Below are 72,089 nucleotides of genomic sequence, written 5' to 3' on the forward strand. Positions count from 1 at the left end.
TGTAGTCATCGTAGTTGAGGATGACATTATCATCCTCGACCCTCTGCAGCCGTATGTGGGAAGGTCTGGCACAACCTGCGGATGGTCGTGGGTCTCCCCCGGGCTCTGCCCGGTTTCCTCCCACCATAATGCTGGTGAAATATTTTTGAGTACGGCGTAAAACACCAATCAAATAAATAAAACAACCATCCTCCACACGGTTACACACATCTTTCGTGAACGCACGGAGGACGTTGAACCGACCCTCGTTCACGTAAACGTCTTCGAACATGGCACGAACCACGTCTTTGTACCCTTTGAGATCCGTGACAACCCTGACTAAACCTTCCCATCCTAAAGCAGTTGACTTTATTTTGACGAACGTCAAGTATCCTTGGCTAGGTAGGTAATGGCCACACCTGCTTGATACCATGCGTCTTATGCGGGTTTTGTGGACAAAGCCTCCTAATCAACGAGCTAGCCTAAGATAAGAACTACCCACGAAACATACCACTCCATCAATCAAAATGACCACCTCTATAAAATCGTCACATCATGGGTATACCTGTATACCGCATATGTCAACAACAATAAGAACAACAACAAACACAGCATCTATGTCTCAACTGTTTTTTTACTTGTGCATCACAAAATAAACTACAGGAACTGGAGAAACGAAAAAAAAACGTATCACTCATCATGAATCAGCCAAAGTTCAATATGAGGTGAAAGTTCAAGGTGAGGTCAAATCTCAATGGAAGGTCAATGTTCAATCCGTGGTTTCAAACAAAAAAACAATCACAAAGTTCCATTCGCCGTCAAAATTCAGAGAAAATATCACGGATCGTTCAAGTGCAGTTGATTATTAATGTAATGATGGACATTGACAATATACCGATATGCACACCATCGCATGTTCAAAGTGCAGACGGTGTCCCCCTGAGGGTTGGCTGCGGCAGTGGGACGTGGTAAGGGTGGTCTGGCATTGTTCACCGTTGCTCCTTACATTATTCTTCCTTCGTAGGTGGTCTTGGTGTTGTCTTTCGTCTGTTTTAACAGAAAAATGGTAACATATCTTTAGTCACCAAATGTGATACATATTACCATCTGAAGTGAACATAGCTAAAAAAACAACAACAACAGTAGTTATATGCTGGTGGGGGGGGGGGGGTTATGTTATAGCTATACACATGGATATAACCTACAAAACAAAACATAACTAGGTGTAAGGTTATAAATAAAAGAAACAAAAATTGGTACTTACTTACGCCTTTGACATGATACACCCCAGTGAAAATCCGCTGAACGACGGAATTGCCTTTCACGATGGGGAGGGGGGACCTTTACCCTCAGCCCATTGGTCTGTTTCGACTTTGGCCTGGAAACTGCTGAGCACTTTGCCCTCGTTTAAGCGCTGATTTGGGCATGTTGGCGAAAAACTGACCAACACATCCTCAGTAAGGCGAGTGAGTCGCTTTCCATCAACCGTAGGTGGAGCATTGGCTGGCATGGCATGTTCGCGCCTGCTCGAAGCTGCAGGCGAGTCTCCCAGGCGTCTACCGGTATGGTGATCTCCTTTTGGTAGCGCTGCCCAAAGTTTTAATAAAAGGCGACGATACACCCTCGCACATGGATGCGGAAGCCTTTGGTGACATCAATGTTGTGATAGAACAGTAACGGCCTCCCCTCACCCGCCCATAAGAATAACCCAGGGGCGGCAAAATCGACCTGATCTACTACTTACGAAGTACTCAATAATATTTCACGGACACAACGGCAGCCAGCACTATTGTCAAAGGAAACCGAGGAAAAAACCCATGACCATCCACAATTTGGTGCCAGACCGCTGAACCACTTACAGCCCCAGAGCTATGAAACCACCATGAGCTGCATTTGAACTGACAGCGATCGCATTGTTTGCCACTCCTGTGTCATTACGACGCGCCACGCTAACACTCGGCCACACAGATCCCTTCAGACGCAACACCACATATCATGGTGACTACCATGCTCATTCAAAGATTTTTTTTTGATTGGTGTTTTACGTCGTACTGAAGAGTATTTCACTTATACGACGGCGGTCAGCATTATGGTGGGTGGAAACCGGGCAGAGCCCAGGGGAAACCCACGATCATCCGCAGGTTGCTGTCAGACCTTCTCAAGTAGGCCGGAGAGTAAGCCAGCATGAGCTGGACTTGAACTCAAAGCGACCGCATTGGTGAGAGACTCCTGGGTCATTACGCTGCGCTAGCGCTTTAACCGACTGAGCCACGGATGCCCCCTCATTCAAAGATGATGACAGTATAAATTTGTATGTCTTATGGTGATCAACAACAGATAAGAGGACAGGGCTTTCAGATGTCGCGGCTGTTCATTAAGTTAATACAAGTTGAAGACTGGAGCCATTTCTATGCGGCAGTCCGCCAATCTTTTTGTTCCTCGCCCTTGTAAATTCTGGACTGACTACACAGTGCAATGCACCTACATCTACGCACACACACAACTGAGACTTGGTGTACTCAGTGCCTGCACCTACATTTATGAACACGCACAACTGAGACTTGGTGTACTCAGTGCCTGCACCTACATCTATGAACACGCACAATTGAGGCTTGGCGTACACAGTGCCTGCAACTACGTCTACACTTACACGCACAACTGTGACTTGGCGTACAGTGACATGCACCTACGTGTACATCTACGCACACACACAACTGAGACTTGGAGTACATAGTACCATGCACCTACATCTACACACACGCACAACTGAGACTTGGCGTACACAGTGCCATGCACCTACATCTATGTACACACACCACTGAGAGTTGGCATGCACAGTGCCTGCACCTACATCTACGCATACACACAACTGAGATTTGGCGTACACAGTGCCTGCACCTACATCTGTGCACACACACAACTGAGACTTGGCGTGCACAGTGCCATGCACCTACATCTACGCACACGTACAACTAAGACTTGCCATACACAGTACCTGCACCTACATCTACACACACTCACAAATGAGACTTGGGGCACACAATGCCATGCACCTACATGTACATCTACACACACACATAACTCAAGACTTGGTGTATACAGTGCCATGCCCCTATATCTTCGCACACGCACAACTGAGACTTGGCGTACACAGTGCCTGCGCCTACATCTACGCACACGTACAACTGACACTTGGCGTACACAGTGCGTGCACCTACATGTACATCTACGCACACGTACAACTGAGACTTGCTGTACACAGTGCCTGCACCTACATCTACGCACACACACAACTGAGGCCTGTTGTACTCATTGCCTGCACCTACATCTATGCACATGCACAACCGAAACTTGGCGCGCACAGTGCCATGCACCTACATGTACATCTACGTACGCACACAACTGAGACTTCCCGTACACAGTGCCTGGACCTACATCTACGCACACACACAACTGAGACTTGGCGTACACAGTGCTTGCACCTACATCTACACACACTCACAGCTGAGACTTGGCGTACACAGTGTTTGCGCCTACATCTATGCACACGCACAACTGACACTTGGCGTACACAGTGCCATGCACCCACATCTACGCACACACACAACTGAGACTTGGCGTACACAGTGCCATGCACCTACATCTACACACACTCACAAATGAGATTTGACGTACACAGTGCCATGCACCTACATCTACACACACACACAACTGAGATTTGGCGTACACAGTGCCTGCACCTACATCTATGCACACACACAACTGAGACTTGGCGTACACAGTGCCTGCACCTACATCTACGCACACACACAACTGAGACTTGGCGTACACAGTGCCTGCACCTACATCTACGCACACACACAACTGAGACTTGGCGTACACAGTGCCATGCACCTACATCTACACACACTCACAAATGAGATTTGACGTACACAGTGCCATGCACCTACATCTACACACACACACAACTGAGATTTGGCGTACACAGTGCCTGCACCTACATCTACGCACACACACAACTGAGACTTGGCGTACACAGTGCCTGCACCTACATCTACACACAATCACAACAGACTTGGCGTACACAGTGCCATGCACCTACATCTCCGCACACACACAACTGAGACTTGGCGTACACAGTGCCATGCACCTACATCTACACACACTCACAAATGAGACTTGGTGTACACAGTGTTTGCGCCTACATCTATGCACACTCACAACTGAGACTTGGCGTACACAGTGCCATGCACCTACATCTACACACACTCACAACTGAGACTTGGCGTACACAGTGCCATGCACCTACATCTACACACACTCACAAATGAGACTTGGCGTACACAGTGCCATGCACCTACATCTACGCACACACACAACTGAGATTTGGCGTACACAGTGCCTGCACCCACATCTACACACAATCACAACAGACTTGGCGTACACAGTGCCATGCACCTACATCTACGCACACACACAACTGAGACTTGGCGTACACAGTGCCTGCACCTACATCTACACACAATCACAACAGACTTGGCGTACACAGTGCCATGCACCTACATCTCCGCACATGCACAACTGAGACTTGGCGTACACAGTGCCATGCACCTACATCTACACCCACTCACAACTGAGACTTGGCGTACACAGTGCCTGCACCTACATCTATGCACACGCATAGCTGAGATTTCGTAGTGTCCTGCACCTACATCCATGCACATGCACAGCTGAGATTTCGTAGTGTCCTGAGGCCATTCCAAAATGCTTATTATTTGGTCAGAGAAGTTATTGCACATTTGTTATCGAATAACTTTTATGAGGTGGTCAAAAATTTCTTGGGCCCAAAAGATACCTACAAAATTGTATTTGAAAGTTTGCTTAATTCAGAAATCGCTTTGTGGAATAGGCATAAGGACTTAACATACGACTGTGTGTTCGCCAGATTTGCTAGAGAGATTTAGCACTTCAGATAATCGGGCAGCCTACTGTGGGTGATACGTTATGCTGACTACCAAACTGGATGATCGCTCTCATACACAGGAATGAATTCCGGAAAATATAAATGAATAATGATTTCAAATCCAATTGTCTTTAGCAAATGTATTTAAGTCAATCCACACACGAATATGCATATTGTTATATAGTCATTCATTTGTCAGTTTACATCAGAAAATCCCCGGCCTCCACAAATACACCTCTCAAACAGGTCAACCTAGGAAGAAAAACCATGGTTGATTTAAATGCCTATAATGCAGGAGGTGAAAGTTTGGGTGCTGGTAGTATAGGTCTCAATTTTGACAGCCCAGCACACAATACATATTATGTTCCACTGCAGCACTTCAATAAGCTTAATTTATTCTCATTTATTTACAGTGATGCACAAGTGCACTTATCACAAGTCACAAAACCTGGGGGATAAAATCGTACCATCTTACCTGGTATTATTAAAAATTAATCACAGAATAATCAATAACACACCTGTATACACACTGGGTTATACATAATCCACTGATCAAAGCCACAAATACTCTCTGAACAAACATAACAAAGACATGGTGTAAGTGTGAAACTAGCCCAGAGATAGTGAAGATTTTTGTTTCTCAGAACACTTCATCTTCTACACTGGTTAAATGGAATTAGGCATTATAACTTGTTTGCCATGGCACTTGTGTTTGGAAAGGCTTCATTCATCCAGTCTTAAACATTCCGTCTGCTACCTGTGAAGAGCAGGCTGGTTCTTTAACTGATGCTCTCATTCAACAACAAAAGACAGGTATAAAATCAGGAGCCAGTCAATAATGTTTGGCCATATTTTCCATGTGTGATAAGTTTTCTGAGGTCAAGAAGGTTACTGTGCCTGATTCTGACCTCAAAACAACTGCTGGCAGACATGGCTACATTGTATTGTTTCACACTTCTGGCTTGAACTAGCACTAAAATCTATGCACCTTAGCACTTTGATACTTCAGTATCTCAACACCTCAAAACCTCAGCACCAGACAATTCTGGGTTATGCTATTCACCTATCCAGAGCAACGTATAATTTTCCATTTTCCCATTACCCACTGTTTACGCAGACTTATAGTCACATTTAAGAATCATATTGTTTCAATTTTCATACAAACATGCTGTGAAAAAAACACTTTTTCATGGGTTTGTGTACATAATGTCACTCAGTTCACTGAACATTCTGCAACACCCCTATATGTCAGAGACTCATGCAACAACAACACAAGTCACCAACTGCTGACATGTTACCATGACAATGACACTTCTTGCTGCACATCCATTTTGGGAAGTGCACAACACTGCAAACTTATGTCTTGAATGCAGATTGGGACAGACTATGAATCATGTCCTTGTAACAAAGCAGATATTTCCAAGGATTTTAGGAGTACTACGACTATGCAAAACAGGTGCCACATCAAAAATATTTCACTGTCCACTTTTGATATCATACCAAATCCACACTTTTTACAGACATGCCAAATCAGTTTCAGCAGCACAAAGACCCCCAAGTACATTTACTTGATTTCTAATAACTTGGGAATATTGTCATTTATTTTAATTTTTTATGATGTTTAACACGTTGTTTGGGTATTACAAGAGGCTGCTTCTTTCGTATTTCTCTCTTTCCCTCTTTGTACAGTTCTCTAATGGAGTCTCCTTCTGGTATAGGGTCCAGCCGTCCAGTCCTCCGCATGTAACGAATCACCATGTTGGTACCCCCTATGGTGACAGTATAACGGGCAGGTGTGGCAAGCTTGTACATAAGGTAAGCCATGGCGATGTTCCCCACATTGGGCGACCGGAATGGCTTGATGATGGTCTCACTAATGCCTATATACTCCAACCAGGGCACCACATTTATCCCTCTGTAAAGTAAAAAGTGGACCATTAGAAATCTACTTAACTGCACTGGTAGTGAACACCCACAAATATCATATTTATGTAATTGCTTTAAACCCACTCTGTTAACAGGTATTTATCTAATTGCTGAACACCACAAATATCACTGTTAAGAAGTATTTATGAATTGCTGAACATCCACTAATATCACTCTGTTCACAAATATTTATGTGATTGCTGAACACCCACTAATATCACTCCGCTAACGTGTATTTATGTGATTGCTAAACATCCACATATCTCACCCTGTTAACAAGTATTTATGTAATAGTGGAACGCCCACAAATGTCACCGTGAACAAGTATTTATGTGATTGCTGAACACCCACTAATATCACTCCGCTAACGTGTATTTATGTGATTGCTAAACATCCACATATCTCACCCTGTTAACAAGTATTTATGTAATAGTGGAACGCCCACAAATGTCACCGTGAACAAGTATTTATGTGATTGCTGAACACCCACTAATATCACTCCGCTAACGTGTATTTATGTGATTGCTAAACATCCACATATCTCAACCTGTTAACTAATATCAATCTGTTGACAAGTATTTATGTGACTGCTGAACACCCACTAATATCACTCTGTTTGCAAGTATCTATGTGATAGCTAAACACCCACTAATATCACTCTGATAACAAGTATCTATGTAAAAGCTAAACACCCACAAATATCACTTTGTTAACAAGTATTTATGTCATAGCTAAACACCCACCAATATCACTTACTTAACAAGTATTTACATGATAGCTAAACACCCACTAATATCACTCTGTTAACAAGCATTTATGTGATAGCTAAACACCCACCAATATCACTCTGTTAACAAGTATCTATGTCTATGTGATAGCTAAACACCCACTAATATCACTCTGTTACAAGTATTTATGTAATTGCTGAACACCCACTAATAACACTCTGTTAACAAGTATATATGTGATAGCTAAACACCCACTAATATCACTCTGTTCACAGGTATTTATGTGATAGCTAAACACCCACTAATATCACTCTGTTAACAAGTATCTATGTGATAGCTTAACACTGCTGAGTGTCCGACCCCTCTCTTTCAAGTTGGATACTCGAGCTTCAGGTCTTTTATCCACATTTGTAAGGCAGCATTGTTAATTCAATGATCAAACGCCAATCATCCATGTTCCATTCTTATATGGGCCACAAACACAAGTGGGGAGGAAGACAAGCGATCGGTAGATTCAAGACAATCCTGCAGATATAATACCTCATGCGTTAGGGTGTTGCATGTTCCCCTGTAAATAATGCCACACAACCATCCACTTTAAAAATAGGATAGCATAGTTTGTAAAACACAGCAGGGAAAAACGACATGGTGAGAGTTTTGGGTAGGGAAATGGCAAAGACATATTTTCACTATGTTGATGTTCTGGTATTAATATTTTTGTCTCATTTTTGCTTTTTAAAACAACAGTGTATAGTAAAAAATGACACTGGGAGTTGCAGTGTACAAGCTGTTAGGAAAGCCTGGCTTTATAGGCCAGGGTAGGCATATACTCCAGCTGGGCCAGCTGGCATGTCAATATCACCCCCTGTGAGGGCTTCATGGGAGACTTCTGTGATCTACCCACTTACTTCTTGAGTGTCTCAATTAGCGAGTGTCTGTAATTATAGAGAAGGAATGGTACTGAAGACCAACAAATATCACTAGTCAACAAATAAACCATTTTGTTGTATGTCTGTTTTCTCAAAACAATATATGAGAGTATAAAATCAATAAAATAAACAAATTTTCAAAAACAATTATACAAGCACATATATCTATAATAAATCATCATACTTTGAATTAATGCACACTTTATTTAATTAGAGACATAATGTACACTTTAAGGTGATTTTACACTGCAACTGCTTCATAAAGGAAACCCAGCATGATTATGTTGATTGGTGTTATACGCCATTCTCAAGAATATTTCACTTAAACAACGGCATGCAGCATTATGGTGGGAGGAAACCGAGCAGAGCCCGGAGAAAACCTACAACAATCTGCAGGTTGCTAGCAGACCTTCTCACACATATATCCCCTTTGAAAATAAATATTATTTCTCCAAAAAATTATGTATAAAGCCCGCCGACCCAATGCCAGGGCCTTTTACGTAACTTGAACAGGAATCTGGCAATTTAATTCTCAACGTGATTCTCATAAAACAGAGCTACAGTCATCCAGATTCAGAGTCTCTTGATGTCATCAAAATAATTTATACAAAACCACTAATTCTTCTCAAACTTCCAATTCCCAACAACCAAACCCCTTTGGACAAGTGGACATCAGTGTTTTACAACGCTAATGTTAAGAATCCACTTGAAACAATCCTCAGCTTTTGTGGCCCTAGTTTTTGGTCTAGTTTTGGTCTAGATTGCTGTGGATTTTTCCTATAACAAACCTATGGGAATCCATTTAGATTCTGGTAAAAAAAAACTGATGACAATAAATGTGACACACACTTACTTTGAAGCAGCGTAGTAGAAAGATCCAGACCAGACCAATGAGGTGACCAGGTGAACCCCCACAAGTATCTTGCCATGTTCTTTGTAAGCTTGCTTGAACCGCTGAAAGATGCTTCCTGATGAGCTGGACTCTGCAGGTTTGTCTTTGTCCCCTTTGTCAGAGTCATCATCTCTCTCTCTGTCCTCTGTCTTTGATCTCTGACCCTTGGTGGGTAGATTTGTGTTGTCTCTTCCCCCGGCTGGGGTCCTGTCGCCAGCAGCTGTCCTGTAACCAGCCGTGTGATAGCATGGCCAGGCTGAGGCAGTCACAGGCCCATGCCAGAAGTTGGACTGGAGATCACTGGACACTGCTTTTGTACAACTGCCACCTACAGTTCTGTAACCTGCAGAGTGATAGCATGGCCAGGCTGATGTTGTCACATGGCCGCGCCAATTGTTAGACAAGACATCACCAGTCACACCTAGTATACCACTACCAGAGTTTCTAAATGTCAAATGATGAAGCACAAATCGGCAAGCTTGCAAGTCTTTTGGACTTCCTGGCAGGTTAGAACATAGTAGCCTTACTGATGACGATGCTGCAAGAAAAACATTGATTTTGATTAATCATATAGAGATCTAAGGCAGTTTTTTGACCAGAAATTCTATGACAATTTGGTCGCTTCATGAGGAGGCAAACTATTTAAAAACGAATCAGCCATTATAGGCTCTTCTTTGTCATCCAGGAATGACAATTTTCTTCAATCCCTCGCCCCAAAAGATTCCAACTCCTTTTCTTATACTGCCCTAACGCCGTTGGAGCCTCAGTGCTAACAGTGTTAATTTTGTACTCAACGAAGGTCTGGGCCTTTGTCAGCACTGTTAGCACCAAAACTCCAACGAGGCCAGTATAAGAAAAGGAGTTGGAGTATTTTCATAAGTCAGTCTGATAACTGTGGTGAACGGAAAATGGCTGCGACTTCAGCGAAGGCCATGCCAAGAATTTGGGGCTAGTGTGCCGTTACCAAGTAAAATATATGGGATTTGTGAAGACTAGGGTGCTATTTACACATGTTGATTTCCACATGCCTTTTGAAGTCATTTTTCTCCCACAATCACATACTTTTACTGATTTTTCACTGGCTAAAAATGAATGGAGAGATCTTCAGTTTGCATACAAAGAAAAACAGTGTAAATAAGACGTTCTTCATTCTCAGTCTCTGTCAAGTGACACTGTCATTCATGCGTTTTCTGTGCTCAACTGGCCGGGGTTCATACAATTAAGAAAGTCATTTCATTGTTTGTTTTAAAAATCTCTGGATCTGAACTTTCATCAGGCAGCACCTTTGGTCTACAGATGGATGCTTAAACCACTAGACCACTCAAGTTGTGATAGAAAGTATTTTTTAGATGTGATTAAGATGGATGAACACGGTAATAGTTGAATGTGCATGTACTGTGTCAAATGCTTTTATCACATGGACTACGTCTGAAAAGGGTCACCTCCATACTTGGCCAGCCTCATTCAGGGCAGCATGAATGGTGACGAAATAATTTACACGTGGACAGCACCCTAGTCTTTATAATAGCTAACATACATGGGGGTGTTGTGTGTGCGGGCAAGCCAACATTCTCCTTAAGAATTGCAGGTCCTGTAAACAGAATGTTGGGTGGGATAGCATTTTTGCAGCTCATCCTCCTGCCTGAAGTTCAACTCCAAACATGGCAGATGTTCGCTGAAGTTGTCCGATTTGAAAGTTTAAACTGCTGGATTACTGTTGAAAGATGGTTTACCATTGCTGGCTTTGACATATTACTTTCCAGCGTTTTAGCAAATTGGTGGAGAGCAAACACAAGGCAGGGTTCGGGCCATTTTTTTTAGTGAAATTGTCCGCGTGGAAGTCTATATGAGCGAAGCTTTGCGTTGCGGTTGGACGGTCCAGTTCAGCCTTGGACTACGTTGTGAAAAAGCAGCCTCTTGAATGAGCCAACGTCGGAGAGCACCCCCAGCCTTACCAATTCCAAAGTATCTATAATTACTCCTGTAAGCTATGTCTAATTTCCTTCTTTACCTGTTCTTCGAAATGAGTCCCGTGTATTCGACATGATGTAATATTGACGTCGACTGCCAGTGCCATAAATTTTATCTAGACTTAGATAAATCTCTTGTTTTCCAAGTTTCTTCAATGTTCTGCATAAATTTTTTGTATGTTGTTCGATCACAGCTTTTCGCAGAACCATTTTCTTTGCACGGTATCTTGTCAAACAATCCAGAATATTGTTAAATACGAGAAACCAGCCAATCCATCATTAACACACCGCTACACGTGCCTTTCGTGCTGTTGTTGTTGTTTCTCTCTTGCGGTGCCAAAAATCAATCTCCATCCATTGTACGACATGTCGTAAAATCGGAGATTAGCGCTACGATGATATAAATCTCAGAACCACAACTCATCTGGCTTTCGCCTTTTCCACAACATTTGTAATATTGTTTCAAACAAGTGACTTGAAAGACTGTAGTAGTTTTATTGTTATGTACATAAAGCAACAGATTTATACCATATCATCAATTTATATACCCAACTGCAGCAGAGATAATTATACTGACCCGGAAAAGTTTACCGGAAAGACCAGCCTACTTGCGGTCAACATATCAAAATGGCGTCAGGTGGGCAAAGTTGAGGTTATGCCGGTTTCGATTTCCAAGTGAAACATGATATCGCACGCTGTTTAACGACAGTTCAAGTTTAGCGACAAGTTCAAAGTCTTACCACTCTTCACAGTGTAATCACATGTATTGATAGGGAGATGTTAAACGCAAAACCCTTTTCTGTTGGCGCGTCCAGATCTAGTCAATGTTCTCGGACTTATAACTTAATTTCAGTGCTGTACTTATGAGCCTTGTATCAAATTAGCCCATACCACGCTATGTCATATACCCTAGAAAAGGGTTGCAAATGCCAGCCTTCCTAACCCCACCCTAACTACGCTGGATAGTCTCGAAATAAAACGTTCTGCCACTAATTGATATTGACACACATCTCTTCTACTGATGCTATTCTACAGATTTTGCCTTTTATACTAATCTGATACTTGTCTAATAAACGCGTATTTTCTCCATAAAAGACACAATTCGATCTGACAAGGGGATTAGATCAGTCCACCGGCAGATCACAGTGATTAGTATCCCATAACATATCAATAATTTGCCGTATTTGGAGATGGAAACCTGTGGATTAGTTGCAGTAATGTACCTCCCGCTTCTGCAAGATGCGCATAAACGCCACAAGAGTTACAGTGTGTTACGGGCTCTGAAATGTTGAGCTTCTGATTGAGGACATTTATCAGGCATTATCTTCAAAAATAATCCATCCCAAAGTTTCACAGAATATCCTAGCATAAATACAAACTTACCAACACCAAAGAATTCCACGGACCTGCTCTCCGTTTCCCCATTTTTGTTTTTTTTGTCCATATTTCACATTGATAGCAGCAACAACGGCTTTGAGGCTAGTCATGACTCAGACACTCCCTTCTTGTGTCGGCTGAAACTCCTGCACGCACACGCATGTCCCAAGACTCGTTTTATACATTGTGATCTGAAATCTGGTGAAAAAGGCAAAAACTGGGAAAAGGAGAGCTGGTCAGCAGGATATGTTGGTACTGGTAAGTGGGCATGTATGCCAGAGATATTCTATGTAACTTTGGGATGGCAGTGTGGTTTATTTTTGGAGATATTTACTGATAAATGTCCTCAGTAGATTGACATTTTAGAGCTCATAATGCGTTGTAATTCTCATGGTGCGTACGCGCCACTCGAAGAGGAGAGAGGTACATTATTGCAACTACCTGTGGATAGAAAGGTCAGATTTCATGTGTGGCATTTCATAACCTACTGGCCACACGCTTTGTTTATTTATTTGTGTATTTGATAGGTGTTTTATGCTGTTGTCTGAAGAAAGAATATTTCACTTTTATGACGGCGGCCAGCATTATGGTAGGAGGAAACTGGACATAGCACGGGGAAATCCCACGACCATCCACAGCCACACATTTTGAAGCTAAATCATGTATACTGTACACAGCTGTCAATCAAGGATACTGGGATAGTAATTGTTTCGATTTCCAAGAGAAGCAATGTCTGGCCAAAATGTGCCTTTCATGGGGAAAAGTATGTGGTGAGTGGATGTACAAATGGCAATTTGTGATGGATGTCAAGATATATGTTAAAATTGATGACAGAATGCTTTATTTTTTCAATTCATTCAACATACTTTAGGTAAAGTTAGCGGAGCCTGAATTTCTAACCTTTAATTTTTGTATAGGGTAGGGAATCAGGTATAGCATGGCGCACTGACAAGCACATATGGGCGATCTACTAATTTGATTCAAGGGCCTGGTGTCTACATGTAGGATACCATTGGCACTGTTAAATCATGTCCTTATTTTATATTAGTATATCGAGTCCATCAGGGTGAAGTACCTTTCTGAATGTTACTAGTTGAGAAGATTTGTTCTGGGCTTAGCCCATAAGTGAGGTATTCTTGAGTATGCCTGTACAGCATCAAACCCCATTCAAATAAATTAGTGGATATCACCCAATCCAACAGGATGAAGAACTGGCAATAAATCGCCGTCGTTCAAGTGAAATATTCTTGAGTACGGCGTAAAACACCAATGAAGTAAATAAATAAATAGGATATATGTGCATTGTGTTCCAATTAATTTCAGATCAAGGTGATTGTGTGGCAGACCTGGGAGCCAAGGAAATATTGTTAAAAGATCAAAATAAAGTGGCCTCAGAGCAGGTAAGTCTGTCATGGGCTGGACAGGTTTTATTTATGTATTTATTTATATTGTTATTTTTTTGTTGTATTTTTCTCTCTCCTTCTTTCTCAGAAGCTTTTTTGACAGAATCTGTTGGGCAAGAATGTTGATAATTTCCCTACTTTTCCAATGTTGAAATAATCTTAAATCTGCAATACAACATACAATATACTGTGCTTCATGTCTTCTGTCATAGCCTCTCCGATGCCATGACCCAGCATTACAACATACAATGTTCTGTGTTTCATGTCTTCTGTCAGAGCCTCTCCAATGTCATGACCCAGCATTACAACATTCAATACACTGTGTTTCATGTCTTCTGTCAGAGCCACTGTGATGTCATGACCCAGCATTACAACATACAATACACTGTGTTTCATGCCTTCTGTCAGAGCCACTGTGATGTCATGACCCACATTACAACATACAATGTACTTTGTTTCATGCCTTCTGTCAGAGCCACTCTGAGGCCATGACCCAGCATTACAACATACAATGTACTGTGTTTTTTGTATTGTATCAGAGCCACTCTGAGGCCATGACCCAGCATTACAACATACAGTGTACTGTGTTTCAGGCTTTTCGGTCAGAGCCACTCTGATGTCTTGACGCAGCATTACAACATACAATGTACTGTGGTTCATGCCTTCTGTCAGAGTCACTCTGATGCCATGACCCAGCATTACAACATACAATACACTGTGTTTCATGTCTTCTGTCAGAGCCACTGTGATGCCATGACCCAGCATTACAACATACAATGTACTGTTGTTCATGCCTTCTGTCAGAGCCACTCTGATGTCATGACCCAGCATTACAACATACAATGTACTGTGGTTCATGCCTTCTGTCAGAGCCACTCTGATGTCATGACGCAGCATTACAACATACAGTGTACTGTGTTTCATGCCTTCTGTCAGAGACACTCTGACCCACATTACAGCATACAATACACTGTGTTTCATGCCTTCTGTCAGAGCCACTGTGATGTCATGACCCACATTACAACATACAATGTACTGTGTTTCATGCCTTCTGTCAGAGACACTCTGATGCCATGACCCACATTACAGCATACAATACACTGTGTTTCATGCCTTCTGTCAGAGCCACTGTGATGTCATGACCTACATTACAACATACAATGTACTTTGTTTCATGCCTTCTGTCAGAGCCACTCTGAGGCCATGACCCAGCATTACAACATACAGTGTACTGTGTTTCAGGCTTTTCGGTCAGAGCCACTGTGATGTCATGACGCAGCATTACAACATACAATGTACTGTGGTTCATGCCTTCTGTCAGTGTCACTCTGATGCCATGACCCAGCATTACAACATACAATACACTGTGTTTCATGTCTTCTGTCAGAGCCACTGTGATGCCATGACCCAGCATTACAGCATACAATTACAATGTACTGTGGTTCATGCCTTCTGTCAGAGTCACTCTGATGCCATGACCCAGCATTACAACATACAATGTACTGTGTTTTTTGTATTGTATCAGAGCCACTCTGATGCTGTTGCACAGCATTACAACCAGCTGCAAGAGACAGGGCTGGATGCCAGAGCCCAGAGTCGCATCTTCTACCTGAGAAATTTCAACAACTGGATCAAGAGTATGCTGATAGGTGAGCTGCAAACAGAGGGTGCTAACTCATTTACCTAGAGAATCTGTCAGAGGTGTGTACATGTAGTTGATGAAGGTTTTGGAGAGAGGGCTGGGGATGTAGGAAAGAAAAACCTCTGGGAATTAATGTGTGCTATGAAGAAATATTGTATTTTATTCATGAATTTAGTTATGCATGTATCGTTTTGGGCTCCTTATTATTTTGTTATCTCATGCAATGTACATGTGTTTTGTGTACACTGATCCCTGATCTTTTTGTTGCGTCTAGCTGATACTTTACAGAAGCTGAGATCAGAAGGGCATCCACGACGGGACATCTCAGTCCTGGATCTGTGCTCAGGGAAGGGAGGCGATCTGAGGAAGTGGGAGAAGGGAAGGATAAAAAAACTCATCTGTGCAGGTAAGTCATAATGTGTCACACTTTACCAAGCGTTTAAATCATTAATGGACCCTTTTTCCATGGAAGTTCTCCTGAACCTGAAACTTCTTGACATATAGTAGGCTACCTTGTTGGATATATGTGTGCACGAACCAAGATCAAATCTCTTTTTGACATTGGATAAAGTTTAAAGCTCTACATGTACCTGTAAAGTTTAGTGACAGTGATATCCTTAGTTCTGTGTCTGTCTATACTCCCTTTTTTTTTTAATTTGAGGAATGTTGTAAAATATTAGTATTATTGTCTGACCAATGCGGCCATTGAGACTTCAAGTCCTGATTTATAGGTTGCCTTCCCACTGGCTGTATAATGGTCGTCATTTTTCCATATATTTTCCAAAAAACATATATGTGCTAAACACTGATAAAGTTAGTTTTATGTCCTGTATAACTGACATGAATGCTTGCTTTTTAACTCATGTATACATATGTATGTCCTGTATAAATGTACACAGTGTGGTGACAGTTACATGTAAAGCGTCGCGACTGTAATTTTCCTGATGTACACACTATTGACAGATATAGCACAGACCTACATGTATGTGCTGATTATATGCCTCATGCACACACTATTTGCCTCATGTATACACTATATTCCCGATGTACTCACACTATATGCCTGATATACACACTATTTGCCTTATTTACACACTATACCCCTTATTAGTACATGTACACACTATTTGCCTTATGTACACACTATCTGCCTGATGTACACACTATTAGCTTGATGTACACATGATTTGTTTGATGTACACAATGTTTGCCTCATGCACAAACTATTTACCTGATGTACACACTTTATGTGTGAGGTACACACTTTATGCCTTACATAATCACTGTATGCCTGATGTACACATTATATGCCTCATGTCCACATTGGTTGCGACCGGCCCGGATAGCACAGTCGGTAGAGCGTCCGCTTCGGGACCGGTAGATCCAGGATCAATCCTTGATCGAGTCACACCTAAGACTTTAAAAGAGGAAGTTGTAACTTCCTTGCTTGGCGTTCAGCATGAGGAGGATAGTGCAACGACTGGTTGACCCGTATCAGTATAATGGCTCAGGCGGGGCGGCTTACTTGCCTTCGGTAAGTCGTCTCAGTGAGGCAGCACTAAATAAAAGAGCGGTGGAAATCCGTCCTGCAACAAGGAGGCACATTACACATACATGCACCCCAATGATTCCTTCGTCGTCATATGACTGAAAAATTGTTGAGTACGACGTTAAACCCCAAGCACTCACTCACTCACATTGGTTGCGTCATGTACACACTATTTGCCTCATGTACACACTGTATGCTTGATGTACACACTATTTGTCTCATGTACGCACTATTTGTCTCATATACACACTATATGCCTCATGTACACAATAGTTGCCTTATGTATACACTGTATGTCTCATGTACACACTATTTGTCTCATATACACACTATTTGTCTCATGTACACAATAGTTTCCTCATGTATACACTGTATGTCTCATGTACACACTGTATGTCTCATGTACACAATAGTTGTCTCATGTACACACTATTTGTCTCATGTACACATTATTTGTTGTATGTACACAATAGTTGGCTCATGTATGCACTGTGTGTCTCGTGTACACACCATTTCTCCCGTGTACACACTATTTGTCTCATGGACAGACTATTTGTCTCATGTATACACTGTATGTCTCATGTACACACTATTTGTCTCATGTACACACTATTTGTCACTTGTACACACTATTTTATTTTATGTACACAATAGTTGCCTCGTGTATACACTGTGTGTCTCCTGTACACACTATATGCCTCATGTACACAATAGTTGCCTCATGTGTACACTGTATATCTCATGTACTCACTATTTGTCTCATGTTCACAATAGTTGCCTTAGGTATACACTGTATGTCTCATGTACACACTGTTTGTATCATGTACACACCATTTGCCATATGTATACAGTGTATGTCTAATGTACACACTATTTGTCTCATGTACACAATAGTTGCCTCATGTATACACTGTATGTCTCATGTACACACTATTTTTCTCATGCACACAATAGTTGCCTCATGTATACACGGTATGTCTCATGTACACACTATTTGTCTCAGGTACACACTATTTGCCTTGTACACAATGGTTGCCTCATGTATACACTGTATGTCTCATGTACACACTATTTGTCCCATGTACACTCCATGTTGACAGATATAGCACAGACCTCTGTGGAGCAGGCAAAGGATCGTTATATTGAACTGGTACAGAGAAATAACAGTAACAGATACCCACAAAATCTCTTCTCAGCAGAATTCATTGCTGCAGACTGTTCAAAGGTAGGATTTTCCCAAGTACTTAGAATGTTTCCATTATAACTGACCAATTTCAAATTCATTTTAGGGATCGTTAAAGGGACATACGCCAAAAGAAATTCAAAATTTTGGTTTTGGTTCAGCTAAATACAAAAATGAGTTGGAGTAGACTTTTAACTGATTGTCTCTGCAAAATGTAAACTAAGAGAATTAGGAGAGGAAATCCATCAGTGGTCTAAACTGTTCGCCAAACAAGATAATGGCGCTCGTGGATTGCGCATTTAAACAGTATAACAAAGTGGAAGACAAATGCAATATATCTTCCTGTCAACTGTGTATTATAAAGTATTCGTAATCTCAACGATCTGTAAAGTGGACTTGAAATTATACGGTAGGCTGCAAAATTATAACACAATAATGTTTCTGACACCTGAAGCTCATTGAACATGTTCCGTCATCTACAATACAAGGGGAGGTAACCCAGTTTAAAAATTCAAATTTCGTCCATGTTTCTAAATATAGCAACTTGAGGGAGTGGATGGTTGATAGGAAACCCCGGATAAAACTGACCATTTCATTGTTGTCTCAAAATAAGACACATCAGTAAACATCTGGAAGTCTGAATCTATATGACGTTTGAAATAGCAGCACAATTTCTTTTGCCGTTGGTAATGTATCTCTTTAATTTCAACATGTAGATTGGTGACTTTCTGTGTAGTAGAAAAGGAGGTAGAGGCAGAGAATGATGTATTTTTACATTGCTAGAAACCAGCATTTTTGAACGGAAAAATGTTTTCGGATCACACCTGTTATCCACCATGTTAATACTGATGAAGCACTAACAGATCTTAATCCAGTAATTTTGAGCTTTGCACGCGGTAGATCCGATGTTCAACCCTTTGTCCGGTCATTAGCACTCAGCATCAAAGGAATGGGCCAAGTAATGATCGGTCAGTATTGGTATGATGTGACTGAGTGGGGTGTCATGTCTGGTGTCTTCTGCATAACCAGTTTAGGCATAATGGGAGATGGGTGGGGCGTCTTGTCTAGTGTCTTCGGCACGGTATTCAGGTTGTCAGTATTTTAAACTCAAGGAAGCCTGAGTTTTATTCATTGCTTTTCTCTGTTCTCTCAGGTCAGGTTAAAAGATGTATACCCGGACCCGTTAACACAGTTTGATCTCGTCAGTTGTCAATTTTCATTCCATTATTGTTTTGAGAGTTACCAGCAGGCAGATATCATGCTGAGGAATGCCTGTGAATGTTTATGCCCAGGGGGGTATTTCATAGGGACCACGCCCAACGCTCAAGAAATCATGTGAGTTATCTGTAAAAAAAGGGATTATTTTCTGCATCTGCTGAGTTCTGCCAATGTATAGAATGCTGATCATATACCACAAATCCTGGCGAAAGATAGATCGCTAACTCATGGTCGCCGGCATGTAAATGAAATTCTCTTGATGGGAATTAACATCTGTCCTTTTGGTAATTGTTGGCGTGGTGAAGTCTTGTGAATCTGTGATTGTTTTTTTAAGGCGGAGGCTGAAGGACTCAAATTCAAACACATTTGGCAATGATGTGTACAGCGTGACATTTGAAGGAGCCTCGCCAGACAGCTTCAGGCCCCCCCTGTTTGGGGCCAGATATAATTTCCATTTGGAAGGTGTAGTGGACTGTCCAGAATTCCTGGTTTACTTCCCACTGTTAGAAAAGTAAGTAATGTTAATTCTCGGATCTGGGAGGAAATATTGATATCATCTCATGCACCATCTTCCCTTGACACTTGTTGGATTGCCTTGTATTTACAGTTAAAGAAAAGACAACACTAGATCAAATGTATATTATATTGATGAAGAGTAAATTAAAAGTTATAAAAACATCACTTTTAATTTTTGTGATATAGGATAACCAAGATATCACACTTTCAAGTAAGCAAAGACGCCCATATGGGGAAAATTGAACTGGCCGCCATGCTCTCAGTTTTGACCAATCAAGGGAGAGATATTTCTACCTCCCTAGCGGGCATCTGTTCTGCTGTGACTTCACATGTTCCTAGTTTATCATTTTGCCATCCAGAAATCTTTTTAAATCAGCTGTTTTCCTTTTGTACAAGACAAATCTGATATACTTTAAAGCAGTTTTCAACAAGGAAGTGGTAGTGGAATATGTCTGGTGTTATTCCCCAAGTTTTCAACAAGGAGGCCACAATGTGTGGTCTTCAGTTGTAATAATAAGGGGGACACAACAAAGGAATGTCTCACCTCTAATACTGATGAGGCAACATCAAGTTTCAGGTTTCTCTAAAATGCCATATCCCATGGCCTCTTATAGAGTGTTTAGTTACCAAGCTTGTAATTTAAAAAAATGCCTATGCCCGTTTAGGTCAGTATGGACCACTCTTCTGAAATAACTTTGGTTATATTTTTTTGTTACTAGTAATGTTACAGTTAGCTTATTTTTTGCTGTAGAAATGGTAAGGAAACTGGGATGAAGCAGTGGCTACTAGTATCACTTGCGTTTAGTCACAAGTTAGCCGTTTGCAGTTTAACATGATTTTGTTTCGGAATAACTGATAAATGTTAAGATGAAGCCATGGTAGTGATTTGTATTTAGTTAGAGCATAATGATCAGTAATGGCACACATTATGGATGTGATGCATCCTCATTTTCACCTGTCTGTGTGTTTGTATGCGCATCCACATGTGGCTTGCACATGTATGTGTTACTTATGGACGCAGATTCTCAAAAGTTATTCGAGACGGGACTTCCTAAGTTACTAAACACATACAAATGCCCTCATTAATTCTTAAACTTGAAGCCATTAGTGTTTTTTGTATTTTGGATTTTGGTTTTTCTTTGTTCAGGAAATGTGTTTTCTTGTAGAACTATTTAAGATGGAGACTCCTGTATGCTTATGTACTTTGCTAACAAAGGGTGCATGCATTTATATGTTTTATGAACAGCTCAGAAACTCCAAAAAAAAAATGTTTTTTTCTAGCTTAACATTGTTAAGTTTTGTTATTTTTCAGAATGGCTGAGAAACATGGCATGAAGCTGGTTTATAAAAAGCCATTTAGTGACTTCTTTGAAACATTCAAAGAGGAAGGTGAAGGGAGATCTCTCTTGGGCAAGATGCAAGCTTTAGAGGTAAATGTCACGTCATGTCACTATTCGAATGTAAGGAGTATGCCATGGTTAGTTCAATCATTCCTTTGTTGCCTAGTATCCTTTAGGTCACCAGTCAATCAAAATTATATGCACAAGATAAGATTTTTGTCAACAGCATCACTGTAGTTTTTTTGATTGTAAAGCCAGAGAAACCATAAGTGTGACATGAAAACATCAAATCCTGCTTTGTCTTTGGAGGATTACGCAAGTCAACATGTGGCTAAAGGCGGTGAAATTGACCTGACCACACAGTTACATAAACCACAGATAGTTACTCGGTTAACATTACATGTTGAAAGAATGCACAGGCTCAGATGAGATAAATGACAGACATCCTGGAGGTCAAGCTCTGAACACTTTAGATGGACTCAAGAAGGGTGGGCAAAATTGCACCATCTTTTTGCCATCTTAGATGTGAACATCACAGCTGCACGGCTCTTTGGCTAATACACTATTTATTGTTTGGGTTTGTGTTGGCTCTGTCATCTACAGCACTGCAGTTATCTGTGGCATTGCTATGTCTTTTATGACATTGTTACATCATCTGTTGCATTGCTCTGTTGTATACACCATTGCTGCTTTGTCATCTACAGGATTGCTGCTTTGTCATCTATAGTATTGCTGCTGTCATCTTAAAGCATTGTTGCTCCGACATGAACATTGCTGCTCTGTCATCTTAAAGCATTGTTGCTCCGACATGAACAACATTGTTGCTCCGACATGAACATTGCTGCTCTGTCATCTTAAAGCATTGTTGCTCCGACATGAACAGCTTTGCTGCTCTGTCATCTTAAAGCATTGTTGCTCCGACATGAACAGCTTTGCTGCTCTGTCATCTTAAAGCATTGTTGTTCCGACATGAACAGCAATGCTGCTCTGTCATCTTAAAGCATTGTTGCTCCGGCATGAACAACATTGCTGCTCTGTCATCTTAAAGCATTGTTGTTCCGACATGAACATTGCTGCTCTGTCATCTTAAAGCATTGTTGCACCGACATGAACAGCATTGCTGCTTTGTCATCTATAGTATTTGCTGCTCTGTCATCTACAGCATTGCTCATGCTGCATACAAAAGGCTAGTTTGCCTTTAACTGTACATGAGGAAGTTTGTCATTATGTGACTAAGGACAGGGATGTACACTGGCATCTTCATGGCTTCCTGTACCCACAAACCTGACTGCCATCATATTGGAGAAATATTCTTGAGTACATCAGAAATTTTAGCCTCATACATACCTGCTACGGATAGTTAATCTCACAGAGACAAAAAAATCTGATTCATCTGCTTCTGGTTCTCAGTGTGGAACATTCACCAAACGAAGTAGTAGTATAAACACAATGGTTACATTTCAAAGTAGTTAGTGATTGCGTGGTAAGTCATGTGTTGGTAAAAAACAGTCACTGTGATATGCTTTAATCAGTCGTTTATTGTATGTGTATAGTATGCATTGTGTACATTTTCCAGCCGTTCCCAGCGTCAGAAGACGTACGACTGATGGGAGAAGAGGAGCAGTATAGTCATGCCAGACAGATGCTTTCTGATCTGGAGGCTAGTGACCAAGGGGCTGAGGGTAATCCAAGAAGACATCCACAAAAACTGGTTAGTCCAAAACTTTAATTTCTTTACAGCATCACAACCATTTGGAGTGAAATCTCCAAATTATTTTGAAAACATGTTGTGCTTTTAGAGGAATGGGCTGGTCAAATTAGTCTGGAGAGCTTTCTCCAGAAATGTTTTATGTATTATGCTATTCAATGAAATCAGTTCAAGGGCAGATTTCAATTACCAGTGACAGATTAGTTTTGAGTGTTAGATGTTTTGGGTCTCCTGAATTAGTTTAATATTTCAGTGCTTGTGTTACAGGGTGGGATTTCAATTTTCTGTTTCTCCCTGGTAAATCAGACTTCCGATTAACTTGGAATCATTCTTTGTTGTTCCAGGGAACCCTATCACAGTCAGAATGGGAAGCTATATGTAAGTGTGCAGCAGTGGATTTTGTTAAAGATAAAACATGCATTTCATCTAGGGGGACTTCATGGCCGAGGTGGTTAGCCCGGCACAGTGACCCCAGGGCTGGCCACCGTTATACAAATAAATACATTTAATGAAAACAACACTGGACATTTTGTTCTGGCGTCTTCTTGAACTCAGCCACAACTCAGATCATGCGTCAGATTACCACCCTTGCAAGGTCAATGGCGTACATATTTGAATGTCACATGTTGGAAAGTTTGCCAGTAACTAGCCAAAGTTCAGTGGTTTACCCCTTGCTCTGGTGTTAGCGTCAGCAGTTATGCATGTATAAGTGGAAAAATAAATGGATGTTGTTTAATAACTGTCACAATACAATGTGATTTCACTCTCTTAACTTTTCCAATTCCCGCAACACTTGGTGTATCAAAGTAGTTCCCTGCTAACCAGTATCTCCACTTGTGAAAACATTAGTGTTGTTCCATTCTCTGCAAATCATTTTTTTTTCATAATTACATGAAGGAGAAATTGATGATTTTTTTTTTTAATGCTGTACTCAAGAATATTTCACTTATACAACGACAACCAGCATTATGGTGGGAGGAAACTGGGCAGAGACCGATGGAAACTCACAACCATCGGCAGGTTGCTAACAGACCTTCCCACGTGAAAAGAGAAATTGAACACACTTTAATGTTAACTTACATGTGGACTGGAGATCAGTTCACCACTTTGCACAAGTATTGTAAATGATAATTTCACAGCTGTGTCTTCTGTTTTGTAGCTCTCTACCTGGTGTTTGTCTTTCAAAAACATGTTGATGTATCCAGTGATGAGGCTGCTGCTGAAGGTTAGGTGATGGGAATAGAGACTGGACATGCCCTGAAGATATGGGGCTGGTTTTGTGACACTTAACAAGGATTGAAAATTTGGCTGAAGTAAGCTCTTATCAGGACTTAGTGACACGACAAGTGCTTCCCGAGTGTAAAGTGAGGAACGGTACATCATGAGAGTGGATGTACAACTGTACCTGTCATAGACCTGCATTTGTTCACTCCTGTGAGTACAGCCCAGGATAATCGTAGGTTCCACATTCACACTAAACTTCTCGTGCCTCCCAACCACGACAGTTTGGGATCGAACTTCTCCACTCCTGCAGATAAGCTAGGATTGAACAAGTGTATCATCATGAGAATTGTTATACAGCTTTTTCCGACCATAATGGAGCTTGTGAACATGTACCAACTCAGACTGATTAAATGCCTAATCTGCTACTCATTATCAGATAATCTTGATTGTTATAATGTTTTCATAAAGAGGACTACTTGTGTTTAGTACTTTGGATGTTTAGTCAGACTTCAAGCTTCTGATTGTATCATTGTGATCAGTGAGTCAGAGTGCTGTCAAGTCCTTTTTTGTTTTGCCTGGGATACCAGATTCCAGCTTGATAACTGTCTCCAAGCCCTGGTAGAGTGGACTAATAAGCACTCATGAGTAACCTCCCATGGAAAACGTAGTAGCTTAAGCAATGGCTGCCGTTGTTAAGTTGACAGTGTAGAAAGTTTACATGAACAAACGAAGTGTTCCCCCTGTGCTGTGCTCAGATTCTTAAAAGGTAATGCTGACACTATGAAAAAGAAAGCAGTCTCTGTTATCATCATTGCACATGTTTATTGTGGAGAGTTCCTGCTTTAACATTGATATAGAATGACCATAAGTGACATGCTGGGGACATACAAACTTTGGGGATGGGATGTTATGGACCATTGTATTCCTGTAACACAGAGGAAGTACAACCCTATTTGATGAAAATAAAATTTTCGCCAGAAGATGTTTGCTTTGTTTTCTTTCAGTGCATCTAAGCTGTGTTCAAGTTGTCCAAATGCTGTTACCCTAAAGTCAAACAAAGCCAATGGAAATGGTTTCCTTCACAACCTTTAATATCTTCGATTACTTGAAAGATTTGTCCTGCCTGATTCCATATCTTCAGGAGGTGATCATTTCCCCAGACTTTGTCTTGCGTGGTTCCCAGTTGAGATGAGGTCTCCCCAGACTTGCTCTTATCTGGTTCCCTGCAGATGAGGTTTCCCCAGACTTTGTCTTGTCTGGTTTCCTGTGAAGATGAGGTTTTCCCAGACTTTGTCTTTGTCTGGTTTTGAGTGAAATCTCAAATTTAACAGTGCAGATGAAGTGCAGAGAACATGTATTATTAGTATTTGATTTATTTATTTGATTAGTGTTTTACACCATACTCCAGAATATTTCACTTACATGACGGCAGCCTGCATTATGGTGGGAGGAAATCACGACCATCCGCATATGTTCATAATGTATTAGTAAACTGGCTTCCTAATCAAACCTCTCTGGCCATACGTGGAAAGTTCTGTCAGCAACCTGCGGATGGTTGTGAATTTCCTCTGGGCTCTGCCTGGTTTCCTCCCAGCAAAATGCTGGCCGCCATCGTATAAGTGAAATATTCTTGAGTACGGCGTAAAACATCAGTCAAGTAAATAAGCAATCCTAGTCAAAGTGCCACATATAAATATGTGTACATAGGTCTGATTGCAAACTTATGATATTTTTATTTTCGTCTTCTGCTTGAAGATTGCATCTATACATTAAAGGGCTATATATCATTACTCTTTGATATTTCTATGGCAGATTCATACTAGCTATGTGTCATCTTATCCTTTAATGTTGCAAGTTAATCATAACATGGAGACAATATTTGATCAATAAGTTCACTATAGTATGCGCTGCTCAAATCCCACATTAATTGTAGTTTTCTTTTATCCTAACCAGCCTCTTTATATTTATGTATTTATTTATTTGATTTGGTATTTTATGCCGTAGTCAAGAATATTACACTTACATGACAGCGGCCAGCATTGTGGTGGGAGGAAAAGCAGCAGAGCCCTGGAAAACCCACGCCCCTCTGTAGGATGCTGCCAGCCCTTCCCATGTACGGCAAGAGTACAAACCAGCATGAGCTGGACTTTAACTCACAGCGACCACACTGGTGAGAGGCTACTGAGTCCTTGAACCATGCTGGCATGCTAACCCCTCGGCCACATCTCATTATACATGTAGGCCCTACTACACGTATTAATTAAACGTGTGTAACGCTGTAATGATGTGAATTTTCTTTTGGGGGCTCTCATGAACAAAATTGATAAATAAATAAAACTTTTAATATTTGGCTACATTAAAACCTCAGTATAAAAAATTTCATATTAATAATTATTTTGTTTCGTTTATTGTTGATGTCATGTTTCAATGATTAGCAAGCGTGGTTAAACTTGAAGGCTACTACAGAACTATCAATGCAATATCAATGCAACACCTGGTTATATCTGCCTCGGTCACCCAGTCAGAGTGTAATATTGCTATCGTAGATTATTTCCTATATGTAGCAGACAATATGTCCGTAAAAATATTTTTAAAAATCCACAATCAGCATATCAACACATGTGCTTGGCGCAGTTATTTGCTGTGTCAATTATATAAAAACGCCATATATATCCGCTTCTCTGTTGCTAATGTACTTGTATAAGTCCACCCACCAACTGCAAGCACAGCAATAAATTTCTATGTCCGGACATACGGGCACCGTGGGCATGCGCAGTGGCGCCGCGCCGGGACTCTGTCGTTTTGCGTTGTGCCACTCCGCCATCTCTTCTGCCCAGAGAACGTGAGTGAAAAAATTAGGAGAATGGATAATTCCTCATTCGATGAGGCTTCCCAATCGCAATCGGTAAGCAGTTTTTCTTAGGGGTCATTTCTACACCGCCAGTCGTCATTATTATGATCGTCTTATGGGGTCTTTATATGGGAAAAATGTCTTCGAACAAAGCCGCTGAAATTGGCAAAGTCAAAATGGCTGAAAAATTTTACAAGTCCACAAGGATGAAACGCAGCTGTTCGTTAACTGCTCGTGGGCCTAGAGAGGAGAATTTTCACCAGTGGTTGCGATCTCCTTGTTCGTGACTCTCTTGTCTTTATTTTCGTGGGTACTTAACATTTTCCATTGTTTGTAGGCAAACGGAGGCGATCACCCTGAACAAACGTCCACGGTGTCAGGTGAGTGCTTATTCGCTGGACTTAGACGTTTTATCACCACTTTGTGTAACGAACTTGTCTGTTATCTCTGTTATTCCCACTTATATAATTCTCTCAAAAATCCCATTTGGTTACCAGGTGTGGGCGCTTTGTCTGTTCTGAGATTTTGATCGCAACATTATTTTTAGTGTATTTTACGCCTAAAACCGGGAAGTTTGGAATAGCGAAAATTCTCTCACAGTGGTTTGTAAAGCCACCATGTGTTTAGGTTGCTGAGACACTGAATGCACCTAACCCAGACCTGGTTGTGCAGCCTGGCTATGTTTGACTGAATTTGGTTCTCTCACTTCTTGTGGAGGCAAGCGGATTTCGTTCGTGTGGTTTTAGATCGCTCGTATTCACCATAACCACTCTAGTTGCTCTGCTATTAAAATAACACAACGTGTGACCCGGAGACGAACTCTTCTTTTCAACTCATTACCATTCTGTAGCCTCGTTTTCGACTCAGATACGACTCGTAAACAGAGCAGGGTTTAAGATAAAATCCTTGTCATTAACTTGACCTATTATCCGAGATATTAACTGGCTAATTATATATTACAAGAATAGTGGAATTTTTTTCACAAATTCGGATATTGTAAACTAGTCTTTTAATTGTCACTTGAGTATCAAACCAGTGGAAGTTAATGTACATGTAACTCTGCCCTTGAATTTAAACGTTAATCTCTTGATTTAAATAAATATATATTGTAGTGTTATATTACGGTATGTCAGCTGGTAAAAAAAATGTGTAACATAAGTGATTGATGTTGAAACTCTGGATTTTTATCACAGTTACACAAGCATATATATTTAACATAATGTAGATGTTTGGTTTTGCTTTGCCGATAATTAATCTTATTTTCTTACAGGTTTATACATTAATTTTCATTTGGCCCATCTAGTTGCATCAGTTTTGGATCCATAAATTTTCTTGTCATTATTTGTCTTTTTGTAAAAAAAAAATAATGGGTAATCAGTACAAATTTGTGATGCCAAATTTAGGGGGAAAAAAAAACAATACATGTTATTAAGATAGACGGTGACCGAAAGGGTATATAGACTGGATTTGAGAGGGGTCAGGCCAGTTATATATATATATGTGACTGAAGTCTCAAACACACAAGTTATTGTGGATATCTGTCAAAGTAACAGATTCAAAAAACATTGAAATATACTCTTTTTGACTCTGTTGTGTTGATAAATGTCCATGCAGTAGTCTCTATGTTAGTCACTAATGTGTAGCTGATCAAATCCTGTCTTTATACAGGTCTTTAGGCCGACACATTACTAAAGATACATATGGTTGTGACATGTATTGAGTAGAGGTAGTATTTTAGCACGTTTTGTAAGATAATGCAGGAGGAAAACATGATCATTCAGTGGAAATCTGATCTGCTTTTCCATCCAAGTTGACTGTAGCCCAGAGAGATCGTTCGAGTTATCTGTCTAATCACCCTCCCAGTCCACCCCTTAAGCTTACACAATCATTCAGCTTAGAGGTTCACCATTCAGACCTATATCAATATTAGTTTTGCTGGCCTGGTATGTAAGATCACACTATAAACATGTGGACACCAAATCTGTGGTCCTGTATTCCTTTCTCCCCAACCATATTAACAAAACATTCTAAAATGTAATGTTACATGTACTAGAAAATTGAAGGATAAAAAATTTACAAAGGTAAAATATAAATTAAAAGTTTAAAATAGAAAAAAAAGGGGATTTTCACTTTGAAATAGTGTTTGCCCTTCAAATGTTGCATTTCTTTTTTCTTTTTCTTCTATTTATTTGGGCAGTTAAATCTCCCCTCCATGTAGAAAAAATGGAAAACCTTACAGTATCATTGTATTTTTATAATATATTAAACCCAGAGGTGCACTGTTTGGTCATGAACTCATTTTGAGCAGTTCAAAATAAAATTAAGACATCACATTTTGTTGAGGTCATCATGCATGAAAATGTCAGCTCGAATTCTGAAACCTGAAATTGCATTTAAATTGAGTCCAACTGAAGAAATCTTCCTAAGGGATATATAACTGTACATAAAATCTTTAAACTTGCTACTCTGGCTGGCTTTTGCATTGTTTTACATGTTTTACTGAAATTACAGCAGTTGGAACACTATTACTGATGTCAGCATGTTTCATGGCATACACAAGACAATACTTTTTTGATAATAATATCGTAGAAAACTTACAGCATCATGACATTAGACTTAACTGACTAAGGCAGACGTGAACTTATTCTCTTGAATGTGTTTTCCGCTGTGTAAGTTATCAACCCGCATGATGTGAGGATGCTAAGCACCGCTTTGATAGGTAAATAAATAATTTTGAGCCTCAATCAAGTATGCATTTGTAGGCAAACTCAATATATACAGGAGTTAAGCAGTTACATATAAATGTCTGTTAATGAGTAAGTGGTACTACTAACTGCTGAAATAAAACATATGATGTTTTGCATGTTTGACTTTTTACACTAGTCTGCCTCACGGACATATTGAGACCATGCATCCGTCTTTGACATCTGCCCCTCACCCCCACTTAAATCTTAACATCTGTATCTTTGAGATACATAGTCGTGTACTGTAGCATTAGAAATGTACTGATGGTAATTGTGTTCTGTGTTTGAAGTATTCTCAGTTGGATCATATTCTTTTTTCAGCTGCCAGTTTAAAGGCCAAGCTTCATGCACATGACATTGTGAACAATGCTTCTAGCAAACACAGCAATGGTCGTGAACAGAACGGTTTGTCACCAGTGAGTAATCATGTGGAGAAATCCAAATCTGACAACCACAAGCATGAGAAGAGCCGGTCTAAGGATAGTAGCCATCACAGTTCCTCATCCAGACACAGGGAACATGGCAGCTCATCTTCCTCCTCACACAAAGATCCCAATCGTCATCAGTCTTCATCCTCTAGCAAACATTCTTCCTCGTCCTCTTCAAAGCATCGGGATGGCTCGTCATCATCCAGCTCAAAACACAAGGACCATACATCCAGCTCCAGCTCCAGACACAAGGATGGGAGTGGCTCCAGCAGTTCCAGCAAACACAAGGACGGGAGCAGCTCGGGAGGACATGGGACTGGGGATAAATCACGTGACAGCCATTCCAAGGAGAAGAGCAGCAGCAGCTCCTCCAGTAGTGACAAGCACCGCAGCAAACACAAATCTAGCAGCGGTCACAGCAGTAGTAGCTCACACAAGTCTGATAGACACAAAGACGGATCCAAGGAGCACAAGAGTCACAAGGAACATTCCAGCAAACACAAGGATAGCTCTGCCGAGGGATCCTCCAAGTCCAAGGAGTCCAGCTCCTCTAAACATCGTGAGATGACCTCCCCCAAACACCAAGGGATGAGCAGTCCATCCAGCAAATATCAGGCAGGGGACAATATCAACAGTAGCAGTCCAGAGAAGAGCAGTCCAAGGAAAACGGAGATTAAAAAGGAACCTGTAGAAGTCCCAAACAACAGCCAGGTGGTGTCTCTGAAGAGGGAAGTGGAGAGTGATGATGATGTACCACTGGTAAGACTCCGATGGCTATTTAACAAGTAGTGAAAGCCGGTAGGTCAGAAATTGAAATTTAAGAAAAACTTGTAAATTATATAATTGTAGACGCCATTCTATTTGAAATCAAAGATAAATGTTACTGCCTTTCATTGTTCATATATGTGATACTGAGGACTTGTTTGATTAAATAATGACAGAGGTTTTTAAAGAGAGAAAGACATTTACAAATCTAAAGCAATCTTTTAATGAAAATTTTCATTAAATGAAATATAAAGTGGCAGCTTAATTCTATTGCTGTCAAGTTCTTCCTGTGACTGGATGTATATTATAGAAGTCCCAAGCTTACCCTGAAGCTATTCACATTTCAGTCTGATCGCCAAGCTGTGATTAAGACTGAAGCAAAGAAAAGGCCATTAAAGGAGGAATCTTCTGATGATGAGCCCTTGTCAGCAAGGTAAATGTGCAGCTTTTCCATCAGAGAATAATCTGTACAAATAATGTTGTTTCTTCTGTTCATTTCCAATGTGAGGGAAGTATGACGTACCCAGACTACCAGTTTTGCACTCCTAGTATTATACATGTGTTAGTTTAACATTTTTTTAAGCTGTTTGTTTTCTTTTTTAGGATGGAGAAAGTGAAAAAAGTGAAAACAGAAGTTAAAGAGGAAAAAATTAAGAAAAGGAAAGCCTCAGAACTTGAGGATGAAAAACCAAAGGTAAATCTCCAGTGAGAAGTTATAGTACAAGCTTCAGGAATGTCAGAAGGCTGTGATTTTCAGAAAGCAGTTTTTAATTCTGAAATATTTCATCCAGATGTAAATATTTTCTTTCAGATGTATGACTTTCTTATATAATTTTAAATGACTACTTAATAGGTGTTTGTCCAAATTTGAGGAAATCTTGGCCTGAGGTCTAATAAGGAATAATATAAATTTTAATAGTTCATGTCTTGTTATTGATGTGGCCTAAGCCACCAGGTTTTGGAGACTTCTGCTGGTCAAGTCCTGCTTCACAGGGATTCACAGCTTTTATTTTTGTATTAAAAATATAACCAGGTACCAGCGTCTGCTCCGTCCAGGGCTTGGTGAATAAAAATACGCAAGTTTATCTGACTGTAGGCAGCCATCCATTCACAAATATAAGTACCTGCTGGCATTCAGATGACTTGGCGCGTCTTGAATTATTAAGAAAGTACTGTATTAAACTCTGATGTATTCTTAATAAAATGACTGTGTAGCTACGTTAAAGATTGTCTCTATTTGTATGGGAATGGTTTTGTATTGTGTGAATTTGTGTGATTTGTACAGAAAAAGAAGAAGAAGTTAGACACCTCTGGAGTTAAAGAAGAAAAGAAAGGGAAGAAAGTTAAGAAGGAAGAAAACAAGCCCGATGTTTGGAGGTGGTATGTGTTGTGTTGAAGAATCTCTGTTGTCGTATTCAGTTTTCCATTAACATGTCATTGGGAATAAGCTTGTATCTATACGTACTGTGCTAGCATCCAGATGCATGGTGGTCCTGTACAGGACCTCAAGAGCCAATTATTCAAAAGTGCATTAGCAGTTAATGTTTTGTCTCCATGTGCCATTGGTTTTGCATTAGACCAAGACTGATATTAAGATTTAAGCCGGTCTTAAATTTTAATACACTTTTGAACAACTGGTCCCCGTTTTATTACTGACCTGCCCTAGGGAATTGTGTGAAAAATCTGCAGTAAGCATTATCATATTTTCTGTACTTCTGTGTCATCTGTTGTGTGATAACAGGTGGGAAGAAGAAAAGAAAGATGGCGAGACGAAATGGAACTTCCTAGAACACAAAGGACCAGTGTTTGCTGAACTCTATATCCCTCTCCCAGAGGATGTCAAGTTTTATTATGATGGTAAGAACAAAGTGGTATATTATTAACTAAGTACCAAATATGTACAGTTTGCTTTTCATAGACAGTTACATTGATACATGTTTTTTGTTAAGGAGGTTCATTTTAAAAGCCATAGTATATTTCAGTATATCCCATCCAAAAAATCCTGTTATATTCAACTTTTAAAAGAGATTTGTAAGCTAATATTTGTTTTATTAGATTATTTGATACATCGTTCTGCGATATCATTATGCCGGAGATATTATATCCGTCTGTATGATATTTGATAATGAGATTTACCTGATCATTTTGTAGGCAAAGTGATGAAACTGACTCCAGAAACGGAGGAAGTGGGAAATTTCTACGCGAGAATGTTGGACCATGACTACACTACCAAAGACATTTTTAAGAAGAATTTTTTCAAAGATTGGAGAAAGGTAACGAACTATAAGGGTGTGCTTTCGCCATATTTTCGAATTAGTTGGCATCATTTTTGGTGACAGTCTTACTGTCTTACTGTTCATGTTTGAATATAGCATGAAAAAAACAGCTTTTTTTTTATATTTACCTCATTTAAGTCGAGGTAAAAAGCAAGTTAAAAATTCAATATATAATGTCATATTATATAAGAACGAATCATTTTTTGACACATAAGACAGATGAGAGTATATTATTACAAGTAATTGCTGCGGATTGACTGTAGTGACTTTTACGTGCTTCATGTGTGAATCCCTGCACTTGTCACCCAGATTAGGGTCTGATGTTGATTTTGTTTTTACCAGGTCATGACTCCGGCAGAGAAGGAAATCATCACAGACCTGTCCAAGTGTAACTTCAAAGAGTATTTTGATTACTACAAAGCACAAGTGGAGGAGAGGAAAAATAGAACCAAGGAGGAGAAATTGGTATGCAGAAATTCTTTGTACAGAATTATGGAACAGAGTAATGGGTGTGTAAAGAACAATGGCGTTTTACTTCACTTTTTACCATCTTTTATTGTAAATGACATTGGCAAGCTTGTAATGTATCTCCGGGAAGAAAAATAAAAAACCATGAGAGGGTGACAGTTTTTTTTTTTGTGAAAGGGTGGAAATCTATTAAGAAAGTTGTTTGCAGCTTGTCCGATATAGATGACTTCAAATTTTTCATTTTTCCGCGCATATCTTTTCAGGAACTGAAAAAGAAGAATGAGGCTATAACAAATGAGTATGGTTTCTGTATCATTGACGGACACAAGCAGAAGATTGGTAATTTTAAGATTGAGCCTCCAGGACTTTTCAGGGGCCGTGGAGATCACCCTAAGCAGGGTAAACTAAAGCGCAGAGTCCAGCCAGAGGATGTTATCATCAACTGTAGCAAGTGAGTGGCTGCTTACAGTGATGCAGACAACAGGGCTTGACACGTTATAAACTTAAAGCAAAAAACTCTTAACAGTAAATGAGCTTTGTGTTGCAGCCTGTGAAAAGTGCTCTTCTAACTAATGAGTTTAACCAATATTTTGATAGTTAAGACTGTCTACACGTGCAATAGCTATGTTTACTGCATTTATTCAGTTTTGGAAGCATTTGTCTTAGTATCAGTTATCTTTTGTGTTTGAAATATGCCATCCTGTGGAAATCACAATGCAATGATATTTTTCTAAAAACTGTTTTGGTATGTGCACAGCAACTAATTTTTGTTTTTGTTTATAGTTTATTTCTGCCAGTAGTAATTCACTAGACATTTTAAAATTTTACTCTTGTCAATTTGCTTATGTGGATAATTAAGTGATGAAATTTTTTTTATCAACTTTTTTTTCTTTAGAAATTCCAACATCCCAGTTCCTCCAGAGGGTCATAAGTGGAAGGAAGTTCGCCATGACAACAAGGTAAATATCTGGTATTTTTGGCTATTTTTTACAAACTTTCATCAGTCATCAACTCATTTTATTCAGATGCCCATTTTATGGTCAAGGTAATTGAAACAGTTGCCTAACATTCTCAGAAGTCACTTGTTACAGTCAGTGATAAAAGAGTTCAAACCTCAAAACTTTCCTATTGCGTGTTTATATATTCTCTGATGTTGTTCATCAGCTTGTAGTATTTTTTGGCAGTTTTTTTATTAGCTTTCAAACCTCTACGTTGATCACAAGCCCATGGTTGGTTGTTTTTTCTCAGGTCACCTGGCTTGCAAGTTGGACAGAAAATGTCCAGAACCAAACTAAGTATGTAATGTTAAATGCCGCATCAAGATTAAAGGTAAGTGGAATATAAAACCGGTTTACTGGACGTATTGAAACAGCGTTAATGTTAGTCTCATTCCTGTTTGGCTAGCTAGATGCAGGTTCCAATGTTTGATAACAAAATTTGGTCTTTCTTAGTGCAGTCAAGCGTATTATACTGTGAATAATAGATTCCAGACCTTGGCATTAAAATTGAAAATCTCCTAGATGTTGATGTGTGTGGATGCTGCACTTTACTTTTTTTTTTACCATTGATGTTGAGATGTGGGTTAAATGCTGCGGTTTACTGGTGTTTTTTTTTTTTAGCGACAATTGATGTTGAAATGTGGGTTAGATGCTGGAGTTTACTGTTGTTTGTGACCATAACTGTTGAGATGTGCGTTAGATGCTGTAGTTTATGCTTTTGTTCTACCAGGGTGAGAAGGACTGGCAGAAGTATGAGACCGCACGTAAACTGCACAAGTGTGTAGATCGCATCCGCGCACAGTACCAAGAGGATTGGAAATCTAAGGAGATGAGGATACGACAGAGGGCTGTCGCACTCTACTTCATTGATAAGGTGAGTTTCTCACTAACATCCATTCATCTAGGCTCCAGTGCAGTCATTCAAATGCCATGGTCAAAATTCAATATTGAAAAGGCAGATATACTCCATAGTAGTTATGGGTCTTTAACTTACTCTCTGGAAAGAACTGCTATGTCTTAATCCCATGTGAGTGGGAAGGTCTGGTAGCAACCCAGTGGCAGGGGCCTCCATTGCTCAGTTGGTTAGCGCGCTAGCTCAGCATAATGACCCAGGAGCCTCCCACAAATGCGGTTGCTATGAGTTCAAGTCCAGGTCATGCTGGCTTCCTCTCCGGCTGGACATGGGAAGGCCTCTCCGGAACCTTAGATGGTCGTGGGTTTCCCCCAGGCCCTGCCCAGTTTCCTCCCAGCATAATGCTGGCCCCCGTCGTGAAAGTGAAATGTTTTTGAGTAAAACACCATTCAGATAAATAAATAAATTAATCCCAGTTGAGCGATGCCTCCGTGGCCATGTGGCGCAGTGACTCCAGAACCTTTCACCAATGCAATCGCTGTGAGTTCAAGTCCAGCTCATGCAGACTTCCTACTTGGATGGCCTGGCAGCAACATGCAGCTGGTTGTGGGTTTCTCCTGTGCTCTGCCCAGTTTTCTCCCACCTCCTGCTTTTGTGAAATATTCTTGAGTACGATATAAAACACTGATCAAATGAATTTATGTGTTTATGAATTGCAAGATAACTTTCATTCTTGAACTACCTGACAGGTTACATTGGTTTCCTCTCCAAACATTTGATTGTGTTAATAGAACATGTTAGAGTAGAACAGTCAAAACGCTGTCAGTAGGAAACCTTGTAAAAGCAAGCAAGACAAACTGCTATATATTGCTGTCATCACTTGTGCTTGTAGCTGGCTCTGAGAGCAGGTAATGAGAAGGATGAGGACACGGCAGACACTGTTGGCTGCTGCTCCCTGCGAGTCGAACATCTCCAGCTGTTTGACAAGAAAGGAGACAAAGAGTGCGTGGTGGAGTTTGACTTCCTGGGTAAAGATTCCATCCGGTACACTAACAGCGTCTCCGTGGAGAAGAAAGTTTACAAGAATCTACAGCTTTTCATGCAGAATAAACAGCCGGAGGATGACATCTTTGATAGACTTAATGTAAGCACACCCAGGAGGCCTTTATATTCACCCAAAATAAATCTGCCCAAATTTTAAGCTCAACTTAAAAAAACATATTATATCCGAGAAATCAGCAATTAAATAATTCAGAAATGCGCCGTACTGATTGTAATTTGAAAGCATTTCATTGTCTCTTTTTTATTTTGACAGCATAATTCACACCTTGTATGAAAGGTTGGGAATGATAAAGCACATGTGATTTCACATGTAGAGAATGATAGTTGGGCAAGGTACTAGTTGCCGAAACTGATGGAATACTACGACACTGTGGGAGCACAGTGCAACCACAACACATAAGCATGCAAGCGTTAACAATGAGTCTCCATGGATGTCGTAGCACAAACGGGAAATCACACACGTGCAGCTCAACATATGTAACTATGTAACTAAAGAAAAATATGCCCTCTCTCCACTTTCTCAGATGTCGTGGGAATTCAAGGGCTTCGCACAAGTGTCTTCCTCTCTGAAGTATGATTTTACTGTCATTATCGGCAGCGAAGCAAATAAAAACAAAAGCAGTAATGCTGAGGATGACTTATTGATAGATTCAGTCTAAGCACACCCAATCTCTGTGGGTTACAACTGTTACACTGTGGACTCAAATACAATCGCCCGAGGGCCTTTCACACTTTCTAACTGGCAAAGTATTTGTCAAGATGCTAGGATTTTGAACATGAAACATGAGCATATCAACCTAAACATAAGGGCCTGATTCTCACACACCAGCGTCCAACATTTCTGTTATTAATTAAATGTAACCTGAACCATCCCTGCTGTAAGAACACATTGCCAAGGCTGTCTAAATATTTTTCACTTTTATTGCTTGTTTTCATGTCATTTTCTCTATTTACAGACGGCCATTTTGAACAAGCACTTACATGATTTATTGGAAGGTTTGACAGCCAAAGTGTTCCGTACTTATAACGCCTCCAAAACCCTGCAAGACCAACTTAACCTTCTCACAAATGGTGAGTGATCAGAAACCATTAATACAGTCTAAACCCTTGTTAATTTACCACAGTACATTTCTACTCATCAGCTAAACTTTCTTCCCCCAGTTCATTATCCTGACTGGCGTTTCTATAAGTGAACTGGCATTATATCTACATCATTGAGCTATGGTTTTTGGCCTACGTATGTTTTCAGCACATACAAGCGAGGAGAAGTGGTTAGTTGAATCAGGATGAAGTCTTATCTAGTAACGCTGTCCAGCTAATCCACTACAAGTCAGTATAAGGAGAGACTCAGCTGTGCCTGATTATTGAAAGATTAGATTAAGCTGTGGACAGTGAATGAAGTGTTCATGGGTGTTGCTTTTCCAGTAGATCTGATTTAGTGAGCTTAGATTAAGCAGTGGAAAGTATATAAAGAGATAGCTTGTGTAGATGTCTAATGAATCTGACTTCAGTGAGATTACATGAAAGCTGTGGATAGTGTATGAAGTGTTAATTGATATTGATGTCTCGTAAATCTGACTTTAGTGAGATTATATTGAGCAGTGGAGAGTATATAAAGTGTTACCTTGTGTTGATGTCTAGTAAATCTGACTTCAGTGAGATTACATTAAAACTGTGGATAGTGTATGAAGTATTCATTGGTGATGAATGTCTAGTAGATCTGGCCCCAGAATCAGGAAGCAGTCTTAGAATTAAGTCAAAATTTCAAATCACTTGTTAAAATTGTTATTTCTTACATGACAAGGGCAAAATTGTGCTTGACAGCATAAATTCAGGGTAAGTTGTAATTTTGTATAGTAAATTTCAGCTAAAATTATGGAAAGGAAGATATTAAATTTAATGATTGAAATGTAGACTTAAATCTAAGATTGCTTCGTGATCCTGTGACCTGACTTCAGTGAGATTAGATAAAGCAGTGGATAGTGTATGAAGTGTTAACTGGTGCATTTGTCCAGTAGATCTGACTTCAGTGAGATTACATTATGCAGTGGATGATGTATGAATTGTGTTGACATCTAGTAGATTTGACTTCAGTGAGATTATGTTAAGCTATGGATGACAATGGTTAATATATGAAGATCACATTATTTATTGGTGTTGATATTTTGCAGAGAGTGACCCTGTTCCTGCCAAGTTGTTGTCATATAACCGAGCAAACAGAGCGGTGGCTGTGCTGTGTAACCATCAGAGGGCAGTGCCAAAGAACTTCTCTAAACAGATGGAAAACCTCCAGAATAAGGTCAGCTCTAGTGAGCATTTGTCCAGGTTATACAGAGACGAAAAAAAAACAACATTGAGCCCTAAACAATGTGTTTTCAAGGATAGTCCAAATTAAACATTCATGGAAATTAAACTTAACCTATTGTCTTGTCTTGATGAAGATAACTACTTCCTAGTATTGCATGCATGAAATTGTATAAATACACAAGAAACAAAAGTATTGTGGAGGTGTGACGAATTACAGTAAATACCTTTTTCAATATCTGTTGTAAAAGGAAAGCTTTTATTTTCACATTTTCCGATTTTCTTGTTTCAGATTAAGGAGAAACAAAAGCAAATCAAGGAAGCAAAAGCTGCTGTGAAAGAAGCTAAAAGTGATGTCAAAAACCTCAGAACTGAAAAGGCTAAATCGTAGGTTATTTTAAAGTTACATGCCATTCAAGCGTCTGAATCAAGTGGGTTGATCTTCTTGTCCTGGAACTCCAGTCCTGATTGAGTAAAAGACTCTCCAAGTCCAAATCTTTTAAAATGACCGGTGCCTGCTTTGACTGTGTTTTGAATTTATTGATAAAAATATTTTATTGCTCTGCATTTCCAGGTAATAAAGAAAGTAATGATAAAGGAAGACAAGTCAAGACTGCATGTCTGACTTAAAATGTCACTGTGGTACCTGATGGTCAGTTTTATATTTGATATAATTTTACAGGCTGTACGAGAAGCGGAAGAAGGCTGTGGATCGCCTTCAGGATCAGCTGACCAAACTGGAAGTGCAGGCTACAGATAAGGTCAGTTCTGTTGTCAGCAGGGGGAGACCTAGGTCAGATCCCTACTAGACTTTGTTTACTGAGGTTAGTCCAGTTGCCAGTAGGGGAAACCTAGGTTTAGATCCCCAATAGACTTTGTGCCTACTAAGGTCAGTTCTGTTGTCAGCTGGGAGAGGCATACATGTAGGTTAGGTTCTCAGTAGATTTCGAGCTTACTAAGGTGGAGATCTAGGTTTAGATCCCTGTAGACTTACTCATTGGTCATCAGTTATAAGTGTGTATTTCTTTGTTTCAAAACTCATGTTTGTACGTTGTTTGTCCGTTCAAATTTGATTAGAGAACAGCAGTATGCAGTGCTAGGAACGGTGGTGTGCTTTTATCGATAGAAACCTACGAGCCGAAAGTCAGTGTGCTATCAAGCAATACAAATGATAACAAAAGTCTATTTTGCCTTAAAATGACCGTTTCCCTGATCATCTTTAAACAAGTCAGTGTGCAGGGAGTTCTAAGTCTACTGTGAAATAAAGTTATTCCACAGTTGTCACTACAACCACTTTCTAATGCCATGTATTAAAATCCTGTCAGTGCCAATAACTAAGGTGCCTGTTATCAATCTTTGTAAAGTTGAACCTGATTGGGCCATGAATCATGCATATTTATGAAGGAAAGTTCAGCTCTTTAAAGAGTTAATACGGCTCAGTAAATCAAGCTAGATGATGTTGGATATCGCTTGCTTGATTAAATGAAGATGATTGTCATTGAGTGGGGCTTTATGTCCGGTGTCTGAAGCATTTCACTGAACTGGCACTGAAATGTTTCAGGAATGAGAACATTTTGAGAATGAGACAGCACCAATGCAGACAGGATTTTGATAGGTCCAAAGTAGTATTGAAAACTGCACTGATCCAAACAAAAGGTACAGGAAAGAAAGTAGAGGCCTTTTGTGTATTGACTCAAACATTTCACTTATCAGTGGTGAGAACTACAATCACCTTTCATAATGTTGTTCAGGATATTTTAAGAGATTCCAGATACTTGGTATCTTTTAGAAATTATTTCAGTAGTTATTATATTTTTCTCTTTCAGGATGAGAACAAAGAAATTGCACTGGGCACTTCCAAGCTGAACTATTTGGATCCTCGAATCTCAGTGGCTTGGTGAGTTGTATCCCTTGCTCAACATACCTCTTTCAATAAAACACCGGGCTGAGAAACCTTTACACAAGTTTTTCATTTCCAGAACTCCTTACAGATGAAACACAAAAAGGTTAAAGTATATGGCATATATGAGACCTCTATTGTCTTATCACTGAGTTCACATTGGTCTTGTACTTAATTTACAGGTGCAAGAAATTTGAAGTGCCCATTGAGAAGATATACAACAAAACCCAGAGGGAAAAATTCCAGTGGGCAATCGACATGGCGGGTGCAGAATTCGTCTTTTAACTGAAGCAAATCTTAGAATTTCAATATCATTGACTTTTAGGAGAGATTGGGAAGCAATATATTCCAGGTTGAATGAAAGGCGATATACATGTCCACAACTTTTGACGTTTTAACCCTTTTTTGTTTTTTTGCTTTTTTTTTTTTTTTTTTTTTTTGCAGTTTTAACATTAACCATACAAAAGGTTTGAAAGAGTTGAAAATTAGGGAAAGTTGTGCTTGTTGATTTGGGTATCAAGAAGTACTAGAAATTTGTATTATTTAAGAAACCCAAATTTTTTAAAAAGTATTTTGAACTTGTTTGTTTTGGGATTGTCTTTCAGGGTCAAGTAAAGTCTAATGTTGTATCCCTAGGGGCACACAGTGTATAAATTCAGCAATGTTACGGTACCATGAAAAACCAATGCGTAATATCCAAATCTTATACATCACATCACATGAGAAGCATTTGTCTGGATATGTAAATGGTTTGGGTTAATTTAAGGCAAGGACCGTGACTGCTGACTGACGATTACCTGAACAGGAGGAACAGCAATTAATGTGCCCCTTGGATACAATATGGAGGTTGTGAAATCAGTATTTGTCGTGGTGAAGATGAAATGTATTTCATCCAAGGCATGATATGAGCTCTGAGCATTTTTGTCTTTGTTATTTGCAAATTCAAGGCATGCCTAAAGGGAAGACTTGAGTAATCAGTCTTGTGATATATGGCATTCAGATATTCCGTACGTTTTTTGCTAGTTTCTAAGTATAGCTATCAAAACTTGTTTTTGTAAACAACAGCTAACAGCTCTGATGGGTTCAAATTTGTTCAACACTTTTCGCCATACTATGGCAAAAGTGAAGAAGTGAATTCACTCTTTGTAAAGTATATCCAGTTCTTGTTTCCCTTTTTTTTGTATTAACAGACCTCCTAACCTCAGCCCAATTTGTGTGTGAATAGCCTTAGTTGTTCGTCTGGTCCACACAAGGGTTTGCATGTTATGCTGAAAGCCTGCCATTCCTTACCCAGGCTGATATACGTGTCCTAGAGGGCTGGGGCACAATCATGTGATCTGTCTTACTTGTGTTACTTCATTTCACAAATGAACTTGTTAATTATGACCCATTATTGATGACTGTTAAGGGTTACACTTTAATTGTATTGTATATTATTATTCAAGTGGTATATTAATGTCTGTATTACTATGTTTTTTTCCTTTCTTTTTTCTTCTCATTTATACCAATAGTGGCATTATATAGCCTAGTTAGTTGTCAGCCTGAATTTCTCATTGTATAATTGTATACGTTATTCATTTAACATTGATCAATACGTTCACACATATCACCTCAGTAATTTTATTTTCTCTTTTTTCTTCCATAGCAACAGTGCCGATATTCAGTGGGTTTAGAGTGTGAAGATAAACGTTTGATATTTGGACACAAATTTTAGCTTACAACCCTAAGTGTATGTAATGTATTCGCGGTCTTTGTTTTTCCCAGTAATCCGTTAAAACAGTTCACAAATCACATGAACCTTGACTCTACCAGCCCATGGGGGTTATGCTATATGGTAGGCTATACAACTGACTCACTCAGCCAGGATGTTTGTGACAAGCCTATAATGCTTGTGGTCAACTTAACTTATTTTAGACTTATTTTGTAAAAGAATGTCAGAATTGTATTATTTTTATTATGAATATGAAGACCGTTTTTAATTTATGATTTTTGCATTTCTGACTGGAAGGTGCAAGTGATAATTTAAATGCAGTATTGTTATTTCACCAACGTTCTTGTTATCATTCATAGTACACAACCTATTCCATTTAATCATTGGACTTTGACTCAAAATGAAATGAATTTTGTCCCATTTCTGTTAGTATTTGTTGTTTAGATTCCAACATCCGACATGACATGCCCACTTCACTACCAGTGTCTTAAACTACCTGCAAATATGTGTATATATATATATATATATATATATATATATATATATATATATACACACATATATGAATAATGCATGTACTTCCATGATGGGAACTTGCTATATTTGCTGGAGTCAACATTTGTGAGGGACAAGCTGTTCACATCTTCCTTTAATTGTTCATAAGTAACTAAAATTTTATACCATTTTTTTCTTCGCTTTGAACCGATGTCTTCTTCATACTTATTATGAAAACCAAATATTCTCGGTAAACCATGTCCTACGCACTGAAAGTTATCTAACCTGTATGTGTGACACATGTAGCTTACTTTTGTGGGCAGACATTTAATAAGGTAATAAGATTGTACCAGTACCTGCCAATCCGGTACAAAGTAAAATCCAGCCCCAGCTTGTGTTATTATATGTACAGTACAGTCTTCAATATCTGCCAGACAGAAATGCAGGTACAAAACCCCATCTATCCTTTCAATGTACATTCTTTTGAAATGACAAATAAAATGCACGTGTATATCTGAAATAACTTGAAGCTTTGCATGCTTTAATACGTCATTGTTCCATATTTTGAGTACAGTACTTATACAGCAGCATGTGTAAGAGCAACCACGTCTCGGTTTAACCAGGCGTCGGAGGAGACCAAGCTTTGGTTGTTGTCAAATGGAATTTTTTTGGGGGGGAGTGGGGAGATTGGAATTTGTTAAGTTGTCAATGATGATTCAAACTCTGGCATAATATGATTGTAGCCAGCAGGAATCGGGCCTTTCTGTCCAGTCAGAATAACGGAAGTGGTATTCGCCTGAATATGGTTAACTCAGGAAATGACGTGACGCTGGGTCCAAGCTGAACGGACCATTATTCTCTTGTAATGAAAGGTTACCTCACCAGTTTGTCCAAAATATGTCATTTGAAAGGCCGGAATCAACAAGAGACCACTTAGATTTTATACGCCTGAATTAATTTAGACAGAGTTCACAATTCATTGTAGAAGCCGACGTACTGTTAAGTAGCCATCACAGAAAACACCAGTGAACGATTTGCAAAAGTTGAAGTTAGGCACACCAAATGTTCAGTAAAAGCTATTGGAATTTAAACTGTTTGAGCCATAATCTACGTATGATATGGAACTTTCAATTTTGACAGAAGTCCAATCTTCGGATTAAGATAATCTAAGATATGCTGCATGCATAGTGGACCATGACGGCCAACTGAACGTCCACAGTCTAGCTCTGTGTGGCCCATTAAGGTGTGTTATTGGCTTGTAGCATTTCTAGCAATAGTTTGCATCTAAATAACATTCCTCAGAGCAATCCCCTTTCACAATATATTGACCAATCAGCATTTCAAATCTACTTTAAACAGCTGTTGACCAGAAGACTATATTTATCTTAGAATTTCAAAGTGTTCTCTAAATAGATCCTGTCTACCACAGCCAGAGGAAGTGGTGTGTACAACACAATATATTTGCTAATTAGCAATTTGAATGTATTGTCTAAAATAAATGGACCGATACCGATAGCACAGTTGGCAGAGCGTCCGCTTCGGGAGCGGTAGATGCTGGGTCGAGTCACACCTAAGACCTAAAAAGAGGAAGTTGTAACTTCCTCGCTTGACGTTCAGCATGAAGGGGATAGTGCAACGACTGGCAGACCCGTATAAGTATGATGGCTCCGGCGGGAGGCCTTACTGGTACTGGTAGTACAGCAGCACTAGATAAAAGAGCAGTGGAAATCCGTCCTGCAACCAGGAGGCACATTACATGCACTCTAAGGATTCCTTCGTCGTCATATGTCTGAAACATTGTTAAGTATGACGTTAACCCCAAGCACTCACTCACTCACCCTAATTATATATATTGATGCTGACTTTCATTTCCAGGGAGCGGAGGGGGCAGGGGTGCCTGGGCAATCCCTGCACCCTCACTTATGATTAGGTGAGATACTGTAGTAATTCCACCTATATATTGCTATAGAACATATTGCTCTTCCAGAAAACCCGCCCAGCTGTCCTCTTTGATGGTTAGCTTCGACACATATAGCCACATATACTATTCTCTCAATCAATCGGCGTAGCTGGCCTCTTTGAAAGTTAGCTTCTACATAGCGATTTTGTAGCAGCACTAAACAGTGCATATATTGTCCTCTCAACAAATATGCACATAACATCTCTTTGACAGCCTAACTGGAATAGGGTTTACCGGTCCTTTCAGTTTCACAGAGGGAACAACGCTGGTGTACTTGTGACTTTGATCTTTATCTCTTTCCTCTGATTTTACATTTGAGCTTGACTCACTTTGTGCTAAATGACTCCATGGCGCCTTATTCTGTCACATCTACATGACGCGATGAAAGCAGCGGTAAATAGCCCATGCATACATTGTTCTTTCAACCATTCTGCACAGTTCTTAGTTAGCTTCTCCATACGCCTACCATAGCAGCACTAAATAGCGAATCTATTGTCCTCTCAACAAACCACAGAGAGCGTCTCTGACAGTTGGCTTCCACATAGCTTCTAGCAGTGGACACCTACTGAAAACCTGCAGTGGGAGTTCCTCCCTATGCATTGCACAGTCACACAGCAACAGTGCCACTGTAGCGCTAATAACAACTATAGGGCCTACATAGCAGTAATCAGTAGAACAGGAGAGGAAAAATAACCGAATATCTGTACAGTTATTTTCTGGAAAGATAATTTGTTAATGAATTAGAGGGCGGGGGGGGGGGGGGGGGGAGCAGAAAAAAGGCCGATAGTGTACTTATCTCGTGTTGCCGAACTTTCTACCCACAAGGTTCACAGCGAGCGACACTTTCTCGTAGCCTACTAGCTACTTGTACATGGTTTAGGTTAAACATCATGCGGGATTAAAACCAGGATTCCTCCTTCAAGGAATATCGAGAGAAATCGCCCGCAACTGCCAAGAACGGAGCTTGGCTCCCATGTCGAGCTAACTGTGCAATGTTATGCTACTGTTGATGTCCTTTCCTTGAAGATGCATGGCTGGTTTCAATAACTACTGGCGTAGAGAAGGACTGTTAAGGCTACTATCCGAACTTACAAACTCAGAAACTTGATGGTAAATTTTTGTTTATGTGTGACGAATATCATTTTAAGCGACACGTGGCAAAGGGTGTGTCATAAAACTACTTGTTGTCGAAAAACAGAACCTAATCATGCAGACGGGACCTGCATGAAGTGCCATGGAACCAAGCTTGATATTGGATGAGAAAACTTAATCATGCAGACGTAGGAACAGATTCCTGATTGAGGAGACAAAGCCCAGATTAAGCAAATCTGATTAGGCTTATTCAGATGTGGAAGTTTTTGAGCTTGCTATAGTGGAGAAATCGTATGGTTGAGGGGAAGGTCTAGTGGTTTGTGACACGAAACAGACGATAACTATATCGAGTGGACCTTTGTATATGTACGCTCTGACAATGATAATTTGGAGGATTTCTTCGATCTTCAGTTCCGTTCACATTTGACACACCTTGTTACTACACTCCCTGGACATGGGCCTATATACTTTAAATAGGTACACGAAGTAAAAAGGGCACCCACGTACGTACGTGTCCGAGGTGGTTAGCGTGCCAGCGCGGCGCAATTACTCAGGGAGTTATTGAAAGTGCAACTCATGGTGGCTTCCTTTCAGGCGGTAATTGGGAAGGTCTTTCAGCAATCTGCGGATGGTCGTGGGTTTTCTCGGGGCTCTGTCCGGTTTCCGGCGACCGGTCATGGTAATGCTTGTATCGTACCGGTATGGTGTAAAACACCGATCAAATAAAATCAAATCAAACTGCGGCGAGGCCAAACTTTAATGGGTGGATACACTGCACAAGTCTGACATAATAAAGAATAGCTTTCCGAACGGACCTAACTGGACCTTGGCCGGTTGGATGTTCGTATGTATTACAGGCGGATGTGTACTGACGAGCAGAGTTACTCGCTCCTGACGCCAGGCGGCGTCACTTGTCCGGCCATTTGATGCGTGTGGATTCACCGGCACAAAGGTAGAAAAATCTGTTCATTAAGATCATGTGAATTTAAACGTATCTTTCAAATCACTACTTCACATTTTGGTTATCTGTCTTTCATTTAGAGGAACACGTTTTGACAGTATGGCAGAGACGAATAATGGAGATCAAGAAGAGTCCTTCAATGAAGTAAACGAAGAACAGCCTGATGCTGATCCGGAATTTGACTCGGAAATTTTAAATGAAAGTGGAGATGGAGACACAAACGTGGCTGCGCAGGACGAGTCCGGCGTGGAGGATCCAGTAAGTAAAAACCATACGATACAGGGCTGGCTTATTTGTAAATAATGGAGAAGTTAGAGTATTAGACGTATATTACTCTTCTATCGAAAACTGGACACCCACTGGTCCTAGTTTTACAATAGTGATCTTAAAGGAACTTTTTACAGAAATGATGCGCCGTCACTCATCACGAGTCACCTTCATTGTGGCGTAATTAGAGCTCTTGACGTATGAGTAGACATTGCATTGGGAGCAAAATTTTCAAAATTGTGTTCAAAATAAGAAACCGTATAATTGTAAGTTTATTATAAATAATCTGGTACTGTCAGACCAGTAGTAGCCCATCTGAATGAACTCATTGTGGTATCTCAAAGTTTTGAAATTCATGGTAACACAGAATCCATGGCTGCCTCTCAAAAAACATGGCGCGGATTTCAAACTCCTTCTCTCTCCCATTCATGGCACTCTAACTGACCTCTTCTGCTCATTTCTATGTAATTTTCCAACGGAATCTTGAATACTATCCCCTTATTTTACTGTCCTTCCACTGGAAGTAATTAACTTGCTGCCTTGTGGTCATATTGACTGTTAGAACTTAAGCGGTATGGACTGTCTGGTCGCCAAGAGCCATTTTCTAGCATCATGCAGCCAACTTCCAGGTTTGAAGTGTAACAGAGTTTTGGCATTTATGTCAACCAGAAAACTATTATATTTTCATTGCCATCTATAAGCACAACTTCAGTCTTAATTCAGTCCAAAAATTGCATAAAAAGGAACATGTATTTTCATGCAGGTAGGTTTGGGTGCCATCAACGCGAACCTCATAGAGACCGGTTCCATCGAGTTGGAGTTCTGCAACTTACAGATGGTTGTCGGTTTCCCCCCTTTATAAGGCTGGCTGCTGTCTAATAAGGAAAATATTCTTGAGTACAGCTCAAAACACCAATCAGTCACTGAAGAATCTGCATTTTATCAATCAATAAGTGGGATGAAAAACAATTAGAGACAACATTTTGTTCTTTACAGTTTTTGTGTACATTCGTGATTGGTGTCAATGATTCCCTTAACATCATATTGCTTTTCTCATGGCAGGAACTTGAAGCAATCAAAGCCAGGGTTAGGGAGATGGAAGAAGAAGCGGAGAAGTTAAAAGAGATGCAAAGTGAAGTTGAGAAACAGATGAACATGAGCTCACCAACACTTAGTAAGCTGAATGTGTGCTGTTTTCAAGGGTGTTCTATAACAGACATAATTAAAAATGTGACCAGTTAATTGCTTTTGGATATTAACTGTATCAGCATGTATATGTATGTGTACCTGTAACATCCTTATACATGGCAGTAACATTGTAATCGTGTCTGTTGCTTTTCAGCCACTCAACAGTCAATAGAAGATAAAGTAGAAGCTGATGCCAGGTCGGTGTATGTTGGAAATGTAAGTTTCTTACACATGTAAAAGCAGTAGTAATAGGAATGGTATAGTGAGAAGTTGAGGGGCCTCTGTGACTCAGTTGGTTAGCGCGCTAGCACAGCATAATGACCCAGAAGCCTCTCACCAATACGGTCACTGTGAGTTCAAGTCCAGCTCATGCTGGCTCCCTCTCCGGCCATAAGTGGGAAGGTCTGCCAGCAACCTGCAGATGGTCATGGGTTTTTACCGCGGGCTCTGCCCGGTTTCCTCCCACCATAATGCTGGCCGCCGTCTTATAAGTGAAATATTCTTTAGTATGGCGTAAAACACCAATCAAATAGATAAATAAATAGTGAGAAGTTGAAATAGGGCTAACTTATTTGGAATAGCTTTCAGACTGATAAATTGTTATATTGGTAATGTTCATGAATATTCTGCAAAATGACATTTGTGTTAACTGTGTGACTGTACGTGACTAGGTTCCCATAAAGAATATCCTCCTTACAGGAATGCGCACTGTACCTCAAATGTTGCTGGTGGAGCTAACTCTTCTTCATTGACACTTTTCTTTTCAAAATACACGAATGCTTATCTGCAACAAATCCGGGGAATATTTTATAGCAAAGTGCATCATTTTGCCAACATCTCTGTCCACTTTCTTTAACTGTCATTCACCTGACACAATGACCCAAATTGTGGAAAGGAAATAGTCTTAAATTTGCTTATGAAAAATTTAATGACTGTGTGGATGAATACTTTGTGCTGTATTAGTATGTATTTGTGTGTGTTTCTAGGTTGACTATGGAGCTACAGCAGAGGAGTTAGAACAACACTTCCACGGTTGTGGTTCCATCAATCGGGTGACCATTCTCTGTGACAGATATACAGGTCATCCCAAGGGGTGGGCACACAGCTAACACTTCTCCAAACCACACTTTAAATGCAATATTGAAGAGATTTTATTGTTATTTATTCAGTTTCTGACAACATTGGAATTTATGAGTTACAAGGCTTCTGCAAGTTCTGTACTCCAGACCTTCATCTCTCAGTGATGAAATTCATGAGCATACAACGTCATATGTGAAATAAATTCATTTTTCTTCTGTTGTTGATATATCCTCTTATTTTGAGCAGGTTTGCCTATGTGGAGTTTGCTGACAAAGACTCGGTTACAACCTCGCTAGCTCTGGATGAATCACTCTTCAGAGGACGGCAGATCAAGGTGTGTACATTTTTATATAACTTTAACTGATAGGTTTAAGCCATAACACACCGGCCTGTAAGTGTGCACATTTCATAGTGAGTTGCCTGGTCATGACATCCTTGGCTGTTGGTGTACACATTTCACAGTGGGTTGCTGGGACATAATATCCCTGGCTGTTGGTGTCCACATTTCACAGTGGGTTGCTGGGACATAACATCCCTGGCTGTTAGTGTCCACATTTCACAGTGGGTTGCTGGGTCATAACATCCCTGGCTGTTTGTGTCCACATTTCACAGTGGGTTGCTGGGTAATAACATCCCTGGCTGTTAGTGTTCACATTTCACAGTGAGTTGCTGGGACATAACATCCCTGGCTGTTAGTGTCAATATTTCACAGTGAGTTGCATGGTCATAACATCTCTGGCTGTTAGTATCCACATTTCACAGTAAGTTGCTTGGTCATAACATCCATAGGTGTTAGTATCCACATTTCACTGTGAGTTGCTGGGTCATAACATTCTTGGGTGTTAGTATCCACATTTCATAGTGAGTTTCCGGGTCATAACATCCTTGGGTGTTAGTATCCACATTTCACAGTGAGTTGCTGGGTCATAACATCCTTGGGTGTTAGTATCCAGATTTCACAGTGAGTTGTTGGGTCATAACATCCTTGGCTGTTACTATTCACATTTCATAGTAAGTGGCTGGGTCATAACATCCCTGGCTGTTACTATTCACATTTCACAGTGAGTTGTTGGGTCATAACATCCTTGGGTGTTAGTGTCCAGATTTCACAGTGAGTTGTTGGGTCATGACATCCCTGGCTGTTACTATTCACATTTCATAGTGAGTTGCTGGGTCATAACATCCTTGGGTGTAAGTATCCAGATTTCACAGTGAGTTGTAGGGCCATAACATCCGTGGCTGTTACTATTCACATTTCATAGTGAGTTGCTGGGTCATAACATCCTTGGGTGTAAGTATCCAGATTTCACAGTGAGTTGCTGGGCCATAACATCCGTGGCTGTTACTATTCACATTTCATAGTGAGTTTCTGGGTCATAACATCCTTGGGTGTTAGTATCCAGATTTCACAGTGAGTTGCTGGGTCATAACATCCCTGGCTGTTACTGTTCACATTTCATAGTGAGTTTCTGGGTCATAACATCCCTGGCTGTTACTGTTCACATTTCATAGTGAGTTGCCGGGTCATAACATCCTTGGGTGTTAGTATCCAGATTTCACAGTGAGTTGTTGGGTCATAACATCCCTGGCTGTTACTATTTACATTTCATAATGAGTTGCTGGGTCATAACATCCCTGGCTGTTACTATTCACATTTCACAGTGATTTGCTGGGTCATAACATCCTTGGGTGTTAGTATCCACATTTCACAGTGAGTTGCTGGGTCATAACATCCCTGGCTGTTACTATTCACATTTCATAATGAGTTGCTGAATCATAACATCCGTGTTTGTTAGTGCGAGATACGTGGGAAAGTCTTTCAGCAACCTGCTGATGCTTGTGGGTTTCAACCTGACTGCTCGATTTCCTCCCACCACAGTGCTGGCCGCCATCCTATATTCTTGAGAAATAAATAACTAAATAAAATCATATCAGACAGAACCTGAATTTTGACATGAAATGGCAAATTGGGTCACCTTTTAACCTTGCACCACTCTCTGTTTACGAGAATCTAACTTGATTCTCTCATGCCGGTACTGAAAATCTTGTAAATTCCCAACTTAAAATACTGCTGAAAGGCTTGTCTTCCCTGGTGTAAAACAACAACATCATTTTAATACATTGTGTCATTATGGTATAAATTCTGAACACTGGTTGGTTACAATGCTAAGCTCCCAACCAGTTGTAGCTCACCTTTCTTGTAAGTCTGTGCGTACGAGGTATGTTACCCTGATAACCGATCAGACAAATTTCAAAATGTCTACCAAACGGGAGCACATGGATGCGGTTGCAGCTCCCATCAATGGCTAAAATAATCTGTCACTGAACAGGTGGGGTTGGAGCTAGAGTTGAAAGAATAGATGGCTTCGATTTCATTGAAGATGAGTTGGATGAAAAATACACCAATTGTATGCATTTCCTCGGGCTTGGATTCTCTGGATTCCCGCAACTCATTCTGACGAGAATCCATTTAGGTTCTCCTGTCAGATTAAAAAATCAACCTCATACGTGAATGTATAGTTTTGCACATTTAATGAATTTAATGATCTTAGTTGGTTTTTTATTTAAATAATATCTGGTTTTTATCAAATTTTATGCACAGGTTCAGTTAAAACTCCGATTAGGTTTGAAAACCAGCCTGATCCTTTCATAAATTTTGCATGTTTACAGATTTTACGGATTTTTTTGATTTTGATTGGTTTTGGATTTTGCTATAATATAGTTTAATTTCAATAAAATATTTGTGCAGGTTCATTTTGTAGACAGGTTCATTTTGTAGGTTCACAGGTTATGCCCCCTTAAAGGTCGAGAAAACATAAAAATGGCATGAAGTTCAGATGAAAGAGTGCGAAAAGTTATTCCTAAATGTGGTCTTCAATATTTTTTCCGATTTTTCCTTAAGGAGAAAAAGACACTTGAAAATAATTTTTGTATGGTGGGTATTTGTGACCACCTTTTGGTATTTATGTAAATGAGGATGTAACACAGGTTTAATAAATATGTTTGCGCTAGAATTTGTTCTATTCAGCTAATAAATGTATTAAACCTCAATTTGGATCATATTTAAATTTTTAATACATGTATGTTCATAAATATTATTATTATTTAGGTTAAATATGTTTCGATATAAACAACAAATTTATATTCAAATAAATTTATTAGACAAGCATCACATCCTTATTTAGAACATTATAACGCAACAATGATAAATATCAAGAGTTGGTCCCAAATACCCACCATACAAAAATATTTTCAAATACCCTTTCTCTTGAAAAAAAAAATCCCAAAAAATATTAAAGGTCATATTCTCAGATAAGTTTTGACGTTCTTTCATCTGATTTTGGCATCATTTGTATGTTTTCTTCTCCTTTAAGAAAAGGGTCATATTTATGGCTATTGCAGGTCAAGTGTTTTTGTAGTTTGCACACATTTTCAAAACTAATTAGAGGAGATATTGATTATGTTAGAAAGCTGTTTTCTGCGTACTATGCTCTGAATATACCTGTGTACCTATACTTGACTATACCAATTGATATGTTGCACGATCCTCAAATGTAAGGTCGACAGGTATTGATATTCACAATCTTTGATTGTATCTCATCTTTTTATTTACTGCATGTACATGTACTTTCTAAACTGAATGATTTCATTTTCTCACAGGTTTCGGCTAAGCGGACAAATCGACCCGGAATTAGCTCAACCAACAGACCCCCAAGAGGGCGCTTTCGAGCCCGAGGAGCCAGAAGTTATTACCATGGTTACCAACCTCGCCCCAGAGGAAGGTTCAGGTAGGTTGTATGACCAGTTGTCATTTCCCTGCTCTAACAACATGGCACATTTTTCATTTTTTCATTTGGTTCTGTTAAGAAAGATCCTATTACATGACCAGTGTTGTGAATGTCTGATCTGTAAGGCACACCACTGTGAAGATCTGCCGTAAGGCACACCCCGCGAAGATCTGAACTGTGAAGCCCTGCACTGTACAAATCTTAACTGTACTAGGAGAATCTATGTTGAAGATCGAAGTTGTTTCATGAAGTTCAGTTTACCCGGTTGAGTGTAGCTACCATAGCAACGTATGCCTTCAATATGGCAGTGGGTGTTACATTCAACAAAGCATACAATAGCAGTATGGTACAGTGCTCTTGTGTACCTAGTTTAATACATTAGTTCTATGAACTAGCTTTGTATCTGGCAAACATGTCTAGGCATCAGTCTATGCATGTTCTAACATTGCACAAAGGTTACGAAGAGTGTAAGGTCCTTAAAGCCTCCAAATTTGTGTTTTTCATGCTGGGTCTTGACGCATGCCTATAATTTGGGGATGATGTTGCTGTGGAAGACAGAAGTTGATCACTTCACACCTGCACTTGGATATTCTGTGCATATTAATGTTCTTCAACATTTCTAAAGTTTAAAACCTCCATGAACACAGTTTTGATAGCGAGGATTTCATGCAGAGTAGGGGGATTACCCATATTGATGGACAGAATAACATGGAATGAATGAATGGATGCTTGGGGTTTAATGTGGTACAGTTTTTCAGTCTTGTGACACTGATACGTGATGAATGTTATGACGTAATGATCTTCACCAGTTTATTGCTGATATAATAATAACATGTTGAAAATAAATCAGTACATACCAGTAAGTAAATATTTTATTTTTAATTGAACTCACGGAATGGCTATTATGAATACAGTATTTATAAAAATGCATTAGGTTTTTAATTAGTATGGTCTTGATTCTAGTATATTTATACTAAGTTGAGAATTGTAGGAAAGGTTGCCATAGATATGTGTTGTATTGGATCAGTATTGGTCATGGGAATGGAGCTGGTATAGAAGTGGCATTTTCATGAAGATTGTGTGTGTTGATAAGTGCATTTATCATCATCATCATTTCATTACTCAACATTTAACAGGAGGCTAGACAACTTGAACAGAAATGATTCTGTATATCTTCCCTAAATAAGTCTCCCTGGTATATTTTTAACAAACGTCTGAAAAAAGATGACTGAAAGAAGCTTGTGCTTAGCTATATTTACAAAACAATTGGAACTGTAGCTTTGGTATTAACCTAGTGATACAAGTGCATTGTGGAAAAGACCCAGCTAAAAGATAAGATGGCGTAGACCTCACTATTTCCAGTTTTCTTCTATAAAACGCAACATTTTTAAAAGGCATGATGTCATTAGTAATGTTATGATCGTTGGGTCCTAATAGTCGCGTTTCGAGTTCGAACTGTTTTATTAATTAAGGTAAAAGAAGTCCTACTGTATCATGTGACCTGTCAAAAATGTTGAACAACTATTATTGTTCCCATTTAATATAACATGGGTGTCTGAAAAAAGTTTCACAAAATGTTATTTAGAGTAGGCAAATGATTGAGGAGCTAAACTCCAGCTTGCACCAACATTTCAATGCTGCGAGTTCATTTCCAGGCGTGCAGATTTTTTGCATGCATTAATGACGCTGTATGTTGGGTCTGAACCAAATATAAAATGGCCATATTAACTGTAAAGGTTGGTATACATTTGTATGCGTAAGTCTTGGTAAATGACTAAGTCTCTGTCCACTTTTCATGTTACAGGAAGAGACTTTCTCATATTTTCACTTTCTTTTTTTGTTCATAAATTTTTCTTTTTTCCTTGCCCTGTGTTTTATGACATGTATATGATTATGTTTGTTTCACTGTTGCAGGAGGCGAGCGGCTTGGTACTCCCCATACTGATACCAGCATTCCATACTTCTCACACTTTTTTTTGGTCTTTTCCCCAGCCCCATGTTGTAGTTCTACAGCCAAGAATTGCCTTTTAAGTTTTCAGTTATATCCCTGTTTAAAAGAATTAGTTTTTCAGTCTAAAACAAAGGTGTGGCTGTTTACATATGCCAAGTTTTCAGCCTGTATATTAAAACAAATTAAAAACAAATTGAGGATATGTCCAATAAATCGGGATTCAGTTCATCCATTACAAAAGTGTAGAATAGTAGTATCAGCATTTATAGTATTTTCATTAAATCTGTGGGTAGAATTTGGTTTGTCTTTAGTAGTAAGGTGGGTGGGGGGGGGTAGACGGGGAAGGGGGTTAGTACATGTTTCTGCTGTCTCTCATGAACGGTTCTGGCATGTGGGATTCTAGTGGGGTGGATTGTGGATCTTCTTGATCAGTTTGCTAAAAACACTTTCCTATGAATGTTCTTCCGAGTTTCTTGGCCAGTACTCCTGATTGACGTAAGTAGTTAACTCTAGAGAAGAAGGGCAAGTGCAAGCTACATGTAAGAAGCCTGAGTTGACATAAGGTTTAGTTTTAACAACCTTGTGTAGTGTTGGATACATGAGTATGGAGAGACTTGCACCTAAAGTGAATACTGCATTTGAGTATTGTTTGAATGCTATGGTTATTTCACAGTCAGACAACATTACTCCTGCTGAACACTTTTTATTTGCAGAATTTCGTCGATGATGAGCTCGAAGGACTGAGTTCAAAGTGAATATGACGGCAAATGAGAGGCTGCTTTTTTATTGGGTCGGGGTTGGGCAAGAAAAAGGCTTTTAAAAGAGAGAGAGAAAAAAAAACAAAAATGAAAAGAAAAAAGTAGGAAAAGAAATAAAAAAGGGAAAAGAAAACAAAAATATAGTCAAAACATCAAAACCAAAAAAAAAAAAAAAAAGAAAAATAACATGAAGATATTTAAAAAGAAAATGGGAAGAAAAAAACAAAACAAGGGATTGGGTCCTGCTGCAGTTTTATTTGTATTTTATGTACTTTAATCGGTTTGAAATAAAATTGTGACGAACCAATGTGGTTGTGAGTGTAACTATGTATAATACGGCGTTCTTACAGACAGTAAGACATGATAAAGCGTTTGATTGTCGATTGATCAAGGTTGTTGGCCCTTGTCTCGCATTATCTCGTACCGTCTTGCGTTAGCTCTTAGCCAGTGGACAGCATTGTAACAGGGTGGTTAAAAAAGTCCCGAAATCAAGAACGAAATACACATGGTATACATGAATCCTGATTGGCCATCTGCGGCGTGACCTTTGAGTTCCCGTTCTGCATTAGGCTAAACCAAATTCACGTTCAGAAACCAGTTAACCGATCAGAATTAACCTACTCCATCGTTTAGGGTGCAGTTGGCTTGTTTGAAACCTTTGAGCAGACTCCAGCTAATGATATAGGTACTAGACGTCTAATGTTCTAAGAGACAAGATCGGTACATGAAGTTGGCGTTGCTGATTTTACCACTATTTTTTCGAGCACTTCTTCTAATGTGTCATTTCTGAAAACTGAAATAGGAATTGCAAACGATTAGGTCATGCCTTACCTGACACTCCATGCCTTCCAATCCACCTGATACTACTTGGAATCTTAATCGGTATATGTTTATTTGACTGTCGAATAGGCGTACCACCATTTCATGTAATTTCCAGAGTGATTATTCATTAGATATAGGCATTACGCAATAATGTGTCACTTGTGGAGCTGTTAACATGTATATGTGGGTAGACACGATGTTGTAACTCTCCTATGGTACTGTGATGGATGGACATCTACGGAGTAACAACTAACGATATTGGGCTGCGCGTTAACAGTATCTGTTTTCAATAAAACGGGGCCTCCATAGCTGAGGGGATTAGCACGCCAGCGCGGAACCTCTGAAGCAATCGGTCGCAGTGAGTTCAAGACCAGCTCATGCTGGCTTCCTCTCCGGCCGTACGTAGGAAGGTCTGTATGCAACGTACGGATGGTCGTGGGTTTCCCCCAGGCTCTGGTCGGTTTCCTCCCTCCGGATTTCTGACTGCCCTCGTATAAGTGAAATGTTCTTGAGTTCGGCGTAAAACAGCAATCAAGTACACAATGCTTTTATTGCAAAATACACAAGTATTTTTTGGTAAGAATATATAGAAGTTAGGCTGTTATTCATCAAATTACCTCATTTTAGCTCAACATAAGTTTGTGTTTTTTTATTTTGTATCACAAACACCTGTACTTCATATTTGTTTAACACGTTTGTGTTGGAGTAGCACGTGTTGAATGAAAAAAAGCTGTGTTAGATTTCAACAGAGGGCCGCCGTGGCTTAGTTGGTTAGCGTCCAGATCAAGCTAGCTTCCTCTCCGGCGCACGTGGGAACTTCTTCCAGCAACCTGCGGATGGTCGTGGGTTTCCCCAGGTTTTAACCCCCCATAATGCTGGCCACCGTCGTATAAGTGAAATATTCTTGAGTTCGGTGTTAAACACTAATCAAATAAAATAAAATAGATTTCAACACAAGCGTTTTTTGTGTGCCGTGGTCAGCGAGATATATAGACCCTTTAGACAAATGAGACAGTGTGGACTCCAGTGGAGAAGACTGCGCCTAAACTGAGTCGATCCAAACCGTCCATGTACACTCCAAAAAATCAATCTTAATTTTAACAGAAAGTTTGTTTCTGACACTAGACTGTATTCTGTTATAACATAATACTATATCATATCTAACATAAAATTCTGTTAGCATAATACAATCTTTATGATGAATTAACAGAATACATGTGTTGCAATAGCAGAATACTTCTAGCATCACCCAGCCTACAGACTGTTAAAATTTTTTTTAGTGTATAGCCCACTCTTGTTGTTTTTTCTGTAATCAGTCACTATTATGGCATAGTTGTGCTCGTATAAAAAGGTAGCACACAAGCATGTGTATATAACAGCAGAGAATGGTGTGTTTTTGTAGTTATAACCATGAGTAGGAGTAAAATCTTGAGCGATCACGCCTATTCCTAGATTATGATAGGTATCCAGTTTAACCATATGTATTTAGTATATAATTACGCCACAGTAGGCTGTTTGAACTCCACGCTGAATGCCTGGTTGGCGGAGTAACGTATAAAACTACGCCAACGAAGCGTAAGGAGAGGAGCTGAAAGAGTCACATGGGACTAAGCATAATCATGTAATACGGTAGAGATCAAGTGGAAAAAGTTCTCTGAAAACGGCCGTTTCATTCACAGACATTCCTATCCGGGAAGTTTACTGTGGAAATGACGGCTGGTTGAATTGAGCTCCGATTCTACAGGTTTTGTCTCCCGTCATACGTGGGAAGGGCTGCAGCAACCTGCAGATGGCTGTGGGTTTCCTCCCACCATATTGCTGGCCGCCGCCGTATAAGTGAAATATTCTTGAGTACGGTGTAATACATCAATCAGAAAATATAAATACAGATTTTGTACAGCGCTGAAGGTGAAGTCTGAACGTTCCGGATGTAACCGTAAGACCGACGGCCTTGCTTCTGTCCAGAGTGCAAGACACGTCCGTATAGATACGTCTGGTATACTCTGGTGAGAGTTTTTAACCAGAACCGTGTTGAGATAAAGGGTCAGTTAATCATGGGAAAATCACAGTTTTATTCTAATCAACGAAGTAGGTTAAATGTTTGGAGTATAGACAAGTACTAACGAGCCCTGCAGTTATTTGACTTTTAAAGATGCTGGTAAAATTCGTTCATTGGAAGTTGGATCGGGGAAACCCCATGGAGAGGTTAAGAGGTTTAGAGCATCCACCTCGAACAGGGCAGACCTTGGATCAAACCTCGGGGTTAGATCATCCAACGACTTGTTGGACCGGTGTCCCTGGGTGGAACATCATGCCTGGTGTCTTCAGCATGACGCTCAGAACTAGGATTTACACTCCTACAGGAAGACACGTTACATGTGTACACAATCAATGGCTCGGCAACATCATTTGCCTGAAAAATTGTTTTCAATGTACAACGTAAAACCCCAAGCATACATATGGAATTATATGCGTAAAGTTCAACACACGGACATCTTAACTTTCTCAAACTTGACAATCCCACTGCTAAGTCATTTGCATGCATGTTAATCGTGTATAGATGCTCATATCTTTATACTATAGCAGTTGAGTGTATGCCTGGTGTCCTCTGCACGCATGTGTTAAATTTCAGAAGAATCTGGCGTGACTCCTAATGGGAAAAGGACGCTATATTTGGCAAGCGGTTTCGGTATTTATTCTCCATTTTGCCTGTCCTATACATATTGGCAAATTTTGGAATTCTTTTACAGGCTTACGTATATGTATGTACAGATATTTGGAGATGTGTGTAAAAACGTCGGTCTGGTTGTATAAGTGTGGAAAAGGTTAGTACATACGCATGCTAATAAATATGCCAAATAAATTTTTGTTTGCATTTACCTGACAAAAAATCTTCCCTTAGGTTAGTTCCCTCAATGATGGTTTATATCATATTTGCCGATCTAACGAATCAAGCCGTTTTTGACGACGTACAAAAATTGGACCCGAATCTAACAGGAAAATTAATCGTAGCTCAAATATGCCGGATGCGACGGAAAGCGCATACCTCGGGCTAAAATTTGCTCTCGTACCTCTCCTAGTTTGTGATTAACAGATCACTGAAATAACGGAGAAAAAAACCGGTCCGAAATATACCTTGACAGGTTTAAAATTCAAAACATTTTGTGATCATATATTCCACCAATGAGAAACTTCTAAAGTTCTTAATGGATTTTAATTTCAAGTTTATGTAACTATAGTATTGCTGTGCATGCATCCGTCCATTCGTTCTTGAACAGAAGGGTTTTGCTCTGAATCCAGTATTGCCGCCAAGCTAGGTGACCCAGAAGAGAAAACTCCGAAACCATCTGAGATAGTACATATAGGCCTATGTCCGCGAGAATTTTGCTGCCAAATTTCAAACAGATGCGATTTAACGTTCGAAAGAATAATTTTATTATTCCAAAGCTTCAGTAGGCTTCTGCTTTTAGCTAGGAAGCCTAAAATACTAACACGGCTTGCCGTAATCCGCAGCCAACGAAGAAATTGGAAATCATGCAGCGAATTGTTGCAAATACTTACGATCATGTGAAAGACAATCCCTAGCTGATTCTCTGCGTGGGTGTATTGCTAAAAGATATGCTTTTGACGATGACATACTCCACCACTTGTACAAAAGAGATGATAGTTAGAATGCAGTTCTCAACGTATTCCACAGCTTGTTCTAAGGAAAATGATAGCCATGGTTGAGTTCTCAACAGGTTGTACCAAAGGAGGTGACAGTCAGAATACAGTTCTTCCCATTGAGTTCCACAGCTTGTACCAAAGGAGATGATAGTCAGAATGCAGCTCTCAACGTGTTCCACAGCTTGTACCAAAGGAGATGATAGTCAGAATGCAGTTTTCAACGTGTTCCACAGCTAGTACGATAGGTGATTATAATCAGATCGAACGTTTGTATAACGGAAACAGCAGTCAGGAAGATTTTCGCTACAGAGGCGGATTTAAACCTTCTTGTGACTCGCGCTTTGTGGACAAAGTGAGAACTTTCGGAACCAAACCGCCCTTAGCTGGACCCATGTATTTTGGGCTGATACAGTCAGATGGGTCTTTGTTTATCTGTAGTTTATGACATCACCAGGTCGTATGGTAATATTCTTGCAATATACAAAGAAGCAATTGTATGATATTTATTTCCTTTATTTAGAAATAAACACATAAAAAAACAAAAATACGATCAGTATAATTTTATTGCTTGAGTCTAAAGAATAGATTTAGATGTGCATACAACGTATATAGTATTACAGATGTACTGTCTCAACACAACAGAAAGATAAAGTGGCATCTTCTCTACTAGGCAATGATATAAGATCTTCTCTACTGGACAGGGACACAAGATCTTCCTCTCAACAAGGCAATGACATAAGATCTTCCTCTCTACTGGGCAATGACATAAGATCTTCCTCTCTACTGGACAATGACATAAGATCTTCTCTACTGGACAATGACACAAGATCTTCCTCTCAACAAGGCAATGACATAAGATCTTCCTCTCTACTGGGCAATGACATAAGATCTTCCTTTCTACTGGGCAATTACATAACATCTTGCTCTTTACAGGGCAATGGCGTAAGATCTTCCTCTCTACTGAGCAATGACATAAGATCTTCCTCTTTACTGGACAATGGCATAAAATCTTCCTCTCTACTGGACAATGACATAAGATCATCCTTTCCTACTAGACAGTGGCATAAGATCATCCTTTCTACTGGACGATCACATAACATCTTCCTCTCTACTGGACAACGGCATAAGATTTACCTTTCTACTGGGCAATGACATACGATCTTCTTCTCTACACGGCAATGACATAAGATCTTCTCTCTACTGGGCAATGACATAAGATCTTCCTCTCTACAGGGCAGTGACATAAGATCTTCCTCTCTACTGGACAATGACATAAGATCTTCCTCTCTACTGGACAATGACATGAGATCTTCCTCTCTACTGGACAATGACATGAGATCTTCCTCTCTACTGGACAACGGCATAAGATCCTCCTTTCTACTGGGCAATTACGTGATCTTCCTCTCTACTGGGCAATGACATGTGATATTTCTCTTTCCAATGGGTAATCGCATAAAAGATCTTCCTCTTTCTACTGGGTATTGACTGAGATCTTTCCATTTACAAGGTAATGATATTAGATCCTTCCTCTCTACTAGGCAATGATATGAGATCATTCTACTGAGTAATGGCGTAAAATCATTCTCTGTATTGAGCAATGACAATTCAAGATCTTTCTTTGCTGGACAGTGACACATACAGCTTGTCGCGGGAACTTAAGTCTTGTCGCTTACTTGTCGATCACCAATACGTTACTTTTTGCGGGTGAAATCAGACATGTGGAAACGACACAGCACCGATAATAACAATTGTTCTTTGTTTCTTAACTGTCTTTCTTCACATAAACTGTATAATATATTCTGAATGTCTTATATAACATTGTTTTTGTTTGCTTACACAAAACGTTTATGTTCCTTAATATAACAGTCTTTGTTTCCCTGTTTTTAACTTTGACCCAGACTTAATATTGATCTCCACATGCACTAGCTGTCAACATCTCACGTTGAAATGAATCCATCTTGTCTTCCACTACCAGTTCCATAGTTCTAATTGCTACTTTCCTCCGGCCATAATGCTGGTCGCCATCGTATAAGTGAAACATTCTTGAGTATAGCGTAAAACACCAATCAAATAAATAAATAAATAAATAAATAAATCTAATTGCTACTTTTTTTCATTTGATTGACAATACACCGTAAATAAATCAGTCATTATATTTTCTAAGCAACAAGTTATGTTCAGGTAAACCCAATCAGCCGACTTTCCCAATTCCATCCTGCAGTCCGGCTGTTGAAAGCTTAGCAATACATCTATATTCTGCGGCCGTTGGTTCAATAGTGAATGCCTTCTCGAGGTTGTAGCACTGTGCCATCTGCGTCCTGGTGCTCCGCCATTTGCTGAAGGGATTTTTCCGGGTCTATGTTAACACTTCGGTTGACGGAGTCTGGCTTGATGATGATGATCTTGCTGGCGTCCTTGGAGCCATAAGTTATCTCCCCTGGCAACTCCACATCCTCCGAATCCGCCATGTCCGGCACATCGTCGTCGGTCGTCGTCCCCTTCCCAGTCAGCCAGTAGGTCAGCATATTCCCTTTACCCTATGAAAACAAAAACAAACAAAACACATGTAACAGGTGTTATGTTCCCATAATTATAGTATATGTGCCAAGTTGTTCACATAATTCTGGCCTATGTCTCAAGTTGTTCACATAATTCTTATCTACGTACTAATTAAATACTTCTCACAATTCTGATTTCTGTACTAAGCTGGTCTCACAATTTTGATCTAAGTGCAAAGTTGTGCTCACATTTCTGATCTATATACCAAGTTGCTCTCACACTTCTGGTCAATGAATGTACTAATTTGTTCTCACAGTTGTAGTCTATGTACCAATTTGTTAGCATAATTTGTTCTCTTTGTTGTGGTCTAATAGTTCACATAATGTACCAAGTTGTTCTCACTGCTCAAATTCTAGTAATTCCTTCTCACAGTTCTGATCTAAATTGTTATCACAATTTTATTCTACGTAATTATTTCTTCTCAATATTCCGATCTATGTGCCATTTTTTCTCACAGTTCTGGTCAAAGTTGTTCCCATAATTCTGATCTATTGACATGGAGGGCCCAAATAAAGTTTTTTGGTCACAATGGTTTTAACCATTATTCCGTGTAAGTGGTGTAGCCCATGTAAACCATCAGAACATAGATGGTGATAATCCTGTATGATGCAAAATTTTCTGCCATATTTTAAAGTGAATGATCAAATATCTTACACATATTTAAGCAACATCTGATCAAAGAACGAACACTGACCAGAGGTCCTTAAGAAACGCTATTCTATAATTGATAGAGAGCGTTATGGATAGGCCTATATCCTATACTATATCCTGTACTCTATAAAGAGAATTTGACAAAAAGACTCTCACTCATCCATGGAATTAATCTTTTAAAGGAACTCGACATTGTTAATTTTATAGTAAGTAATGAGTCATTCTTACATCTTCTCGTTTCCTCTTCCAATCAGTCAGTAAATTCAAAGCGGACTCATTTAGGCGTGTCCTTGTAGCCCTGCCTTCACAGTGAATCTTACTTATCTACAGTGTCTCATCCTGTTTTGTACACTTGCACAGCATCTTCATTGTATGTTGGTCTTGCACAACAATGTCCTCACACTGTATGCTGTATACAAATTTTAGTCGGCTCTATTGAATCATGTGTGGTCATTTTCAAACTTGTGATACAGAACAGTAATACTTTTGCAGTACCTCCCTTTAACACCCGCTTGGTTTAGTGCAAATTTTGGTGGGTTTATTTAGTCCTTTTTATAGGATGATAATACATTTCATCTTACGTCCTCAGTTAAGAAACAATGCCAAAGCTGTATCTTACCTTCAGATGTACTGTACCACGACTCTGAAGAAGGTAACCGCCTTTCTTCCGCAAGATTTTCCTTGTTGATGAACTGATGTGAATCCGATTTGCTGTGAAGGCAAGGGTAAAGAGGTTGATGTCAAAACACTGGCTACAAAATCAAACATTTAGTTCACTGACTGTTGTTCAAAGCCAGGAACATTTACTAAGAATGCGCATGAGAAATGTCTATAACATATCCTCATAGGCATTTACTCTGCGCATGGGCTTTAGAATTGTCTCCACCATACTTTCATGGACATTTACTCAGTATGAGCCTCAGAAATGTCTATGTCATATTCTCGTGGACATTGAATCATTGTGGGCCTGAGAATTGTCTATGACATACTCCCATGGGCATTTATTCAGTGTGGGCCTGAGAATTGTCTATGACATACTCCAATGGACATTTATTCAGTGTGGGCCTGAGAATTGTCTATGACATACCCCCGTGGACATTTATTCAGTGTGGGCCTGAGAATTGTCTATGACATACTCCCATGGACATTTATTCAGTGTGGGCCTGAGAATTGTCTATGACATACTCCCATGGACATTTATTCAGTGTGGGCCTGAGAATTGTCTATGACATACTCCCATGGACATTTATTCAGTGTGGGCCTGAGAATTGTCTATGACATACTCACATGGACATTTATTCAGTGTGGGCCTGAGAATTGTCTATGACATACTCCCATGGACATTTATTCAGTGTGGGCCAGAGAATTTTCCATACCAGTTCTCTCATAGACATTTACTCAGTACCGGTACTCAGTTACTAAGTAAATCCTCACTTACCGGGTACTGAGTAAAACAAAGTAAGTTTTTTTTTATTAACATTTGATCTGCTACACCCACTGTAACTTTTAAGGTAATACACTCAACTCGGATGGTATGACATCGTGTCTAACGTTACAACTTCAGCCAAGTTTAAACTTGATGATGTATTATAGTTATGTCCAAGCTCAATAATTCTACTTATTGCCGGAAGTTGTGTATTTCTAGTTGAAACCCTAACTTAAGCACTCTGTCCTGTCTGCTTACTTTTAAAGTTATAAACATGTAACTTACGTAAACTGTTGGACTCGAGCCTCGAGGCTGTATTGACAGTGTCACCAAATAGGCAATAGCGCGGCATTTTGGAGCCGACAACCCCAGCAACAACAGAGCCTGTCAAAGAAATACTGGGCGATTAACCAATGAACACATAGCATGATTTAAAGAAAAGATTTGTCCCACGTAATCTGTGGAACGAAAATGCGATCTGTTCTCTTTGAAACAATGTGAATAAAATTAGCTCCACCTTAGCTCCAAATTAGCTCCAAATTACAAATGTTGCAATGTACTGAATTCTACACCTGGTTAAGTATTACAAATGGCATTATTGTCATGTTGCTTTGCAATGAATTCTGCAGGTTGTACGGTATTACAAATTGCTTTATTTTGATAGTTGCATCGCGAACATAACCCGGCCAGTTGTGGCTCCTCCACGAGGATTTCATAGCAAGCATGTCACCGACAGTGCTCTGAGCCTCTTGGATCTTATGTGTGCACGCGCGTACATCGCCAGACACTATCAATCAGATGTGAAATATGATGCCGTTGTGTAAATTTCTCCAATTGTACAAGTAAACTCCTTACCTGTGTTAATGCCAATACGAAGGGAAATAGTTGCATTGGACAAGAAGACGGCGTTCCGTTCTGTCATCAAATGGATGAGGTCCAGCGCTAAGTTGGCCAGCTCCTCTGCATGTCGGTTTCCATTCCGTTTGGGTAAGCCTGAAATCACGATTTAGCTTTTCATACCCAGCAGTATGGTGGGAGGAGACCGAGCAGAGCCAGCAGTATGGTGGGAGGAGACCGGACAGAGCCCTGGGAAAACCCACGACCATCCGCAGGTTGCTGAAAGACCTTCTCACTTACGGCCCCGTATCCATAAGCCGAGTACATGTACCTGACCGACAAGTGTCTTGCTCTGAACGAATACAACCATGGCTAGAAGCTAAAGGTCTGAACAACTCAAAAATCTGTAAACTGTAAAGCGTAGCTATAAATTAACTACCTGACGAAAGAAAATCCATCAAAAATTTTCAACGAGTCTGAACAGGTCTGGAAAAATTTTCTATAACTACACGTAAATATCTGGCCAATTAAGTAAAAAAAAATTTAAAAGTTGTTTGACCAATTCGATAGAAAATTATCAAAACGAGCCGGCCGTTTGTGAAACCCGAGAAAAACTACCAAAAAGGAGCCAACAAATTGAGAAACTCGAGAGAAAACTATCGAAACGAGCCAACCGTTTGACAAAGACGGAAGGCAGCACCCTAACGGAACGAGGTATTTAAAGAATTGTGAAGGAGACATAACTGGCCAAACACGATATAGAAGACAATCTCCGGAGGTACGCATCATAGATGGCACACTTGTTTAAAAGAAAAGTATCAGAGTATTTTTCTGACGACATAAAGTTGGAAATTTGGGGTAAAAAATTTCTGAGAAAAGCGAAGGCTTAAACCACAGAGACAATCCCCTGTTAAGAACGTCATCCATACTACATAACAATCTTTTGAAAGTACAAATTATATTCGTATACATATCGTATACATAAATCATATTTAGAGAATCTAAAAGTCATAGGTAAAGAACCTAAACGTTAACACATAGAGACACATTTTTAAAGCCTACAGAGACTATAGATGTGCCCAAGTTATTTAATCACTGATCCAAAGTTTCCGGGAAGTCGTATGAACTGATTATTCCGCACCAATGTACAATATGTATTTTGCTTCACAAGAATACGTTTATTTCCAATGCAAGTGAAGCATTTCTGACCGCGGGTCGTTGTCTGACCTGCTCGTTTACATCACAGCGAAGAATTATCAAAACCCACTTCAAACCCAAGAGTTGAAAAAAAAAAACAACATGTGGATTTTCCCCATCTTCAATACACCTATATACAAAAACAAGTAAAATAGAATTAACACGCAAGCAGCTGTTGACAAACGCGTGCTCTCCTCTTTACTCACCTGCAAAACACCTGACCGATTTCCGCCGAGAGTTAACCTTGCCCACGGGCTTGTCAGTCACGCCCACATCAAAGATGGGGGATACATTTTATTAGATCCGACGCAGAATTGCAGCTGACACGGCTAATTTGAGAGAACTTGAGATAACATTTCTCCATCATTGTTTTCTGTATTCCAACATTGCGACAAAACACATAGATACACACAGATGAAGATACCATTCACGTTTCAGCCAAAGTATACCGACGGAAAAGGAAATCAGAAGAGAAATAATGTGAATAACACAAATAAAATAATCTTGATGCCAGTGCTCTTGCTCTTGCAAAGCGGAATGGGTCTCCGTTTATCATGTATATAAAATTTACTTTGACTTTGCGTTGATACTAACAAATATGTAACGTTCACAGCATAAAGTATAGGCATGTGGACTATACATGTAGTCATTTCCTCTCAGTTTTAAAATGTCCTTTTATTTTTTAAATTTTTGTTTTCTTTGTGTTTCACATAAGTTTGTGTTTTATTTCTGAGTGTGCCAGTTATGCTTTTCCTGCGCGAAGTTTTAGTGTTAATTCTTCACATGTATAGTTAAGACATTATACTGAACAACACATCGCTATAAAACACTTAATTATTATTCTTTATAACCCAATACGGCAAATTCGGAGCATTGTTAAAAATCTTTTCCGGTTTAGTCTAACCATGGAGGTAGGATAGATCCTGCTCTATGTACACATGTACACGACAAATCGCGTGATTTACTGACAAGATTCATTTGATAAAGCTTTCCACACTCGTGTATGCCTAAATCTCATGGATATATACTGGCTAAACCATGCAGCTGACAATTCAGATAACGGCATACGCCAAACAATGGCCACACGTATTGCTCGGGTCTAGGATATAATTACCGAGACATAACGTTTTCATTTATTATCGGATAGGCAAGAACTTGATATGTAATTATTCAGAAAAATCTCGACAGTCCAAATATATCATTTATCATGGAAGCCGATAAAGGATATCTCGCTACCTCGCTGCGTCACTGTCTCGCGAGGCAGGGAGATAGCGAGGATTTGTTGATCTCGCTAACTCGCCGTCTCGCATCGCTACCTCGTTTCCTCTCATTGCTACCTCATTACCTCATTGTTGAGTTTGATAACTTGTTTATGCTGTAACCGGCATTGACTATCGAACAAGTTGTCAGCATTATTTGACATATTTTACCGCGTTTCCTGTTGGTGAGAGATAACTTGAGAGACGACTCGTTGATCGTTCAATTAAACGAGGCACATAGCTGACATAACCACATAACCAACAAAGACAGGTGTTTACACACTTTCCCTTTGATAACATCAATATACCCTCCCCCACGCCCACCCACACTCCGTGAAGATTCCACAGTAGCGTGCATGTGCCGCCCTCTACGATCGCTTTACATCACTGCCACTAGTAGAGAAATTTGATCTTTATAGCTTGTAGCTTTGTTCCAATCCAGATTAGTGTGTATCCCGAGCGCATTACTTTCGTGTCAGCTGACACGAATGTGTAAGTGCAAAAGGGCACAGAGGGCCCTTTATTTCAATATTGTTTCAATGTTGTTCGGGGACAGTGATCTCAGGTTATCTTTTAACATTCGAGACCTCGTTTTCGTGCGGAATCAACACGAAATCAGCGGTTCGAATATGCTCTGAGCGACGCGCGCTACGTAATCATCCTGACGCCACCAACCTCGGAGTTGGTCAAGATTTCTGTACAAGGCTGTGTTCTTGGTGGAAATGATGTAAAGCAAATGTAGAGAGCGCCGCATGCGCCTGGCGAGTATGAATAACGAGGACAATTTCTAACCTGAGGTTATCATGTACGTGTCGTTGATGGTCTCCACCTTGTACACATCGTAGCGGTCAAGCACGTTGTCCATAAACCGGTAGAGATTATTTAGAAGCGTTACGACCTCCATGGGAGAAACCTCCGTGGAGATTTCCGCGAACCCTACGATTGCCGAGAAGAACACGGTGACTTCCTTGAAGTATTCCGCTTGAACTTCGCCGCTCTCCTTGAGGATTTCCGCCACAGGCTTGGGTACCATTTGGTAGATGAGCGAGTCCGTCTTGCGCTTCTCTCTGGACAGTTCCTTCGTCTTGTCCACAAGTGTCAACGCAAATCGCTGGATGTCCGACGTCAGGGACTGGATAGCGATGAAAACAAATGGTGACACAACCACGACTGACACAAGTAAAACAGAACTGACAGCCACCTTGGAAACTTTGTTGTATTGAATATTGTCTAACATCTCGGAAATCCTTGCAGCCACATTTTGTTGCTGATCTAAAAGCAAGTCTAACAAGATGGACATAGAGTCGTACCAAAACTGACCCTTGGTCAGCGACGGAGTTATACCTTCCTGACCCTGGTAGATAATTTCTTTTCTGGCATTGGCGATGGAGCTAGATAGGTTTCTTTCCTCAAAAATGATATCATATTCACCAACAGAAACAACAAGAGGTGAAAAATTTCTAGCCGAGCGAAACAGGACTTTCGAGGTGTAATATTTGCTGAGATAAAGATGGTAATCTTCAGGCCTGGTAAAATAACCATTGACAAAGAAAATTGACCCCAAAGCTCTTTCGAATCCAATATCTTCGCGAGCTGTGATGACTTTGACGTAAGCTACAAGTGACCTCCAAGTTTTCCCATACTTTGATTCCTTAAGCGAGTCGAAAATCCACCGGACGAAGACTTGGATGATCGCAGAATAATAGTCGAGTTCCGAGTACAGTGATTGTCCTGTGGCACCGAGACTCACACGGTGAGCGGCTAGAGAAACTTGAAAGGCTTCTTTGGAAACGAACTCTTTCCGTTTGTTTCTGTCCAAGTCCACAGGCCACGTTCCTAGTTCGCTGAGCGATTGGTCAGTTTTACTGTATTCGTCTAACAAGAAGGACTTGGTGGAAGGACCCAACTTTGTGTAAAAAAACACGGTCAAGTCACGCTCTTTTTGAATGCGATGAGCCACTCGGCCGATTTCGATGGTGTCACGGATGAATTTTATTGTCTGTAAGGAACAAAAGTTTCCTTGTTAGAAAAGGAAGGGCTGAAATTGTGAAATTGTGTCTGATGTGCTGTAATCCTGTAAACTTATGATTAAAGTAACTGTAAAATGTAAACTCTGCATAGGAGCGCTTAATTTCACGGACCCAGAGTAGTTAGCCCGGCGGAGGGGTCAGTATACCGTGCTACTTGAAGAAGAATGGTAATGTAACCGAAAATTACAATCTTGTAGGCCTAAACATACACTGTAAAGAGTGTGGACGTGTGGCCAAGAGGGAAGGACGAAAAGTGGATACAAACAATCAGCCCGCATTCTCTTCACTTATTATACAGTACCAGGTTTTGTGTAAGTGGAGTGTAGGTTACGTAGACAGCGGAGTAGGATAACTCTTATCGAGCAACACAGTTGCGAGAGTTGGGGAGAGAAACCAAATGTGTCTGATTGTCGGAAGGAACATTTATCGCTGTTCACAGGTTCACAGGGCCCATGACAATCACGTTTGTTCATGACTAATAATCAAATCTTCCTAGTCTATACCATGTAGCAGAGTTATGGTGAGTTATCGAGATGTCCACTGCTGTACAGCAGACCCTGAAATCGTCCATTTTTGTAAATTCTTGTTATTGCCGTGGGCTATTTTTGGTTAGCCTATAAGAACAGGTTAATTAATTTATAGGAACATAAAACCAACATCGACTTATGCTAGGGAAGATTTAATGTCCAAGTGAACCGCGGTCAATTTTCTTACCGTCAGTCGGACACATTTTGGGCTGTTTCTCTCCGTTGCGTTGCCCACACCGCAACTGTGTATAAAGTATCAACGGATGCATAGTTTGCCAGTGTCGGTTTTGGATTACATGCATGGGATTGAGAATATGCCAAACTGTCGAACGATGGGTTCGAGAGGTAAAAGTAAGTGAAATTTTCATTGTGGTGTTAAACATGTGGCAAGTAGTGAGCTCATCACAGTGGGGCTGAGCTAGCTGGATATATACCTCTTCTGTCTCGTTCTTCTCCGTGACGTCATCTGACAGCCCCTGCAAAGCGAGGCACCAGAGAGCAAGGACGGGGATGAACAAAAGCGCCAGCATCTTAATCAGTTGTTTCTGCTTGCCTCTGTCGGTCAGGGGCTCCCCGCGACAAAACCCTGCCAATACATCCCAAGGACTCATTTATTTATTTATTTATTTATTTATTTGATTGGTGTTTCACGCCGTACTCAACAATAT

The 72,089-nt window shown here is 39.9% G+C and overlaps 5 protein-coding genes across 5 annotated transcripts in view; 3 read left to right on the forward strand and 2 right to left on the reverse strand.

Moving 5' to 3' along the window:
- Nucleotides 1-4,903: 4,903 nt before the first annotated feature.
- Nucleotides 4,904-11,686, reverse strand: LOC135475442 (uncharacterized). The gene is made up of 3 exons (XM_064755344.1): nucleotides 11,429-11,686; nucleotides 9,379-9,955; nucleotides 4,904-6,857 (listed from the first exon to the last, which is right to left on the reverse strand). Exons 1-3 carry the CDS (start codon nucleotides 11,595-11,597, stop codon nucleotides 6,542-6,544), a joined length of 1,062 nt encoding a protein of 353 aa, XP_064611414.1. The 5' UTR covers nucleotides 11,598-11,686; the 3' UTR covers nucleotides 4,904-6,541.
- A 1,805-nt stretch (nucleotides 11,687-13,491) lies between these two features.
- Nucleotides 13,492-24,621, forward strand: LOC135475202 (mRNA cap guanine-N7 methyltransferase-like). The gene is made up of 11 exons (XM_064755009.1): nucleotides 13,492-13,534; nucleotides 14,088-14,164; nucleotides 15,693-15,816; nucleotides 16,084-16,215; nucleotides 18,459-18,583; nucleotides 19,695-19,876; nucleotides 20,094-20,270; nucleotides 21,588-21,705; nucleotides 23,192-23,326; nucleotides 23,668-23,701; nucleotides 24,483-24,621. Exons 1-11 carry the CDS (start codon nucleotides 13,507-13,509, stop codon nucleotides 24,551-24,553), a joined length of 1,203 nt encoding a protein of 400 aa, XP_064611079.1. The 5' UTR covers nucleotides 13,492-13,506; the 3' UTR covers nucleotides 24,554-24,621.
- Nucleotides 24,622-27,347: 2,726 nt separating this feature from the next.
- LOC135474908 (DNA topoisomerase I, mitochondrial-like) lies at nucleotides 27,348-41,581 on the forward strand. Its single transcript, XM_064754584.1, has 20 exons — nucleotides 27,348-27,452; nucleotides 27,736-27,778; nucleotides 30,464-31,329; nucleotides 31,683-31,768; nucleotides 31,939-32,029; nucleotides 32,621-32,715; nucleotides 33,077-33,192; nucleotides 33,487-33,608; nucleotides 33,954-34,076; nucleotides 34,343-34,530; nucleotides 34,975-35,038; nucleotides 35,328-35,408; nucleotides 35,808-35,951; nucleotides 36,823-37,074; nucleotides 37,949-38,063; nucleotides 39,164-39,291; nucleotides 39,589-39,683; nucleotides 39,979-40,057; nucleotides 41,123-41,193; nucleotides 41,379-41,581. The coding sequence occupies exons 1-20, from the start codon at nucleotides 27,411-27,413 to the stop codon at nucleotides 41,479-41,481; spliced, it is 2,904 nt and encodes a 967-aa protein (XP_064610654.1). The 5' UTR covers nucleotides 27,348-27,410; the 3' UTR covers nucleotides 41,482-41,581.
- A 5,783-nt stretch (nucleotides 41,582-47,364) lies between these two features.
- LOC135474887 (polyadenylate-binding protein 2-like) lies at nucleotides 47,365-55,871 on the forward strand. Its single transcript, XM_064754548.1, has 8 exons — nucleotides 47,365-47,406; nucleotides 47,496-47,673; nucleotides 48,745-48,856; nucleotides 49,025-49,086; nucleotides 49,857-49,963; nucleotides 50,197-50,284; nucleotides 53,611-53,738; nucleotides 55,653-55,871. The coding sequence occupies exons 1-8, from the start codon at nucleotides 47,381-47,383 to the stop codon at nucleotides 55,681-55,683; spliced, it is 732 nt and encodes a 243-aa protein (XP_064610618.1). The 5' UTR covers nucleotides 47,365-47,380; the 3' UTR covers nucleotides 55,684-55,871.
- A 7,334-nt stretch (nucleotides 55,872-63,205) lies between these two features.
- Nucleotides 63,206-72,089, reverse strand: part of LOC135475608 (uncharacterized) — a 10,340-nt gene continuing 1,456 nt past the window's right edge. Inside the window, exons 3-8 of the mRNA XM_064755536.1 lie at nucleotides 71,856-72,007; nucleotides 69,657-70,863; nucleotides 66,427-66,564; nucleotides 65,857-65,955; nucleotides 64,765-64,856; nucleotides 63,206-63,472 (exon numbers count right to left, since the gene is read on the reverse strand). Of these exons, the coding sequence (XP_064611606.1) occupies nucleotides 63,206-63,472; nucleotides 64,765-64,856; nucleotides 65,857-65,955; nucleotides 66,427-66,564; nucleotides 69,657-70,863; nucleotides 71,856-72,007 (1,955 nt within the window). The remainder of the gene's footprint in view (nucleotides 63,473-64,764; nucleotides 64,857-65,856; nucleotides 65,956-66,426; nucleotides 66,565-69,656; nucleotides 70,864-71,855; nucleotides 72,008-72,089) is intronic.

This window comes from Liolophura sinensis, chromosome 9 (assembly GCF_032854445.1).
Source record: "Liolophura sinensis isolate JHLJ2023 chromosome 9, CUHK_Ljap_v2, whole genome shotgun sequence".
Classification (NCBI taxonomy): domain Eukaryota; kingdom Metazoa; phylum Mollusca; class Polyplacophora; order Chitonida; family Chitonidae; genus Liolophura; species Liolophura sinensis.

Bases quoted from the DNA above. Each gene is read 5' to 3' on its own strand.
- LOC135475442 (XM_064755344.1), bottom strand. From the start codon at position 11,597: ATGGTTCTGCGAAAAGCTGTGATCGAACAACATACAAAAAATTTATGC. The intron at 9,956-11,428 runs GTAAAGAAGGAA...TTTTTCTTGCAG, and splicing joins GGACTCATTTCGAAGAACAG to CATCGTCATCAGTAAGGCTA. The intron at 6,858-9,378 runs GTAAGTGTGTGT...TTTACTTTACAG, and splicing joins TTCTACTACGCTGCTTCAAA to AGGGATAAATGTGGTGCCCT.
- LOC135475202 (XM_064755009.1), top strand. From the start codon at position 13,507: ATGTGCCTTTCATGGGGAAAAGTATGTG. The intron at 18,584-19,694 runs GTAGGATTTTCC...CTGTTCTCTCAG, and splicing joins TTGCTGCAGACTGTTCAAAG to GTCAGGTTAAAAGATGTATA. The intron at 23,702-24,482 runs GTAAGTGTGCAG...TCTGTTTTGTAG, and splicing joins GTCAGAATGGGAAGCTATAT to CTCTCTACCTGGTGTTTGTC.
- LOC135474908 (XM_064754584.1), top strand. From the start codon at position 27,411: ATGGATAATTCCTCATTCGATGAGGCTTCCCAATCGCAATCG. The intron at 33,193-33,486 runs GTAAGAACAAAG...ATCATTTTGTAG, and splicing joins TGTCAAGTTTTATTATGATG to GCAAAGTGATGAAACTGACT. The intron at 35,952-36,822 runs GTGAGTTTCTCA...TTGTGCTTGTAG, and splicing joins CACTCTACTTCATTGATAAG to CTGGCTCTGAGAGCAGGTAA.
- LOC135474887 (XM_064754548.1), top strand. From the start codon at position 47,381: ATGCGTGTGGATTCACCGGCACAAAG. The intron at 49,087-49,856 runs GTAAGTTTCTTA...GTGTGTTTCTAG, and splicing joins GGTCGGTGTATGTTGGAAAT to GTTGACTATGGAGCTACAGC. The intron at 49,964-50,196 runs GTGGGCACACAG...TATTTTGAGCAG, and splicing joins TATACAGGTCATCCCAAGGG to GTTTGCCTATGTGGAGTTTG.